At 36.4% G+C, this 72,089-nt stretch overlaps 5 protein-coding genes across 8 annotated transcripts; 2 read left to right on the top strand and 3 right to left on the bottom strand.

The window, feature by feature from the left end:
• Positions 1-2,286: 2,286 nt before the first annotated feature.
• Positions 2,287-8,429, bottom strand: LOC129244618 (bromodomain-containing protein homolog). Of its 2 annotated transcripts, none has more exons than XM_054882343.1 (5): positions 7,072-8,429; positions 6,482-7,006; positions 5,498-6,222; positions 5,126-5,430; positions 2,287-4,429 (listed from the first exon to the last, which is right to left on the bottom strand). In XM_054882343.1, the coding sequence occupies exons 1-5, from the start codon at positions 8,147-8,149 to the stop codon at positions 2,695-2,697; spliced, it is 4,368 nt and encodes a 1,455-aa protein (XP_054738318.1). In that variant the 5' UTR covers positions 8,150-8,429; the 3' UTR covers positions 2,287-2,694. The 2 variants fall into 2 exon arrangements, with proteins under 2 accessions (XP_054738318.1, XP_054738317.1); XM_054882342.1 differs by having other exon boundaries at positions 6,473-7,006; positions 7,072-8,428.
• Positions 8,430-10,137: 1,708 nt separating this feature from the next.
• LOC129245655 (SET and MYND domain-containing protein 4) lies at positions 10,138-12,961 on the bottom strand. The gene is made up of 5 exons (XM_054883964.1): positions 12,046-12,961; positions 11,388-11,977; positions 10,884-11,326; positions 10,479-10,809; positions 10,138-10,419 (listed from the first exon to the last, which is right to left on the bottom strand). Exons 1-5 carry the CDS (start codon positions 12,723-12,725, stop codon positions 10,157-10,159), a joined length of 2,307 nt encoding a protein of 768 aa, XP_054739939.1. The 5' UTR covers positions 12,726-12,961; the 3' UTR covers positions 10,138-10,156.
• A 1,841-nt stretch (positions 12,962-14,802) lies between these two features.
• Positions 14,803-18,298, top strand: LOC129245227 (exocyst complex component 3). The gene is made up of 3 exons (XM_054883270.1): positions 14,803-16,084; positions 16,159-16,923; positions 17,003-18,298. The coding sequence occupies exons 1-3, from the start codon at positions 15,113-15,115 to the stop codon at positions 17,477-17,479; spliced, it is 2,214 nt and encodes a 737-aa protein (XP_054739245.1). The 5' UTR covers positions 14,803-15,112; the 3' UTR covers positions 17,480-18,298.
• An 889-nt stretch (positions 18,299-19,187) lies between these two features.
• LOC129244982 (CCR4-NOT transcription complex subunit 1) lies at positions 19,188-39,234 on the top strand. Of its 3 annotated transcripts, none has more exons than XM_054882914.1 (11): positions 19,188-20,373; positions 24,506-24,730; positions 24,790-25,347; positions 25,418-25,880; positions 25,964-27,175; positions 28,104-28,865; positions 32,700-34,314; positions 34,394-35,297; positions 35,373-36,541; positions 36,606-36,965; positions 37,069-39,234. In XM_054882914.1, the coding sequence occupies exons 1-11, from the start codon at positions 20,278-20,280 to the stop codon at positions 37,190-37,192; spliced, it is 7,488 nt and encodes a 2,495-aa protein (XP_054738889.1). In that variant the 5' UTR covers positions 19,188-20,277; the 3' UTR covers positions 37,193-39,234. The 3 variants fall into 3 exon arrangements, with proteins under 3 accessions (XP_054738889.1, XP_054738890.1, XP_054738891.1); XM_054882915.1 differs by having other exon boundaries at positions 37,102-39,234; XM_054882916.1 differs by lacking the exon at positions 19,188-20,373 and adding an exon at positions 23,046-23,143.
• A 26,182-nt stretch (positions 39,235-65,416) lies between these two features.
• LOC129245034 (membrane-bound alkaline phosphatase) lies at positions 65,417-68,110 on the bottom strand. Its single transcript, XM_054882996.1, has 3 exons — positions 67,978-68,110; positions 65,858-67,023; positions 65,417-65,785 (listed from the first exon to the last, which is right to left on the bottom strand). The coding sequence occupies exons 1-3, from the start codon at positions 68,048-68,050 to the stop codon at positions 65,456-65,458; spliced, it is 1,569 nt and encodes a 522-aa protein (XP_054738971.1). The 5' UTR covers positions 68,051-68,110; the 3' UTR covers positions 65,417-65,455.
• Between the last annotated feature and the right edge of the window lie 3,979 nt (positions 68,111-72,089).

Below are 72,089 nucleotides of genomic sequence, written 5' to 3' on the forward strand. Positions count from 1 at the left end.
CGTGAATTGCCAGAAAGATGGGAAAAAGTAGTAGCAAGCGATGGACAATACTATGAATATTAAATTTGTAACCATTTTACGTCAATAAAGTTTCAAATTTCGAAAAAAAAACCGCACGAACTTATTCATAGTCCTATTACATATGTAACTATTTTCATTTTGAAACTGTAGGCTGAGCTCATATCTTTTCGAAAATTGTTTTGTTTTTCTTTTGCCATCTTGAAAACAAGTTAAAATAAATTTTAGAGAGAACTTGGGCATATTATAATTGGGCCATAGAAATCGCAGTCCATTTCTGATGTATTCTATTTTGCTGGACCGCAAGCTCATAATAAGAATTTGAGGTTGAGGTGTAATTCAAGTACCTCCTCAGGCTTTTTGCTCCGTATAACTAGTGGACTTACAGTCGCACCGTCTAGGTGTGAGAGTCTTCGTCTGCTGCGAGAGCTGCACTTTCACAGAGAAAGAGTTCTGCAGTTTCATCATCTACACATATACATACATATATATGTACATACATTAAAACTGGCATTGCAAATGAACGCAGTAATATTGTTCATAGCCTATTTATGTGCGCGTGCAATTAATTATTTCGATGATTGATTAATATATGTATGTACTCATCAGGGGTGGCTTATGAAAAATACTGCTTATGAGTTTGGTTTTTTAAGACAAAAGAGCAATTTTTAGCATAAAATGTATTTTTCACTGCTATATTTTCATTTCAGCATCCCCAACTTTTCAAAAATAATCACGATAACAATACTTTATATTTTTAACATTTATTCTTTTTTCTTTATTTTTGTTTATGAGTGTTGTCTGTGAGTTTTATTCTGTTGCATTAACGCATCTATTTTTTTTTCTCGTCAGTGTTAATAATTAAAAAAACTATCAATTTCGAAATTATCATGTTCAAGTACAATAATGATGCCAATAAAATAAGATATAATCGTAATTATTATAGTTAAACAAACCTGCTACTTGTGTGTGATGAGTGTATGTGTGGGTGTTTGTTTGTAATCATTCATTTCGCATTCTAAAATTTAATGCAATTCTGAAATGCTATGTTTAATCGATGTAACACAAAACAGATAAAGTAAAAATCATAATACATATTTTTTTCGTGCTATCTCGTGACGCAAATTTATGTTGACATGATTGTTTTTTTTTTCTTCTTTTTTTAATGAGATTTCTATTTATTATTTTTTTGTTATTTTACATTATTTATCGCTTAAAACTAACTAATTTTATTTAAGAATTAAAACTTAACTTAGAGTTTGTATAAGTGTTTATATAAACGCGTCTAACCACACACATTTTGCCATTATTTCTTATTTTCAATGTGAAAGGTAAAGCGAGGGCAAATTTTTGAAACAATCTGTACGCAACCGCAAATTATAGAAAACAATAAACAAAACCAAAAATATTAACCATTACACATTACAGCAACAAACTTGTATGTTGCTTTACACTAGGCTTAACATTTTTAACACTTTGTTTAGTTTATGTTATCAGTTTTAGTATTAATTTATTTTACATATGCTTTTACTTTTTTGGAAAACACTTATTTTAAAAGTGTAAATTTAATTTTGTAATTTAATCTTAATTTTGTAATTTTTGTTTTCAGTTTGCATTATTTTCGTCGAAATTCCAAACTATCAAATTTGTGAAAGGAGAAAAATCTGAAACAAAATAACGCGAAAATATTTGTATCATGCAGTTGAGTTTGATAAATGCAAATATGCATGCAATGAAAAACGGAACAAACTACAAAAAAATCATAATATGCAGTTTTTGATTTTAATGTAAGCAAACCGCGCAAACAAAATGGACTCTTTATATTGGTTAATATCCATCTCAGCGCTAGCTCGGTAAAATACTGGTTTGAGTTGAGTGAGTTTTACTTTAGCAACAAAATTTATTTTTCACTGCCATGCACATTGCTTTAAATCTGGCAAACAACTGATGTTCTTCGTTCTTCAATCTTCAAATGACAACAACCAAATACGCCTATAGAGAACTCTTTCAAACTTTAAGTTGAGGAAAGTTTTGTTTGGCTAGAAATTAATTTGAAAATTAGCCCTCAAAGCGCTTTGAATACTCGAGAATGTTGTGTGAAAACAAGCATGCATACATAAATAGTACATACAATAAGTGGCATAACGCAGTGTATGCGTGCGTTGTAGCAAATAGTAATTAAAGCGAACACTGCGAGATAGTCAATTTTTGAGGAATCACATTTCGAGTGCTAAGTGAAAACCATGAAAATGAAAACCAAATTACAAATTACGATTTTATAAATTTTATATGCTTAGGATTGCCTAAAATACAGTGGTGCAAATTGCAATGAAGGCAAATTTTTCAAGACTTAATATTAGGTTAAGTTAGCAAAATATAAAATTATATTACAGCATATATGGTATGTAAGGATGTATACTCGTACTTATGTAGCAAAGGTAAACGTCAATCAAATACATATGTATAAACTTATATAACTAAAAAACCAGCAATTAAAAATAGAGGCATACATACATATGTATGCATGCATAACTCTCGCTTTAGAAGTATATTTATTTATATATGTATATTTATAAGTATGTGCAGCTAAGCGGTTGGCGCCAACATCTCCATTTCTGGTTCGCTTCAGCGTTTACGGCGTGCTTTCCTCCACATGCCAACCGCAATTGCACCATCTCACATTATCGGGTCCGGCCCTTGACCCTCCAGATCGGAAACTTGACTCTGATAGTGTAACGCATCTTGGTAAGCCTTTTTCACTGCTTTCCGTTCGGTCGGCTTTCGTGACTCTACCAATTTTTGCTGATCTAGTCGCTTATCGATGCCCAATATTTCGAGTTTATTTGCCGGCAGCCATTGCCAGGTGCGTTTTACATCGAAGAACAATACCAGAAATACCACATCTTCGGTGTAGTTTTTGCGCAGAGCGAGCACATCGGGCGGCGGTGCCGGCAAGGGCACACCGTTGTAGACAAAACCCTTCGGTGTCTTGGGGTCGAGTATGAGCGCTGGATACCAGGGATAACCACGGCACTTGGCCCACACCAGCTGCAGCGGCTCAAGTGGAGGCTTTAGCAAAGTGGTCGCTGTATCCGTCGCCGCCGCCTCTTCGGTGTCCCCATCCGCACCTTCAATCATTAAATCTGCATTTGCGGATGCAGGCCTAGAGGATGAGGATGGCGTAGGTGTCGCTGCTGCAGCACCGCGTGTATTGTGTGTATTGTTGTACTTCAACTTGTTGTTAAGGCTCGCTTTTCGACGTCTAGCATTATTCACGATGGGTGTACTAGTTGCGTTCGCGTTAGTGGTGGGTGTTGCCGATCTTGTCACCATTTGCTTGTTGAATGAGCGCGTCGTTGTCTTTGCGGTGGACGTTGTCTGTGCTGCATTAGCGTTTGTTGTATTTTTCGCGTTCGCATTCGAATTCGAATTCATTTCGGTTGAGGCTTTTTGCTTTTGTTTCGTACGTGTAGCGTTACGTGGACGTTTCTCCGAGGGTGTTGGTGTACGTGTTGCGACACTTTTTGCATCTGCCTCGACTTTATCGCTCGCTACACAATCGTTACTTTCCTCAGCACAGTCATCACTATTCGCACTATCGGTGCTAGCACTCACCACTTCACCGTTACCTCCGCCAGCGTCCCCTTCTCCATCAACATCTGCCTCGCCAGCACTAGCGACTCCACGCATTTCAGCATCGCCGTCGCGTCCCTCTACCTCTTCATCGTCTTCACTCTCCTCATCGCCATCGCCATCGCCATCACCCTCGCCATCATCCTCACCCTCGTCCTCCTCGTCGTCATCGTCATCATCGCTGCTATCATACTCTGAGCCAGACCCACTGACACTAAAGCCAGAACAACTACTGCACGGACTGCCCGACATGTCACTTAGATCGTCGTCATCACTTTCGCTGACGTCACGTTCATTGTTCGCGCGATATACCCGAAAGCTGTCTGGTATACGATCGTAGTTCGGCGTAGACGTTAACGCCGCAACACTTGGTTGCACATTCACAGATGACGGCGTACTTGGTGTTAGTGTGGCATTTGGTGATTTTTTTGGCGACATCGATGAACTCTGTCTCATTTCTGATAGTCGCTTATGACGCGCATTTCGCTTTGGCGATTTACCAGCTACCGCACCCAACACCACACCTGCTGGAAGGCCCAAACTAGCACCTAGTGGAGGCAAATGGCTACCACTTAATTTATTGCTTATTGTCATAGCTGACGAGGCGAGTGTGGCTGCTGCCACCGCGCCAGCAGCACTCGCCGTACCTGTGGTTGAGTTGTTTTTAATCGGTGTGGCCGTCGCAGACATTACTGCCGATTCATCCTTAACGGGTGTAGTGATTTCAGATGGTCGCTTAAGGGCTGCTTGTGCTTTACGTGTGAATAAAACCGCAGTTCTGGACGGTTGCCAAACGCGCCAATCAGAACAAATGAAATGGAAGAGAGAGGAGAGTGTTATGATCAGCATAAGATCATGGTGCAATTTATTCTAATAAAAGCACTGTGAGAAATATGTAAATAAACACACTAATTCAAGACTTTTTGTGCGACATCCTACATCTTAGAATAAAAACACAAGAGGAAATTTAAAAAAGATCAACAAAATTTTAGACAGGCAACCTGGATTTTATATACAGTTATAAATTGGACCGCCTAAAAAAACAAAAATAGGAGACTGCTAACTAATGTAGTTGGAAAGAGTTTTCATATTCACAACATTTTATAAATATTGGTCCTATGGATAATTCCTGTATTTATTTTAATAGCCGAACGATAAAAAAACATCTACGGAACATAATTAGGTAAATGTTGCGGAATGAATATCATGTGAAGATTTATGTTGTAAAATTGTTTTAAGGGATTCTCTTGGTCAACTTAAAAAAACAATAGATTTTATGACAAGTGTATCGGCAACTATTTTACATTCGTGCACAACAACGTTTACGTTACTCTAGATATTTATTCACAGTGCTATGCCGTTTAACTACTTTTTGTTTTCAACGAGTAATTTAGTTTTTAAGACATCTTCAATGTATTTTTCAATACAACTGGTCCCACTATTTAAGAGTGCAACTCATACATGCAATGCCTACCTTCGGTTCACACCCACAGGCGATGCGCTTTTGTTAAGACTCTTTATGGGGCTGCATGGCGGTGTTTGTACTGTTGTGGTGGCGGTTTCTTTAGACTCCTCGCCCATTGTATCGTCGTCATCGACTACCATCATATTAGCGGGACCTTTGCGCGAACGTTTTGATAAGCTATTTTGCACTTGCAGTGGATGTATACCGGAGGGCTGTTTTAATTTTTCTGTATGAAGCATAACTTCGTTACTGTGCTCATCTTCATCATCATCGTCGTCATCGCTTTGCGAGTTCGCGCTTATATTTGAGTGGCGCTGTAATAAGAAACAAATTATTGGATAATTAATTTTAAAAAATTAATCTCTTAGCGCCGAAACTTACAGCAGCAAGTTTTGCTTTCTGCATAGCTTTACGCATGCGTGTTATTTCCAAGCGTATTTGTTTGATTTTCTTCGTACGATATACGGGATTCTTGAGAACCTGTGATTTATCCGCAAGTATAAGCAACTTTTGTACAATTTCTTCGCATGGTTTCGCCTCTAGCAATGTTTTCAGTTCCGCCTCTACCTCCTGTTCAACATGATCTTCGTGCTCGGAACGCGAGTTATCTAGCAAACCCTCGCGTTGCAGCTCCTTACGCACTTGTTGGAAAAGTGGTGCTGCTTGATCACGCATGCGTATACCAGCACGATAGAAAACAGTGTCCTTATTATTATAAGCCAGACAATTTTGTATCATTAAGTCGAAATCGATTTCTAACTGCTCCAGCGTTGTGTATTGACCCTGTTTCAGTTTCGTGCGCATCGTGCCCAGATCCATTGGATGCTTCACAATGTCCAAATAATCAGGCACTTCGACTGTGTCCACCGGTTCACGGAATATTTCACTGGTATCTTTAGCTTCGAGTGTATCCAGTAGCTTTGTCAATGCCGATTCAAGTGGATTCACTTGTAGCATTACAACTTGCTCACACATTTTTACAAAGGCAGCTTTTAGTTTTTCACGCTTGCGTACTAGTTCACAAAGTAAACGCGCACGCTCTAAATCCTGGCGCAGACACTGCCAGTATTTCAACTGCTTATACAACTCCTTAGTGTCAGGTGAGCCTAATAAATAGAAACAATTTAAAGATATTATTAAAATAATACTATTTGGTTTTTTGTTATATATAACATTAAATATGTCAAAAACGAAAAAAGTTGTGTTATAAGAAATTTAGTTCTGCCTATAATAAAAAAGTATGCTTTGACTAAAATAATTATTTCGTCTTCAGCAGTTACTGTATGGTTAATCGCTACTACAGTTAGTAACTTTTTAGTGTGGGGTAGGAGCTGCTAGGCGAAACAAAATGCAAACCTTCAATACCATTTCGATGAATTACACCATGATTGTTGCCTTGACTCTGCAGGCGGCGCAATAGCGGCACACCATTTCGGTATTGCCGTTTCAATGTCCAATAAGCTATTAGCCTATCCAAAAATTGTTGCTTCTTTTGCATGTGTACCATGCCCGAGATCTCCTGCACACGGTTGGGTGGAATTGTTGGTATGAGTACAACGGGCGCCGTCGAACGTTTTTTTGCCAGCGCTTTTCGGGCTTCCTTCATTTTCATGCGTGTATCTTCCACCTCTTTTTGATTAGTTTTTAATTTAGCATCCGCCGGCGTATGCGCATGACAGTAAGCATACTTTTGTACATGGACTGAAGAGTCGTTGTGTCCATCTTTAACCGTATCCATCGTCATGTACAAACCAGCCTGCTGCGCGCATGTTACATGGAAAGCAGCATAGCAGCTATTGCGCTGACACTGTATACACGCGCCCAAACCCTTTTCTTTGCAAACATAACAGGTGAGTCGCCAACGTGCCGCCGGAATGGTCTCAATGGAATCTGTTATAAAATAAAGTAATACTAAATTTCCGATGCAATTATTGCTTATCGACAGTTTGACTTACCAATGGGTTCCAGAAACACCGTATTAGCGAAACGCACTTCGGGTATCCAAAGCGCGCATACTACATGTGCCCATTGACCACGATCGGTCTGTTTAAAAGCACCACCGGCATTCGGGCACAATACACAACTCACGGGGGTACTGGGCGATTGCAAACAGCGTCGGCACAACCACTGTCCTTCCGGAATGTACGGAACACCGTAACAATCCTGATGCACGGCCAGATTGCACATATCGCAGAAGAGAATCACGTTTGTGTTCTGGCACTCGCCATCCATGCAAATGCAACACACTGCATCGTCGTCAACTTCCACACCAGTTGGCGTACCATTAGCAGCAGCTTGAAAGTACGACTCTTTTTCTAATCGATCCATTAAAAGTTCCATAGTGTCTATGCTGACCGAGTTCAGACCAGCTTTCTCACGTTGTTCATTTATCCATTCTAACCACGCCGAGTCCTCCTCATCCACATCGTACTCAATTTCACCATCCAACTCTTCAGCTGATTTCTCTATGAAACGATAATAGGCGAGTGGACGTGGAGGCGCGTCAGGCACATGGTAGTCTTCGATTTCATGATAACGCGCCTCAGGCACTTTTACACGCGCCCACGACGCATTCTCTTCAAGTGGTGGTGCATCAGCATTTAAAATACAGCGGCGCGCCACTAATTCAGCATACTCCTCATCTTCAATAAACGGCAGCGGTTCATCGATAGCCAATCGAACACTCTTACCATCGATATTGAATTGTACTGTTTGCTCTTCTTCATTGTAACTAACTAGTGATTCGGGATTCGCCACCTGATAACCGCCACCATTAGCGCCGTTGTCATCACCCATTCCCTTCGGTGCTTTCGGTGTTGAATGATGTGCTTTCCGCGCCTTTTTTCGGTTTGGCGTTATAATTGGTGTTATTGGTTGTGGATTGTCATGATCATAGTTAAGCAAGTGGTATTGGAGTCCCACCACTGTTTTGTAGCTGCGATCGCACTTGGCCACTGGACACGCGTACGGCGGTTGCGCTTGCTGTAGCTTCACGTTCTTGCAATACTCGATCGCATCAAAATCGAGTCCCATTGTATGTGTAGTTGGTGTTACTGATAATTCTGCTTGGTGCTATTGCAAAAACCGTTCGCTATATTTGCATTTTATATGCAAAATTTTCGCGTGCAACTATATTTCCGTAGCTTTTTCGCTTAATTTACGCTTCGTTTTGTATTTCTCTGATTCACACGCAAATTCGCTGTCATACAAATGGCGCAAAGTGACAGCTGTTGCAGCTTGTCAAACTGGTACGAACACGAAACGCATAAGGGAAAACCGGATGAACGGTCGAAAGCAAAAGATTGTTAAATGTGATACAAGAATTACTGCACAAGTTCGGATTAGTCGTTTTTTTTTTTTTACTAATAATAATAAAAAACAATTCGTGGACAATTTAGTAAACTCCAAAATTAAAATATGGCTACTGAAAATGTACATATAGTATGCCGATAAACATGAAAAACAAACCGCACAATGGCACCCAGCGTTCAAATTGATAGTGGTGTTGCCATACCTAATATTGAAACTATTTTACAAGGGTGCAAAACATATGCCGTGCCCCAAAAATTGCATTCCAAATAGCTTTTTATGTTGATTACAGACCTCTTAAAATAATCGAAGGAGAATCGTATTTTAAATTGTATTGTTTTACTGTATTTTAACTCTTAGAGTACGGGGTCAATTTTATAACATAACGGACGAAGTGGGGTAATTGGGTCCCCCGAGCGAAAAACTTACCTCATAATTGTAAATAAATTAATAATAGAATGCCGCTAATAAGTTTTTATACAGAATTAAAAATAAAACTAGGTAGTCGAGGGAAAAAGAGAGAAGGAAATTATTTACGAAGTTATCAAAGAAAACCTAATCTTGGGGGACCTAAAGTCCCCCACTCCGTACTCTAAGGGCGAGATAGTTAATGTCAGACAGCGTTCTAACGAGAGGCGCATTAGCACTATATAATGTCCTCCTAAAGCCAACATGAAAAATTTTGCAACGGCGAAAATTCCTGCAAGGAACATTAAAATGTATTCTTTCTAGAAGAAACGGGCAGTCAATTTGTCCATTAACGAGATCGAAGACCAAAGAAGCTGCCTGAAACGTACCTCTGTCACTTAATGGACAGAGACTAATCAAACGACAGCGTGAGTCGTATGATGGTTTGGGGTCTGAGAAATTGAGTGAATGTAGCGCGAAACTCACAAAAATTTTTTGAACCTTCTCCACTCGATTTATATGGACTGCATGATAAGGTCTCCAAATAAAAGATGCATAATCTAATTTGGACTGCACAAACGCAGAGTATAAAATCTTAAGATCTTATTCATATAATTGTTACACACATTATGCAAAAGGGTATTATAATTCTGTTCAAATAACGGTTGTATGTAACAGCACAAAGAAATCGAGATGTATAATATATCAAAATGCTAATATCCATGTTTATCCGTTCGCCCCTGAGCACGATAATTCGAACAAAAATTAATATGTATATTTCAAGGAATATTACACTGTGTCCAAGGTAGTTTGGTATGTAGACGTAATATCTGTTATATATGAAGCAAATTGACTCCATTTTTGGGTAAATAATGAACCCATTAAAAGAAACACGAAATAAGTAAAGTTTTGAAAAATGATCGATGCCACGCCTACTTTTTGATAAATGCGTGTATCTCTATAGCGATTTAATATTACTTGCCTAAACTTGGTACATGTGTTTCTCTCCACCTCATTTAGATCCAACATAACTATTATCGGCATCGGAAAAAAACAACGTTTACTTGTTTATATATCAAGACTAAATTTCCGTCCGCCTATCTAATGTACAATGTAATGTAAAGCTTGGTACACGTATTGCTCCCTATCTTATCTGTATTTGAAGTAATGATTATTGAGCTCGGATAAAAACCGCGTCCACTTTTCATGTGTTAATACCAAATTTCCATTCTTCCCTGTAATGCTATAAGCTATAACTCCCATTGCCTATGCCAGCCCAAATTTTAATTTAAAGTTGAGCTCGGACCAAATTTAGTCTTGTTTTTATTTAATATTGATATAATCATTATAATAATTTTCAAACACCAATCTATATTCATCTGATATTATATGGAGTGCTTCAAGCATAGCAGTTTTTTCTTGTTGCGTACATTGACATTTCCCCAAAGCTATTAAATCCCACATAAAAGTCATAGTAACCACATACTCAATGGATTGAATGCCACATTGATCCGCAGTGCCTCTGAGACAGAATTTAAGAATGTGCACTATTTGGCTCAGCTCACTATCAGTAAATTCACAGCCACCTTAAAAATGGATATAAATAATAAAGTTAACAGACATAATAAATTCTTTACAAAATTACCATTATATGACAAGATACATGCGTTCACCAATTCCAATGCCAGTAATAACTTTAAGGAATGAAACTCCAACAGAAAGTCATCAACCAATTTAAAAATTCGAAAAATCCTGGCCCGTTTTTCGGCACTATTTGTGTTTTTAAGTAATTCCTTAAATTCTATATACCATGCAGTATCTTGTTTCTTTTTACATGCTGGGCAAGATACTACTTCCAAGGGCACATTTTCATCACCTTCTGTTTGCCACCAATTAAGAGTTGAACTTTGGTTAACAATTGGCACATATTCTTTCCGACAGTCTGCATTTTGGCATTTTAATAAATGATACTTCAACTGAATGGAAGGATATAAGTTTCTAAAATAATTGTTTATAAAAGATAAAATATTGTTAAGGAATTGAATCTTACGTAAGCTGCGTCTGGATTCTTTCCTTGGCATTGCACACAAGTACATTCAAAATGATAAATATCTCTTAAGTAGCTCCGTCGTACATCTCTCAACGATTTGCGATAGTTAAGAGTGTAGCAATTAAATATTTCTGCTCCTTTTTCTATATCAGTTTCAGCCATTGCATAGAAATTGTTTCCTGAGAATTTAGGTCGAAGAGTAGGAGCACAGGCATGATTACATATACTGAGATATGGCAGGTTTGCTGCAGATACTTCGCGAAACTCGCTCAACACATGCAACTTTCCGCGACACAGGTGAAACGGTTTTGTCCATACATCAGGCGCTAACAGAAATCCAAAGGTGTTAGCAGTGGATGATTCATCATGGCAAGTGGGCGTGATTGAAACGCATGTATGAGCATTCACAATAAATTGGCCAATGTGTCGAAGTATTAGAGCACCTTTTAAGTATTTTAAATTTAAAAGTGAATACTTATCGGTATATTTTCTAACGATTCTTACTTGTGACTAGCTCCCAATCGCTTTGCTTCAACTTGGAATTTTTCATACTATTGAAAAAATATGTATACTCTTTTAGATACATAACTAACAAGTCGGCAACTAAAGCGAACCAAATTATATCTGGTAAGGGCATTTTGGATAAATGTGAAACCATGCGTAGGGTTTGTACATACTTTAGACCATTCTTAGCATTTATAAATCCTTTTGCTGCAGTTAAATCAAGCCAAAGTTGTCTAACGTCAGTTTCATGTTCGAACAAAGGCACAACTCCAGGTAGCTCTTCTAGTATAACTCTTAGCGCCAAGTGTGAAATGCCTATTTGTTCAAATAATCCAATGCGATATCCCACACATTCATTTTGATGCAAGCTAGAATGTATTTTACTGCATTTTAATGAACAGTAAACAACTTGGCCATTACATCCATGACAAGGTATGGGAATAATCAACATAGCACCGCATTGTTGACACATCTGACATCCACCGACAGGTACAAAAGAACTAGCAGTTTCACTAAATATTACTTCTCCAGAGCCAATATCTTTAGTAGCAATCATATATCGTCCGCGTGTAGCAGATTTTTCATCAACGCTGCAAGTGTGTATATATATAGAATATAAGTCATAAGTTCCAAAGAACAACGTACATTTCTTACTCACGCTATCGTCGCCTCTGAATTTGCCATTTCTTGGCTACTAATTTCTTCTAATTCGGGTTGCATTCGTATCTCATTTGTTTGTGATTTTAATCCTGCTTGCAACTCCTGCAGCCGCTGAATGAAGCTCTCATTTAACTTACAATTCTCTAGTTCTTCCAAATGCACGGCCAATTGCTTTGTATCTTTTAAATACAGAGCACAAAACGCCTGTCGTGTTTTAATTTTGTGCACTAATCGCAGTGGATACTGGTTTGTCTCAAGTGCGCAGCAACAGTCATCATATGCTTGCTGATAGTATCCCAATTCCTGCAAGACCATTGCGCGATTTGCATAAGAAAGTGCCAAAGCCTCGGTATTTGCGCGTGCAGTGAATATAGCCTGCGTATATCGTTGTCCAGCGATGATCAAATTTGTCTGCTTACTATCAGCTTTTGAGCTATAAAATGCATTACCTTCTTCACGCAATCGAATTGCAATTCGAGTTGCATTCTCATTGGAAACAGCACTTGATGCATTCTTAACTTTTAATGCGTTTAACCATGCAGTGGACATACGACGCCTTAAATCGGAATTTCCATCGTTTTTAATACCCAACATAAACAGGAACTCGTTCTCATAGTTTACAATTTTTATATTCGCAGTTTGATATGACAATATCTCTGAAAAACTATAACCATCCATTTTTAATTTCCCCAGGCAAGTTTCTATGTTTCTTTATTAGTGAATTTTCCCACATAAACAGCTGTTTGGAAAATCCGATGGACTTTAATGCAGGTGAATATTTGAATATTTCAAGTAAATGTGAATATTTTCATACTCATTAGAAATAGTACCTATTGTTTATTTGATAATTTATAAGTTTTATAAGAATTTAAAATAAAAATAATTCAGTTAAGTTATTTATGGTTGAGGCTGGCTGTAACACCCGGGTTTGAAAACAAATCTAATAAATGGTATGATAGAAATGGTATGAAAGGGAAAATCCGTTAGACTTTAATGCAGGTAGAGTGATGTGAATATTTTCATATTCATTAGAAATAGTACCGATTGTTTATTTGATAAATTATAAGTTTTATAAGAAATTAAAAAAAGGGAGATATAAATAGCCTAAAGCTTCTCAGACATATATATGGTATAGCTCTCTCTCTCCCTTTCTTCTACGTTATATCTTTTTTCTCTCCCGCGGAGCGAAAATGACCAAAACATTGCATAGCCTTGAAATTTTAGTCTCAGTAAAATAAAAACTAAAATATAAAACCTCCAACTGCGTTTAAATTTGATGAAATAAGCACAGATTATATCGTTCATATAGCTAGGAAATTTAAGAGAAAAATGCGTGGAAATAGCTTATTATCCGAGGGGGTAATTAGGGATTCATTGAATAATATGATCCATTTTTACTCCATACCAATAAATAATAGTCTTAGATTGTTGTTGTTGCAGCATAAACATTCCCCATACATACATGGGGAATGCTACTGAAGTGACAGTCCTTGGCCGGGTCATTCCGGTAACGTAGGACCGACTGTCGTGGGAACGAATAGTCTTAGGTCAGGTACAGTACCTAGGATTGAAAACCTTCCACCATAATACCAGTTAAGAAGGGGAAAATACTATTAAAACCGAGCCTCTTATTGACCTCAAAAGACCGAGAAATAATGTTAATAAAATAAGAACTTATTGGTGTAGAGACCACTGAACTTGAGTGGTTCCGTAGTTTCTTGTTAGATCGGAAGCAGCAAACGCTTATAGATTCACCTACTTTAAAAAAAGGTAGCAGTCGAAATTGATTTACCACAGGGGTCTAGGACCCACCCACTGACAATACTCTCTTATCGGCCAGCGTTAGAAATTTGCGTATAGTCGTAACAAAGATGGAAAAAGCTCCGGGAACCACAGCTTACATATTAGAAATGAAAAAATCAAAAATTAAAAATCATTAAATAAATATGACTTTATATTGGTAATAAACTTACGCGATTTTAGAATAAACTTTCCTGTTTAATTATACGCTATACCGTTCCGAATAATATTTTATCTGATATCGCAGTTATCTGATAATCATTCTTCTTGTGTTTTGTAATTAATTGAAGATCCTGGTCAACCCGGTCTAAGGGACACTGTATTCCGGATAAGTCACGATTTATTTGCTTATTCTATGTCCGGAATGAATAAATAAATTCAGCCATAATAAATGTAAAATGAAATCTTCCCAAATTTGCTTCTCAACACTAACACAATGCTCAACTATCAGTTACCATAATTTTTGTCAACAATTTTTAACATTAGCTTGTCAAACGTAGGAATTTCTTTAGGTAGATCAAAAAATGTTTGTTTTTTTTCTTTTCCAGCATTTGTTTTCTAATATTTGACCGCAACTGCAACAATTAACGAAATAACACAAAACTTTTATCGATTTTCTTCATACAGTGAACGTAAAATTATAATTTTATGCGTTAGGTAAAATTAAGGTCTTAGATGCATATTACTAGTATATTGTCAAAGGAAATCGTTCATTACCTATGAATAAATATTAGAATAAATACTTTGGTAAATATTGCTTAGCATTAATGACAGTTTGATAGTTTGACAGCTAATTCTTCATTTCGACGAAACATTCATAATGGCAAATTTATTGAAAGAGCCCTTAATTTTGGTTAATGGCATCTTGCTTTCCCACATTTAAGCTAAGAATTCCCTCTACAATAAAGACGTATTGATCGAAATTTCCCTTTTTTCTGTTTTGCTTTTTTCAGCAACTTTTTGGAACTTTCTCAAGTTTTTATTTCACACAAAAATTTTGTGTTAACGGCTCAAATCTTTGAGCCAAATTGTCAGCTGATCAGAAATAACCGATTGCCTGTGGAGATGCACTGTAAATATTGGCTCTTCAACAGAAATGAACGGTCTCCATTGACAATTTATGTCTGACATAAGTATCGAGTTATGAACATTTGCCTGTGGATATGTGGGATTACTCCCATTTGGAAACAAAAAATTGTGTTGTGATATCTATTTTGCTTAATAATTGTGATTTTCTTCAATAAGTTGATAACTAGGGACTAATAATGGATTTGCAGCAACTTGAAGAAGAAGCCCGTCAGGCCGCCCTTAAAGACATAAAGAATATGCTTCAGAGGCCAGGCCAATTAGAAAAGGTTGATCAATTTCGGCATCGGGTAGCGAGAAAGAAAGCATCAGTAGAAGCATTGTTAAAAACGGGCATGCAAAATCAATTGGATGGCGTGCGTGTTGGGTTAAAGCAATTAGAAACTTGTTTGCAGGATGTCCGAGAAGCTCGTCAGCGTATGCAGGAAGTGGATCGTTTATTACAGGGAGTACCGGAAATATATGATGCACTGGAGGTAGTACGTGAAGAGAATACGAAGCATTCGCAATATGCTACGGCAATGGAAAATCTCAAACATATATTCAATGTGGAAGCTAGTGTTCAAAAGACAATGACACTTATCGATGAAGATAAACTTTTAAATGCTCACCAATGTCTCGCAGACTTGGAGAACTCTCGTGATGATTTACTTTACGAATTGCATAAACAGCCTAAACAGCACGCCTCTGATAAAATTACACTAAAACGCCATTTCGAGAAAGTGGACTCTGTGTCTCAAGCACTTGAAAAGAAACTACGGCTAATACTTAGTCGTACATTAAATACTGTGCGGAAGGAACCTACTGTAATAGTGACAGCATTGAGAATAATTGAACGGGAAGAAAAAAATGATCAATTCGCTTTGCAGCAGCAGAAAGTCACTGGTTTCCTGCCACCGGGACGGCCAAAGGAATGGCGTTCTATGGCTCTGAAGATATTGCAGGACGCAGTAGTAACACGCATAGAGGGATCAAAATTGGAAGAGCGTGCTGATAACAAAATGTGGTTAGTACGTGATCTCGAAATTTTGCGACAGATAATTTTGGAAGATTTAAGAGTTGTAAAATCATTGTGCGTGCCGTGTTTTCCTCCGCATTATAACATCTTTAATGAATATGTGAAAATGTATCACGAAGGACTTTCCTCTTATGTAAGAAAAATACTTAAATAGTTATCTATATGTGTGTATGTTTTAAAACCTCTTGTATTAATATATGTATGTAGGTGGATAATATTGCGAAATCGGGTCTCGAAGGCAATGAATATGTATCGATGTTGTCTTGGGTTATGAATACATATCCCGGAATAGAGTTGATGTCACATCCTGACCTTAAGGTCGATATCCAGAAAGTCGTTGGCCCATTATTGAGACCAGAACATCTCAAGTCACTGGAGGATGAATACCTATGCAATATGCAACGAAACTACCAAGAATGGATGACTAAAACTGCAGAAACAGAAAAACAAGAATGGTTTTCTGATCAGCCCCCTGAACAGGAACAATATTATCACACTTCAGCACCAGTCATTATTTTCCAAATGATTGATCAGCATTTGCAAGTGACTAACACCATACATTCTGAGCTAACGTTCAAGGCATTAGTGATGAGTATTCAACAAGTGGAAGTTTTTGGACAATCTTATTTAAAGAACGTGATCGAATTAAAGGAACACCATTTTCGTAATCGTGATCAAATCAAATACTTTACTCACCACATAATCACAATTGTTAATAACAGTCAACAAATGGTAGAGTTGGCCCAGCAAATGAAACAATTATACTGGCCTAAATCCCGTACGGAACATTACGAAGATTTTGAAAAACTTCTTACCACATTCCAAAGAATTCGGGCTCATGCTACAAGCTATTTGCTCGAAGAAGCTTTCCTAGACATGGAATGTCATTTCAATGATTTATTCACAATGAAATGGCTGGGTTCTACGATTTCTGTGGATACTATATGTGTTACTTTGCTAGACTATTTCCAGGTACATTCTCCTTAATATTAATATCTATTATTCATTTATTCAACCTATTTAAACAATTAAATGATTTTAATTGTAACAGGATTATAAACACTTGCGTCCCAACAACTTTGAGATGGTGATTAGCGAAGCACAGAAACTACTTGCAAAACGGTATATACGTGCTTTGCTTTCCAAACGTTTATCAAAGTCCCGGACTGAATGCGAAGCAATTACTACGAAAATAAATCAGGAAGCGAAGCGTTTTAAGCAGTGTTTCGAAAAAATCGCGCCTAACTTAACAATGAGCGGCTCTCCATTGGACCTGATACCAACGCTATCGGCTTTGCTATCCGGCGATATTGAATTGCTGGTACTAGACCTTCATACGCTTCTAGGAAATTATCCGTCATTGAGTGAAGATCATATTGTACGATTATTTTATTTACGAAATGATGTAAAGGCCAGTGAAGTACGAGAAAAGGTGCAAGATGCTGCAAAATCAAAGAAGGCAATGGTTAGCATTGCCAAACAAGATTGCATATTTAAAGAAATTGTCTTCAACGATAAATTGTGGTAGAAGTTATATGTAGTTAGTCAGCTAGAGTTGACTTTTAAATTTTCATTTATTTATATCAAAAAAATATACATAGGTATAACGAATATAACAATGTACTGCATGGTGTTTGCAATGTATTATCGAACTACTCAGAAATAACTTTCAAAATATAGTTTAAATTGTTCATAAAGTTAAAAAATTTATATCGAAAATGTTTCAATCGGATTGTATTATATTTTTGGGAAATCTGTTAAAAAGAATATGGGCAAATCTCCCGAACAAAGTACACAAAAAGAAAAAAAAAGAAAATAAATTGTTTGAAATCTATCCAGAAAACATTTAATTCTTATATGATTGTTCTGTAAATGCTGAAAGAGTTACAAATTGCAAGCAGTATATGTTTGCAATCACAGTAGTATACAAGTTCCGTCGACAGTCAGCTCTACGTAACCGAAACGTCCCGGACTTATATGCGGCTAAGGACTGTCAATTCAGCAGCATTCCGCGCATGTCTATGGGGAATGTTTATGCTGCTACGACAACAACAGCGTTTACAAAACTAACGCCACTTATTAGTAATAATTTGTTGTTTTATTAGAATAAAAATATAACTTTTTCAAATAATTATTTTAGAAGGTTATCTACCGATCACTTATAAACTCAACCTGTTATTTTTTAGTCTGCAAATGTGTTATCCAAAACACTAAATTTAAAGACATTCGAGCAAAATACTTTCCGGACAAAGTTATTATATTTTCTTTACTTTTAAAGGCACATATCTGTATTTATAAAGCCTTATTTTATTTTTGGAAAAAATGGAAAAAGACTTGCAAAATCGAAATAACTTCCTCCGTTTCATGCTGAATTAATTATATACAAATAAAACTTGATATTAAAATAACTTAGATTTATGATAAAAATTGAAATTAAAATGAAATTATTAATACAATATAATAAAAAAATTTATAAGGTAATGTAGCATTTTAGATTTTTTATCAAAATTACTCAGATTATTTTATAAAAATTAATATTACGTTATTAACATAATTATTATAGGGGATTTTTAGTCCATAAATTACACATGTGTATGTTTCTGTATTTAAAATAAATAAGGGCGTGTTCATGACGATCATCCTTATTCCTCTGGATTCCCCAATGTGATTATGAAATGTTAGGTTTTCTAATTCTCCTAACTCACTCAACTTTACCTGACAACAACCAGATACCTTTATTTGCTCTGTTTAGAACACCCGCATTTCAGTCCAGCATATACTTCTTGGATGTCAATCATTAAATGTCTACAGAACTCAAATTTTCTAAAACCAAAATAGCCTTAGCTCTTAAATTACAATCTACTAATTTCTATGTCTGTGCAATTAATGGGTACGTATTTAAAATCTTTAATTACATTTCTATTTTTTTGTTTTGAACATTTCGCCTAAACAATTCATTATTTTTTGCTTTAAACCAAAAAACAACACTTTTAAGCCAATCAAACACCGGATAGTTGACGAAAAATTATGAATACTAAATGTCCGTATAATAACACTACCAATTAAATGTAATTATCAAGTACTTTTGTATCTATGTAATACTTAATCCAAATTATTTTGCTAAAATCCAGAAATCCCTTTAAATTTGTATCTGCTAAAATTTCTCTAATTATTGATGTGTACGTGTTTTCACTTCCTGTAAAGTGGCAACGCTGTAAGTTTTATAAAGAAAATTATGAAGTGCGAGGTTTTCGCAGTCTTGCTGGTTAAGACAAGGAAATTGCCGTGAATAGTAAAAGTGGACCACTTAATCACGATAAAATTGCAGTCAGTTTTAAAAAGCAACGATCTAAATTATTTTTTTAATAAAAAACGAAGTAAATACCTCCTGCTGAATGAAATCACTCTAAAAAATAATCTGAAGTAGTGAGCGCAATTTAGTGAAATTATTACGTGTATTGATGGGGTGTTGGTGTACGTGAAAAAATGTGCTGAACAACGGAGAAGGAACGAGGACGAATACGACACATTTTTATACATTCGTGATAATTTAATTATTTTTTTATTGGAAGAAGGCAATGTTAATACGTGGATCAGAGTATAAGTGAGTTTTAGTTGGCCCCTTATTAAAGGGGCCAAAATAAAAGGTGAAAGCAGAGGAAAAATTCGAGACTCAACGAACATATCCGCTAATCAGCAAATAAGCAAAAAAACGAAAAGAAAATAGCAACGAGATAAAGAAGTAATAAAAAAAAAAAACGTTTGAGAAGGTGAATAATCGGTCGCTGTACATAAGTGCCTGTTCAGTGTGAAGCAACAACAATTGTCAAAGTGCTGCCAGTGAGATATATTTTTTTAACTTTTCAACACAAATAAACTTAAAAAATTATAAACTAGAAAATCGAAATAAAATAAAACAACAGCTAGGGATGACGACCATTGTATTCCAATTCTGCTGCGCAATTACCAAATCGAGCAAAACATATACTAAATAATAAATATATCAGCAATACGAAAACGTAAAAAGAGAAATTAAGAAACTGTCAACGTCATTCTTCCAATATCGCTTTCGATTTTATATTCTCTTTAGACACAACGTCAACGAATTTTCGTTAATTCGTTGCAATTGCCATTCGATTGAATTGTGCGAAATATATATTTTTTTTAATTTCGTTTTGTACATTGGCCACTCGCGTGCGCGTGTGTGTGAGATCATATTCTTTGGAAAGCTTCATTCAGTGCTATCACTGTCCTTGAAGCCCACTCCCGAGAACAGATCCCACATCGTGTGCCGTTGCCGTACAATCTTTGAATGGGACACCAGCTATGAACCAACTGAAATTCACGCTAGCGCAGATTGGTATTTTGGTCATACAACTGAACAAGAAAAATTTTGCTGAAACTAGTGAGAGCATAAACCAGGTAAATTTGATAACGTCTAAATGAAGGATATAAACATAATTCCAAAGTTTTAAACATCCAAAAGCCTTTGGTGTGACTTGCATATGCATATGTAAGTTAACATTTGTATGTTTCCATTAAAAGGCCATTTATTACAAGCTATTGTGTACTTAACGATGGGTTTTATTATCATGGCATAAGTGTGGACGGTAGTATTGGTTAGGGTGAAGGCAAATTTGATAATTATGGCGGTGGAGATGCATCATCACTCGTCTACATCGCGGAGTCTTCTTCATTTGTTGTTTGATTACTACTTTCATTCATTGAAAATAGACACAAATTATCACTGAACATACTCAATGCCAAGATTTTCTGTAGTTTGTTTTATTTTATTTTCGTTGCCACTTTTTCGAGATTTCAAGTTCGTTGTTAATTGTGTAAAAAAAGCTTTGTTTCAAGACTTTAGAAGTGAAAAGTGATAAAATTTAAAATTGTTTTGGGCTGATTTAGGAGTAATGCCCTATGAGTAATTTTAGGCAAAGTATAATGATTTACTTTGAGGAGATATTAAGGAGGGTTTCCGAACCAACCTATATAGCTCTCAAAATTTCGGAAATAATAGTTATGCAATTATTCGCCTTTAAAACATCTTTAGCATGATGGGATGAAGGTTATCGTCGGTAAGTGTTATTTTTTTTTTAAGGAGCCAGGGCAAAAAGGAGTTCTACGCAAAAAATACAGCGGCGTAGCCGAAGTTGGTCTGATTTTAAACTTCTGATACTCAAAATACAGACAAATCACATATTAATATATAAAGACAATTTATACCATTTAGTCCCCTTTTTTTTGTTAAAAAGTGAGCTTTCCGAAATAAATTTCAATATTTAATTAGAAAGCTATAAACGATTAGAGCGACCTGGTGTTTAACATTTAAAAAATATGTTTATCTCACATTATTGTAATGAAACCACATTTTTGCGAGGATTTGGAACCATTTCAGTATATAATGATATTAATATAAAAAAGCCGGAATAACATCCACTTGAGATATTTGACTTCAAATCATCTAATTTATTATCTATTTAGTATTTTTTTACAATGCTGTAAAGTCACAAAAACTAACTGTAACTGAACAATTTCTATTAAGTTTTTTGAAACCACTATTGACAACAGTGAACTTTTAACGGGAGGTTGTTCCGTTGTTAGATGTGCCTGTGATGTTAAATACTATAAAATTAGTCTAAAAAATCAGATTAAATTTTGAGCCATAGACAAAAATGTGTAAAAAGTCAAAGAAAAAGATTTTGGCAGGTATGAATGTATATGAACATATCGCTCATTTACTGCAAGAGTGTCACAATCCAAAAAAACAACATTTTCAATTTACTATGCCTCACTAAGTAAAAAAGAAGAAAGATTGTCATGTAATGAGATTATGTTAATTTATGTCGCCATGCCATTTTTACCTAGCATAAAAGAGCTGGTGGTTATCTAATAATTTTTTTTTGATTATGACATCATTGAAGTACATGATTGATATGCACGAACAATGCTATCAAGAACTATTCTTAGGACTCATTTGTAAGCACTTTAGGTCAAGATGATATATGTATATATTTATATGTATATGTAAATATATAATTGCAACTTACACCCTTTCCGGTGCTTGGCCGAGCTCCTACTCCTATTTGCGGTGTGCTTCTTAATTTTGTTCCACAAATGGAGGCCCTGCAGTGTTATGCCGCTTCGAAGCGCAAATGGTTTTTTATGAGAAGTTTATCCATGGTAGGAATACATTCGGGGATTTGCCATTGCCTACGAAGTACGACCGCTAAATAAATAGGTAAATCGTCGTATTAGCTTCTCACAATTAGTAGTATTTTGTGCAAGCTATTATATGACTTATAGCTGAGGAAATTGTATTTCTATGCAGAAAGCCACATTGACAACACGTTCGCTGCCAAATCGGTCGATCCCACAAATCCGTACGTTAAGGCCAATATGCATTTAACTAGGCGGGTACACGATACAGGTTTGCGAAGACATTAACACTTATCTAACTCATCGTTGCTGGCAATGATTTTTCGAAAAAAAGAAGATTTGGCAAATATATCAAATTGTCTTCTGTATACCCACGGTATTCAAAAAAATTTCGTTATGGCATATTCACGATTTGCGCAACTTAGTTGTTGTAACAACATAAACAATCTCGCAAAGCTTTTGGGGAACACTGGTGAAGTAATCGTCCTATGCCAGACATAAATCCAGGTTATTCCCGTAACGTAGAACCTACTGTCAAATATCTTACAGAAATGAACGAATCTTCAAAATGCAAGTTAAAAGTTGACATACGGCAGCATTATTTTAACAATTTTTACGAACACATCAGCAGCTGTCAATGGACATCTATTAAACGAACTCTCTACGTTGAACAGAAAAATTTGCTTCGTCAAGTTTTTGCTTCCACTCGTTTCTCCTCGCTAATCCAATCATTTTTGCCGACGCCATTACAGTTTGCAAAGAAAATTTCTCATTAGTGGTTTTGTGGTTCTGTGATTTAATTGTAATCTTATTTTTTGATATAAAAAGCTTTGAAAAATGCAACTAAATGAATACAAATTAAAGCCCTAACACAGGGCTTCAAAAATCATTATTGACTTGTTAGTGAAATTGTGGAAATATGCTTTAAAAACGTTCACAAAAGTTGACGTACTTTTTCTTTTTTGATTTTGTTTCCTATTTTAACTGGTCATTGGTCGCTTTCATCGTCGTGTCCGCTGCATTGTCGCCTGTAAGCTTGTTTAGTTTCGTCATATACGCACAAATATTTGCAGAAGTTCGGGTGCATGTGAGAAAGGGAAACGAACGATTTACATTTTTTAAAACTATTAATAAGTGGGCATTAATGATACAGTTTTTAAAGAAAGCTTCGAACTGGCAGAATTTTATATAAACGTGATATAAAGAAGAAAACAGATAAAGCTGTGATTGGAAACTACTATAATATACTGACATACATATAGGAAGAAGAAGGGCAAACTCGAATAAAGTGAGGTATAATCCAGATAATAAGGATTACCGAAAGTAAGTATGTGGCTAAAAAGTGTATTAAAAATTGTTAGTCGTTTTTTAGACAAAATGTATAAGTTTGCAAAAGCAGTGCCTTGATTAGTGGAAAAAATACCTTTTGCTGGAGACTGAGAAGGAAATAATATTGTAGTGTGTGTAGAGTTGTCTCTTTTTTTTTCGTCAAGTTTTTGTTTCTTATTAGTTGGACTTCCAATCAGAGGGGCAGAGGTGAGAGTACTGCAATGTTACAAAGCAACCAGCAATGCAGGGAAGCTCTTCCAGTGTTTCATGAATCTTCGTTCGTTTATTAGTGTTTTTTGGAAGGACATTATGTTGCAGGATATTTTGATATTGCATATTGTGTTAATATACCAAATGAAAAGTTTGTACTTCGTAAAATATCAGTTTGTTTTCTAGTAAGAAACACAAGACGTTGGTCAAGGTCGGGATATTATTAATTTTTTTTTACCCATTTCCCTTCAAAAAGACATCTCGCTTATGGAATTATTTTAAATTTTAGGAATATTTCTGGGTTGCCTAAAAAATTCAGTAACAATTTAATCATAATTATACCATATCGGATTAAAGAAAAATTGTTCTATTTCTTTTCGTTTCATGGAACTCATTTTCGTGTTAAACTTTTTAAAATGGTTCATATCTTTTGAGGTGTGATTGGTATTTAGTTACCTAACATTGTTATGATTATATACCCCTCTATCGAGCAGCTATTGTAATTCGCTTCCCAATGATATCAATGAAATTCACTCGGATGTGGATTACCGGACATGCCAGTATATCAGTTTTATCCTATAAATTCTGAACATATTACTAGAGTTCGACTACACTCATATTCTTTAGAAACGGAAATAACTTAAGTATAGTGAAATTATTATTGTCCACAGTAGAAGTCGTCGCGTTCAAAATATACAACCTATGGTACCCGGTGTATATTCCGTCGAGGAGTAAGTTGTTGCCTATTTTACAGAAAACCGAATAGTTTTAATAAATATCATTAAATCCAATTTCATCGAACATTTTATTATTTGCCATTACTAAATCCTAAATATTTTATTTTAATGAACAGTATATTAAAGAGATTGGCTTGGAAGCGGACCGCCATTGTTTGCGCTGCCTATTCTCGGCCATCAATTTTACTGATACGACGTCAACAAGTCCCAATTCGAACTACAATTTCATAGTACAAGCACAAGCGAAATTACTTGGTGCTCAGTTGGAAAACCAACTATCCAGAGCGTCTGTCATATCGAATATATGCTTTGCCGTCGACCATTGCTTTCCTCAACAAAAGGTATTTTGCTTACTTTGTACACAAATTATTGTTGTCTAAATAATTGCCTATATTTTTAGACTCTTAAACCGACACCGCAACTCATTGCGCAAATAGCTAAATTAACAGGAATAAGTAAACTCTGTGAAGTGGTATTGTCAATAGCATTAACACACTCAACCCAACCTGATTTAAGTGAATACTCTTTGGAACATTTGAAACGTTCATTTCCCGAGCTTATTGAATCATTTTTGGAAAACAAAGACTCTACCGCTTCTATTGGAAGCAATTTACAAAACGTTTCCATAGATATCCTGCAACTAATTATCGTTTATCTAGACGAGTTTGTTAGCAAACAACTCAGAAACAATTTTTTTGATATATTACGGAAACAGTTTCCGCTAGAGCGTGCTTCAATCATCTTAGCACCACATTTATATCGTCAAACAACTCTTTGTGCTAACGAGACTGTATGTTGTGAATCCACATCATCATTGGAGGTTTTGGATGCAGAAGAAGTTTATGACAAAGACACTACTATTACGACTGCAGATGGGGGCGTTGCTAGCCAGCATTTGACTGAAATTGGCATTGAAGATATCTATGACAATTTATGCGAGACGATATTTACAACACAGGTAAGATGAAGATTTGTTTATATGCAATTTTTTTACGAATGAAACAAACAAACAAACTTTTATTATGCAGGTGAATAGTAATATTATGGACACATCCTGGATTAATTTAATCCTAGAGATTGGTTACGAATTCACATCAAGCGTTGAAGAATGTAAGAATCATCTACGTTGTGGTTCGCGCGAACTTCAATCACAGGATGTGGCCAAGATCATTGGCCTTATGTGCCGTAGGCACTCGTCGCTACTTGACTGCAATGTGAATTTAGGAACACCTGCCAATTTTTGGCCTGGTCAGCAGGGTGCTGGGCCTGGTACGCAACAACAACAAAATGTGGCCAATAATAATGACGGCAGTAACGTTACGGGCAGCGGCGTTGATAAAGCAGCCAATGTAAATGACAAAAAAGACAAAGTCGGCGGTAATGCGGCGGGAACAACCAGCACTGAAACAACACAAGCCTGGAAACCGGATGCGTTTGTGCAGGCGTTAAAGGAGGTGGTGCCACAGCTGAATTGGAAGGAGGTGTGCTTGGGTAAGTGAGATTGCTTATTTTCATTTCCTTTCTTATTTTATAACTATTTAAAATGAATTTTATTAAAAAAATATCTTTTACAGAACTTGATCATCCGGAATTTATTATAAAGGATAGAATTGGCCTGGATCTTCTACTCACCATTTTCCGTTTGGGCACACAATCTGCTCTATTCCCACACCCAGAATGTATATATCGTCACTGGCAGAACGTGAACGGACAGCTATCGCTAATAGCGGTTATGCTAAAGAATCCAGATTTGTTTTCCTTTTCCGATTACATCTTCACTGCCGCACCAGTGGAGATGCTAAAGACACCACCGGATTCTGATAACAAAGAAGTGTGCGCTTGGAAATCGCTGCATTTAGTTGAAGTTTTGCTGTACATTGCCGATCAAGGGTACTATCCACAAGTGATAGAATTGTTCAAATTCCCAGCGCAACATAGCCCGGATATACTATTTTTATCGTTATTACACATCAATCCACCAATCACTGCATTACGACAGGAACTTTTCAGTCAACTCATACCGACGTTCCTTACAAATCATCCAAATTCAGGTGTAGTCCTGCTAAATGCATGGAATTCCGCAAACTTCGGTGTCGTTTTACGTCCTATCGTTATGCAAGCCATGTCAGAATGGTACCAGCGCGGCACCGAATACGACCAGGTTAAGCTGTCGCGTATACTCGATGTAGCGCAGGATTTGAAAGCACTATCCACGCTGCTCAATGAACGTTCTTTTCTATTTGTAATCGATTTAGCGTGTTTGGCATCGCGTCGTGAATACCTAAAATTGGAAAAATGGTTAAGTGATAAGATACGCGAGCATGGTGAGCCTTTCATTCAAGCAATACTGAAATGTCTACAACGTCGTTGCCCACAAATTACAAATGCCAAAATACCGGAAAGTCAGCTGCCATCAAAACAGGCCCAGCTACCACCTGAAACGGTGACAACAATGTTGCAATGCTTACAAGCCTGTATTGTCAATGTTCCACCAGAAATAGCTGACCTTATAATGCAAATGACAGCAAACTGCTCAATTATGGCAAATAAAGCAAGAGCTGCCGTACCACCATTAGTGCCACAACTGCAAGGTGTAATGCGTGGACATCGCGGAATGGATATGGGCGGTGGTGTACCAGGAGTTCCACCACCACCTTTTTCTGCTAATCTGAATGCACAACAAATGTTTGGTCCCACAATGGATACGCTATCAAACTTAACAACAAACATAGCCAATTTAAATCTTGGTGGTCCGAATGGAGCCTTCAATTTCGGAAATGTTTTAGGTAAGTTACGAAGACTTCAAGGCTTTATTTATTCATCCGACTATAGATAAGGCATATAACATATAGGACTAACATATAAGGATATTGCAAGTTAATGTCCATGCTAGAAATTCTAGGCTTATTTATTTATTTATTCGGCCTAATACTTAAAACTATACAATTCATAATGTGAATTTAAATTCTAGATAGTCTAATATCTGAAATCAGATTACAATGTTAAAAAAAAAAATTAAATGAAATTCGAAATACAAAACTATGATATCCGACATATGTCCGCTGCGGCTTAAGTTACATGGTCCCTTTGATCAGTCCAATTTTTGACTACTTTTTCCAATAAATCTAAATGTGCCTGAGCAGCAAAAATGCGACACTACCGATGGTTTTTAGCTTCAATTTTTGCACGAGATGTATTTTATTGGCACGTTAGCCAAGATCGTTACGTGAAATTTGTACGTAGACGAAGCACAAAGGCCAACAACTTGAGAACGACGACGAATCTACATTTCGGCGTCTTCTTCAAACACTTGGCGAACTGAATTTTTATCTATTTTTTCTTCAAACTAAATTTCCACAATTTGGAAGCGTTGTTCTGACGTTAAACGTTCCAAGATGACTTGTCAAACCTTACTGAACAGAAATGTCAACACAGTTTCCCATTTTCAGCTGTCAAACCATAGGTATCGATATCGATAATTCTGCTACAACAACAACATATCGATAATGCTCATTATCTACATAATATGTCAATGATAGTCGCCTAGAAAACTTGCCTTACAAATCAAACAACCAAATTAAAAAAGTTCTTAGTACCTTTTTAAATTTTGTAATAAACATTTATTTTAATATTTTGAAATATAAGAATTATAAATACTTGTTCATTCATATTCGTATGTTTATATTGGTGTAATTAAAAAATAATAATTCTTAGGTAATTTGGCGTCCACCCCAGCTTCTCCGTCGCGTCTTATGAACCCAGCTGCCAGTCCATATCCCCTCAATGCAATGCAAATACCGCCACCAAATGTCGGCAATTTGGCACGTATGCCACCAACAGCACCGCAGCCCACGCCTACACCACCCAATCCCATCAATCCGGGCATGGCCGATCTGCAGGGGCCTGTCTCCAAGGAGGTTGAAGATGAGGCCAATTCATATTTTCAACGTATTTACAATCATCCACCACATCCCACTCTCTCCATTGACGAAGTACTTGATATACTGCAACGTTTCAAGGACTCCAATATACGTCGTGAACAAGAAGTTTATCAATGCATGCTACGTAATCTTTTCGAAGAATACCGCTTCTTCCCACATTATCCCGAAAAAGAATTACAAATCACCGCACAATTATTTGGAGGCATTATTGAGCGTAATCTAGTGCCAACATGCGTGGCATTAGGTTTAGCTTTGCGCTGTGTTTTGGATGCATTACGCAAACAGGATTCGAAGATGTATAATTTTGGCATAACAGCATTGGATCGTTTCAAAAATCGTCTTCATTCCTACAACAAATACTGCGAATATATTCGCTCCATTGCACATTTTCATGAGTTTCCACCGCATTTGATACAGTACGTGGAATGTGGCTATTTACAACAGGAGCCACCACCAGCTAAAATACAAATGTTGATGTCGGGAAGTGGACAACAGGCACCGCCCGATTCAATTTATCGCAGCAATTCAGTGACCGGTAAGTTTGTTTTCATAAAAATTACCATAGTTAGTAGAAAATTGAACGTGAATCGATCGAACAGTGGGTCAGGACAGGTAGTAGTAATAGTGATAGTGAGAACAAATATAAGAACTAAATTTATTAAATTAATGCAAGTAATGAATAATAAGTAAAAATAATGCAATTACTAAATATAAAAATATTATTATAATATTATTTTATTTATATTTTCAGTACTTTACATTAGCTTGAATTATTTCTTTTATTCCTAATGAATTCTACACATTTTTGCTTAAATTCTCTCTATCTAGACTTGGTTTTTGCTTCCTTTGGGTGATAAATTTTGAGGTATCGGATTTTAAATTAGAATTAAACAAAGAAAATTCAAATTGATCTGGGGACAACCTTAATTTTTTCTGTATAGAACCATTCATGACATTTATTTTTTAAAGATAATGCCTTTCAAATGTTGGCCGCAACTGCTCCGTAATTCAGCCATCCATAAACAACAATTTTGAATGACTCGATGGAAGACTTCGGTCGGAATCTCGTCAATAACTTTAGTAATCTTGGCTGCCAATGCCTCAATCGAAGTTTGTTTATCCACAAAGCATTCAGACTTTACATACCCCCACAAATAAAAGTCCAAAGGTGTGTTGTTGTTGTTGTTGTTGTTGTAGCAGCATAAACATTCCCCATACTTACATACGGGGAATGCTGCTAGAGTGACAGTCCTTGGCCGAATATAAATCCGGGGCGTTTCAGTAACGTAGAACGGACTGTCGTGGAAACGGTTGTTGTTCCAAAGGTGTGATATCACACGGTCTTGGTGGCTAATCCACTGGTCCGAGACGAGAAATAAATTGCTCACGAAACGACGACACAGTAAATCCATTGTTTAACGTGCTGTATGACAAATAGCGCCCTCTTGTTGGAACCAAATGCTGTAGAGATCACGGGTTTCAATTTCCACATCAAAAAGTCGTTTATCCTGGCGCCTATAGACCAATGGCTGTTCTTGAATGGTTTCGGGTTGCTATTCAGCCCAAATATGCTTATAGACGTAGCCCTCGCCTCATTTGAAATTGTGTTTTTGGGTGTTTCTTTAAAAGCGTGTAAAACGGAAACGAAACAAGATTTTTTATTTTTGTTTTCAGTATTTTATGTTTTGATTCATTGCTAAAAAATAAACTTTTTTTTTGCCACACGAGGTTCATTCAAAAAGTTGTCAGCCTTCAAAAAATGAAACAGATTACGCCTTTCGAATTCGCCGTGTCGTAAGAGCGAAACAAGCAAGAGGAAGGGGAATTACCATACCTGGTTGTGAAGAAGAAGATTAGGCGAAAGTAATGGAAGCAACCAAACACAAGAAATTATATGCACACACACGTACTTTCTAATCACCGCATCTTCCGCATAAAAACGGAAAAACTGCGTTTGGAGGCTTTATATTAATTTGTGCTTTCACAATTTTTTATTAGTTTGATTAGTTTAAATCGCACAAATCACAATATTACCAAACCAATCACTGAATTTTCATGCAATTTTTCCTACTTTTGTTTGTTTTGTTCGTTTGTTTTGTATTGCTAACTGAGCTGACGTCAGATTTGCCAAAATCGCGAAAAATAAAGTAACTGTTTTTTAATGGCGCCACCGTAGATACTGAATTCGCCTTGTTTTTAAATAATACAGGGATAAAGATAAGCTGGTACAGGAAATCAAATAGAAGGAAATAAAATAGATTAGTTCAAAGGTTGGGAAACAAATTTCTGTCGAAGATAGAAAAAGGACTGGCGGATCAGACTGGGGTTTTTTTGAAATACAAAGTGTACTTGAATAAAACAATATTGATTCCAGAGCTGAAACGTAACATTCGGATCTCAATGCGATAATGCGTGAGCGAGTCCTTGATTTTTTAATAAAATTTTAATTCTCATATGGCAGCCTGTGGACGTGCTTATGGTGGGCATTTAAATGATGTAATTTTACAGAGCGGCCGCCGTAGCTGAATGGGTTGGTGCGTGACTACCATTTGGAATTCACAGAGCGAACGTCGGTTCGAATCTCGGTAAAACACCAAAAATTAAGAAAAACATTTTTCTAATAGCGGTCGCCCCTCGACAGGCAATGGAAAACCTCCGAGTGTATTTATGCCATGAAAAAAAGCTCCTCATAAAAAATATAAGCTCGGCCAAACACCCAAAAAGGGTGTACGCGCCTCCTCCTCCTCCTCCTATTTGTGGAGTGCGTCTTGATTTTGTTCCATAAATGGAGGGACCTACAGTTTCAAGCCGACTCCGAACGGCAGATATTTTTATGAGGAGCTTTTTCATGGCAGAAATACACTCGGAGGTTTGCCATTGCCTGCCGAGGGGTGACCGCTATTAGAAAAAACTTTTTCTTAATTTTTGATCTTACACCGAGATTCGGTTACGGCGGCCGCCGTCGTCTTTTGAAATACCCTTTGTATTCGTTCTGTCGAGATGTTGTTTGAATAGAATTTTATCATAATTTAAAATTTGTGTGTATTTATGAATAACCGCTTTTATTTCTAATTGGCTATTAGAATCGTCTTATTATTTGATATTTTTAGTTGCGGTGGGATACTACTATTTGTTTTAAGAATGTTTGGGGCTACATAGGCTATAGACAATTGAAAATGTTATGATTCTTGTGTAACGGTTAATTACAGACTTCCTTTATTTTGATTAGATATTGATTAGATATTGATAACTGCCACACATCAGACCGATAAAAAATGTGAGCTTTTCTTTAGAGAATTGATATTCGAAAATGCATGCACCTATTTCTAAGACAAACTTAGCGTTTCCACGACAGTCGGTTCTACGTTACCGAAACGACCCGGATTTATATCTGGCCAAGGACTGTCACTCCAGCAGCATTCCCCGTATGTAGGTATGTGCTGCTACAACAACAACAACAAACTCCTTATTATTCCTTCACTAGCAAGCATCGCATTGGATATATACAAATGTTAAATAGACAAATTCTTTCCAATTGACTTTTCGAATTGAATTTTGAAAAATGACCATCAATTTCAATCCCTACGTCATTTTCGTTTAGTGCAGAGATGGTCGCTGGGTTTGTTAGAAAACACTACTTTTGAGGTACCTCCACAGAAAAAAGTCGATAGGGGCAAGATCGGGCGACCTGGGTGCCCAGGATGTGTTACCGAAACCACTTATCATGGGCCAATAAGAGGCACCGTCTGCAGAAATTGCATGCCCTCGACGATTTTCAAAAAAATTTAGTCCAATTATTCCACTGCTGACAATGCACACCAAACCGGCAGTTTGGGTCTGTGTAGTGGATTTTGACGAATGAGAGGCAATTTTGCTTATTTACACTTCCATTTAAATAAAAATGGGCCTCATCGCTCCAAAAGTGACAAATCTTGATCAGATTAAAATCTGGGTTATTCAAAATCTATCGTCGGGGGGAACGCCTTCAAAATGTTCTCAAAGTACTTTCAAACTTCAGAGAATTTATTCGACAGAAAAGGGGCGATACTGTTTGCACTACAGTGCATTTATGGGTTCGTCGTATACTAACAACAAAAAAATAACATACCTGACATAAATATGCATAATCTGGCAATATTTGGACCTGAGTGTCCCGGCCATTGAATTAACATCATCAATATCATTATTACAACATTTGTTAAGAAATTTTTAAGCGCCTAGCTAGAACCAGATATAGGCAGTTTTTCTATTCGAGTACAATTGTAAGTTTAAGTTTCCAAGCAAAAGTTTTTAGCTTCCATATTTTGTTGATACGAATCAAAAGTTAATTTTTATCTAATTCTTATGTTATTCTCTACTTAATTTGAAGGTAACTTAGTAACAACACCAACACAACAAAAACCAATGGTTGTTGCTCAGTCTATACATGCTTCGCGTATGAAATCCATCGCCACCGCAACTAATATCGATACGTTATTGGTCGCCAATCAGGAAGAAAAAGTCACTATACCACCCGAACCGGTTCAGGACAAAACTGCATTCATATTCAATAATTTAAGTCAGCTGAATATACCGCAGAAATGTGAAGAAATTAAGGAGATTATGACTAAGGAATATTGGCCCTGGCTGGCACAGTATTTGGTGCTGAAACGCGCTTCATTGGAGTTCAATTTTCATACATTGTATTTCAATTTCTTGGAGGCATTGAAGAATCCTGAAATCAATAAATACGTAACCAAGGAGACTTTGCGCAACATCAAAGTCTTACTGCGTTCTGATAAGGGTGTGGTGAATTTCTCCGATCGCAGTTTGCTAAAAAATCTGGGTCATTGGTTGGGCATGATGACACTGGGTCGCAATAAACCTATTCTACAAATTGAATTAGACTTGAAAACATTATTAGCCGAGGCATATCACAAAGGACAACAGGAATTACTCTTTGTTGTGCCATTTGTGGCAAAGATTTTGGAGTCGTCAAATAAGTCGAAGGTTTTCAAAACACCAAACCCCTGGACAATGGCTATCATGAATGTGCTTGGTGAATTACATCAGGAGCCTGAATTGAAACTTAATTTGAAGTTTGAAATTGAAGTGCTTTGCAAGACGTTAAATATTGAGTTGCAGAAACTGAAGCCAATTGTCTACTTGAAAGATCCTTCACGTTCGATGAATATCGAGCATCAGATGTCGCAACCTAAACCGAAGAATATCGAGGCACCGCCACAACAGCAGCAACCGTCACAAGGTCAAACCCCGGGACCCGGTCAAATGGGTCCCAACGATCCAGATGCACAAGCTTTGCTTATGGGCAGTGGTAGTGCTATTGGCGGCGGCAGTGGTGGCGGTGGCGCCGGAGGAGGAAATGTACCAGGCGGTGTAGTGCCTTCACCTAGCATCAGCAACGAATCAGCCGGACAGGTCATTATGCAAGCGCCAGAACCGCGTTTCTCTTTTGTGGAAATTAATATAGCCAATTTCCATCTCATCGCTCAACATGTGGTACTTTCGCCAAATATTACCTTCTTGCATGCCAATCCCGGCTTAAAGCATATTGTGCTGAATGCAATTGAACGCACAATCACTGAATGGCTGCAACCAGTTGTGGATCGTAGTGTACGTATTGCTGTGACAACCACAGAGCAAATTGTTCGAAAAGATTTTGGGCTCGATCCAGATGAGAATCGCATGCGTACAGCTGCACACCAGATGGTGCGCTATTTGTCAGCCGGTATGGCAATGATTACTTGCAAGGACTCCTTATCCCAGACATTGACAAACAATATACGTAAAGCTTTCCTATCGGCGCTGACTGGCGGTCCTGGCTACCAAGAAATCGAAGCAGCCGCATTGCAGCTTAGCAATGACAATGTTGAACTCGCTTGCGCTTTTATACAAAAGACAGCAGCTGAGAAGTCAACTCCTGAAATAGACCGCCGCATGTCCACCGACTTCGATACACGCAAAATGACTAGAGATGAAGGAGGGTATGTATCTCGTATACATATATTTTTTATAGTTTTAAATTGAAAGATTATAAATTAAATACAATTTCCAATTTTTTAGACGCTTCTATGACACGCAAACATTGGCGTATCAAACGGAGCGCATGCCAGAACAGGTTCGTTTAAAAGTAGGCGGCATACCACATACACAATTTGCTGTGTACGCGGAGTTCGCACGCAACATACCAGGCTTCCAACCGATGACTGAGCGTGATATTGCACTATTCTTGCCCAAGCCTCAGGAGATAGCACCTGCTTCTTTCGGCACCGACGAATTGGGTCTCATGTATGCCGATTTAGCTGGCAAAATGGAAGCATTTCTGAACAGCACGATAAATGTATCCACTTTGCAGCTGCAGGCTGGCAAAATGCATGCGTTGCTCAACGCGCTTATGGTAACAAGGCGTATACGTGATAACGAATCGGCACTCAACCTTTTAACACGCGTTGTGGAGGGCTTAGTTGAAGGTCTGGTGAACATACCAGAGCACATCGAGCAAATGAAGTTGTACCGGGATATACATTTGCGCATATTGACCTTGTTGCAGAACACATTTGGTGCCGGAGTGACAGAGCGCGCAATTACGAAATGCATCTTCGATATACGGGAGGAAGTGCGGTACAATGTGGAAGCGACCAAATTGCTTATAACTTCCCATTTCATCAATGTGCCACAATTCGATTTGTTGTTGCGGGAAGCCATGGATAATGGCAATAATTACATGGCAGTAACGTTTGCTATGACATTGATGGAACGTCTGCTTGATGGTCGCTCGAGCACCACATTAGAGACAGAAATGACTGGCACATTTGAGATGCTGGGACGTTTACCACAGAATCGTCATCGGTACCCAGAGGCGCTGACCCATCAAATAGATATGATGGATGCCGGACCATTTGGCGGCGCTGAACGTTATTTGGCTGGCGCTACGCAATACATGCACTCGGGCATGCAACATGTGCGGGTGAGTGAAATATCGTAAATTTTAAACTTTGATTTAAATGATTTTTTATTATTATTACTTTTTCATATTCGATAGTCGAACGACTGCGATGATCCACCTGGTTTGCAAGAGAAGACCGAATTTCTGCTAAAGGACTGGGTGTCCATCTACAATCAGTCTAACAATATGTCACGTGAAACCAAGATCTTTACCTCATTCGTACAAAAGATGAATATGTACGGAATTTTGAAAACCGATGATTTGATAACGCGCTTCTTCCGGCAAGCAACACAAATTTGCATTGACTTGGTGTATCGCATACTCAACGATCCTAACAATTCACCATTGCAAGCGCGCACCAAAATCTTCCACTGGATGGACGCATTTGTGCATTTAATTGCCCTGCTGGTACGCCACTCTGGCGAATCGGGTAATCCAACGACGAAAATCAACCTGCTGAACAAGGTTCTGGGCATCGTTCTAGGTATACTGCTACAAGACCAAGAATTGCATGGCACCGCATTCCAACAGCTCGGCTATCATCGCTTTTTCGTGATGCTATTCCTGGAGCTGAGCTCGCCCGACGCAGTGCTGGAAAGTCTAATGCACAGCATTATGACTGCATTTTCTCACACGTATCACCTCCTAAATCCAACGTTGGCACCCGGATTTTGTTACGCTTGGTTAGAGCTGATCTCACATCGCATTTTTATCGGACGTATACTCGCACAAATACCGCAACAGAAGGGATGGCCATTGTACTCACAGTTGCTACTCGATCTGTTCCGCTATTTGGCACCATTCTTACGGAACGCCGAGCTAGCGAAGCCCGTACAATTGCTGTACAAGGGAACGCTGCGCGTTCTGCTCGTTCTATTACACGATTTCCCTGAATTTTTATGCGACTACCACTTTGGCTTTTGTGATGCAATACCGCCAAATTGTATCCAAATGCGCAACATAATATTGGCTGCTTTTCCACGTAATATGCGCCTGCCCGATCCTTTCACGCCCAATCTAAAAGTGGATATGTTGGCGGAGACTGCCACGGCGCCTAAAATTTGCTCCAACTACGTATTCAATATACAACCGGCGAATTTCAAAAAGGATCTCGACTCGTATCTAAAAGCACGCGCACCAGTTACTTTCCTCTCAGAGCTGCGCTCACATTTGCAAATCTCAAACGAACCCGGTTCACGTTACAACATTCCGCTGATGAATGCGTTGGTGCTGTATGTGGGCACGCAAGCTATTTCGCACATAAGGTAATTACCAAAAATTTGAGTTTGTGACAGTTTGAAAATAATTTTTTTTTGATTGCCCGCACAGAAGTAAAAATTTCGTACCCAATACATCAAACATCGCGCACAGCGCACACATGGATATTTTCCAGAATTTGGCCGTTGATTTGGATACCGAAGGACGCTATCTCTTCCTGAATGCAATCGCAAATCAGCTGCGTTATCCGAATAGTCATACGCACTATTTTAGCTGTGCGGTACTACATCTCTTCGCCGAAGCGAACTCAGAGGCGATTCAAGAGCAAATCACACGTGTACTACTTGAACGCCTTATTGTGAATCGTCCACATCCATGGGGTTTGTTAATCACCTTTATAGAACTGATTAAGAACCCCATCTACAAGTTCTGGGATCATGACTTTGTGCATTGTGCCCCAGAGATTTCAAGGTAAGTGTCGCATAGGATCTAATATTGGTGAGAAAACCTGTGCATACATTTTTTTTATACCTACATATAACAGTAAGTAACTGGTTTTTTTGAATTTTGTAAGGGAGATAAAATGTTTTCCCCCTTATTTGCTTAGGTTATTCGAATCGGTGGCACGTTCGTGTATGGTGAAGAATCATCCGCCGCAGATGAACAATATGGATGGCGAAATTCAGGAAATCAATTAAAGCTGAACTACAACAATAAAAACAACAACTGTAAGACAGCAGAGTTCTTACACTATGGATGGTGGTAACGGCCGTAGTGGTGGAAATGGGTGGTGGTAGTTGTAAGAATTTGTGTATTTGAATGGGATCTGTTGGCGACGATGGCGGCGTTGTCAGCGGCCCGCAGCCGTCCATTATCCACTATGCGTGCACTGGCATCCCATTGAAACAAAAGTAGCAGAAGATTAAAAAGTTTTTTTAAGCTAAAGATACAAAAAAATATAATTGATTTATGAATTAAGAGATTGCAACTTTTTTAAAAAGAAAAAACTAAAAAAAATGGAAAATTAAAAATGAAAAAGAAAACGAAAAAACCCCCCAAAAAAAAAAACATAATAATAATAATTTACTTGTAAGTAGTTTAAAATACACGATAAAGAGGAAGCAACACTTGAAAGAAATTTAAATTAAATTTATTAATAACTAATTGATGTATTATAAATATAAAATTAATTTGAACAAAACAACAATATAAATGCTAATTATTAAAAAAAAAATGTTTGTGTAAAAATTTCAAGTGGTTGGCAAGAGAAAAAACTCAAACGAAACATATAAAAAGGGAGAAAACGAGCGAAAACAATAAGAGATCAACTGAAATTAAATATAGCGGACAGGAAAAGTACTAAGAAAATTGAAGAAAGTGTATGCGAAAGAAACGAGAGCTGATAGTAAGCAAGATTTAAGACGAAAATGCTGCATTGCTGACCTGAAACACTGCGGCTAATCAATTTACAATTTTAAATCATTAAAAATAAACTAATAAAAAACCAAAATGGTAAGCATTAAGCGTAAATACATTAAAAAATCTATATATAGTAAATAAAAAGCTAAACTTTAAAAAAGAAAATTTCAAACAAAAAAATTGTAAAACCCAAAAATAAAAAAATAAATATTGACACAAACGTAATGTACATATTTGTATGTATAAATGAGAGTTAAAGAACGAAACGAAACAAAGAGAAAGGCAGTGTTGCGATAATTCTACGTTTGCTGCCGCTGTATCGTTCGACGCCGCGGCGAATGGAAAGAATATTTTTGTGTGTCCAAACGACACAAAAAAACTAATTAAACAAGAGTAGGAGAAAGTGCAATCTTACCAGCGCAAAAGCAAAGCTAAATCGTGCGCGGCGTTGCAAACAGCAGCAGCTAAAGCAAATGTTCGTATTATTTGTAAACAAAAATTAGGCGAACATGCTTTTAAAATATAATATAATTATGGCGACGGTGTGATGAAAAAAAGAAAGACAGAGAGAGAGGGTGTGGAAAAAGAGCGCAAGGCACAACACATTTTCGTTTACCAAAAATGGTTAATTAATGAGAAATAATTGCGGTTGAATACGCTCCGTCATGAGTGTGTATCCGTTTTTATTTTTATTTTATTTTCATTTATGATAACCGAGAATTTGTTGTGCACCTTTTATGAATTATATTTTAATTTTGCTTATGTGACTTTCGATTTTCAATGTGTTTCGGCGAAAGTGGCCTGACTTAATTTTTGCACACACACACACGCATACACAAACGTACACATGTATTTTAGGCGCGTGTACTTTCTCGTTTTCGTTTTTAATTAGCAATGTACAGTTTTAAATGAAATATAGATGAAAGTACCATAAAAAAAAACAGATAATACAAAACAAAAACAACTTAAACAACATATTAATAAAAATACATGTCATTGGAAAATTGTTTATTTCATTTGTTGTTTTACATCTGTGTCTTCAAGTTTATATTTTACTAACGCAAATGTTTTATGCGTGTTTATTGAAATTGGATTTAACTATTAATTACAATTTTTTTGCCAAGAAAAATTTTAATGCGCTCATATTTTATCAAAAGTAAAAGAAATATAAACCGAAAAAAAGAAAATGCAACAAAAACTCATGTGCTGAACGCAAGAACTGTATGTCATTGATCATTTTACTTGAATTGTATGTAATTAATATTAATATACTTATAATTTCTAATTAAATGTCTAATTGAAAACACAGTTATAAGATAAATGCATACTGAGTAATTATAATTATGATTAATTATAAATAAAATAATTGATGCTAGTGAATGAGAGCAGAAATTATATGCAGCCGAAGCGAAAAAATTAAAAGATTGAACATACATATATGGAGAGTAAAACAGACAAAAACCAGAAATGAAAAATTAACAAAAAAGAAAGAAAAATAAACAAGTAACAGAAACGAAAATATATATTACAGATGCATTAAAATAAAACATAGTCATATTCATTAAAAAACGAAATGCATTTTAATTGACGATTATATCTTTTTAAACGGTGAATTCACACACATTTTAAGTGCCTGAACCTGTCAACCAAGGGTTCGCACGACAGTCGATACGTTGTCGGAGCAACCCCGAGAGAACAGAGAACAGAACCGCAACAAAAGCCTTGAATCGCTGGGTTGCAGCAATTGGGATAAGCACAAATACACATTGTTGGAAACATACAACACGATTTGCCAGCCATCTTCAATGTGGGCGCCGGGGAGTAAGTAGTAGGACGCAGTGGATGAAGTAACATGCCGAAAAAACCAAACTCGGGACAGCCACGGTGGTCTTCTGTGGGAGTGATGTGCGGGTAACCTCCACAGTGAGGACCTTGGGCTTTTGGTTCAGGAGAATACAATTATGCTTAGCAACAAGCTTCTATGACATATTAGAAATTTCCTTATATCCTTTTCGAGCTTTGGTCCAGGTTCAGCTCCACGCAAATCGGCGATCTTCATTGAGAGTCTATTAACACCTTAAACTCTCGCCGCACGTTTATTATTATTATTATTATTTAGTGACTGGTATGAATACCAGTACTAAAATTATGTTTGAGCATTGGCTGCAGAGGCCATCAGCTCTGTGTCGTCTGTGGGTGTCTGGATTATTTGTTATATTGTCATTTCGATAGTTTTAATGAATTTGCTTATTTTTTCAATGTTTAAATGACTGGGAATGGCGAGGATGTCGCTTATTTGTTCTGAGTTTAGTATTTCTGTCCTTGTGTTGGCGTGATTTGGACATTTGTTGCGGATGTGGTCCAATGTTTGGTGCAGGTTGTGCAGATAGGGTGATTTTCTTTTTTTAAGACATGGGTCTGTGTTGTGTGGCCTAGACGAAGGCGTTTACTGTTTTGAGAGGTCACTAAACCACAAAGCAGAAAGATATCGAGATGTGAAGTCAGACTTATTATGACGTATTTATGAGAAGCACTTTTCATTGAGATTGTTGTAAGAGTTATGTTATGATTGTCGCCCCGGTCAATGAAATTCACTGATAGTGCAGGTGAATAGCTCCAGCTTCCCCGTGAAACCCGCGTAACATTGGTACAATTACGTTCTGGATATTGTAGCAGATTAAACTCCAATTTATCCAGAATCGACCCGACACACTAAACATATGCCCTGCATATGAGGGCACCCCGCGCGACACTAACCACCTTTTCACATGCCCCACTAAACCCACTCATCTAACACCCCTCTCCCTCTGGACCCAACCTGTCGAAACAGCAAGTTTCCTGGGCCGGTGATTTACACTACACTATTACTGATAAAACAACAACATTGTGTTTTTCATTAAAAAGAAATGATCTTGAAATTTTACAGAAAATTATCAGAGATACCGGAAGTGTAACTCAATTTAAAGATTATAGACTAAGTAAAACTTGGCTCAACTTGTTTTTCAGAAGAAATCCAATGATGGTAAGTAGAGAACCCAAAAGTATTAGCAAAGCCAGAGCACTCGTAAAAGAGTGTTTGATACGGGAATGGTTTATAGTTTAGTTTTTAGAACTTAAAGAAGAGCTCGAAAACACTGGCCAGGAAGAAATTATGGAAACCCATTCGGGTATAGATATTTAATGTACGTATATACTTTATTAAGGCAAAGTGGTACATTCCACTTGTGAGTGTCTTAGAGGATGATGGGTTAACAATCATTGGTTACGATTCATGCCCAGTTTTATTTCACCTGAAATGGACTTGCTTGTAGGAACTTTCATATATAGAGGCGCCCCAAATCCATTTGCTATTTATTCACTTAATAATTGAAAGGAATGCTTTTGATTATTTATGAAATATTTAATATTTTTAAATTTGTGTTGTTTGACCTTATTAAATACCGTTTTCATTCTATAAATATTTAAAAATGCATGTGTTGGTTTTTCTAATGTCCGACTACTGAGGCCGAAGCGTCCGAGAATTATAAAGAGTGTCTAATTACTAACTCAGAACGTTATTCTTAAGTAAATCAAGTATAACTAAAATTAATGAGTTTCGTGAAAAAAATTCTGATTTTAAAATATTTCCAGTAGCTAAATTAATTTTCACAGTATTTATATGTAGAGTATTATGAAAGTTATGATTTTTTTTTTTGCTCGACAACTAGCCTATTTTTTTAAATTTGGTAACAACTAAAAAGACAGATCATTTTGACATTTAAACCAACGTATCACAAGAAAAATAAACAAATCACCAGGTTTAGTGGATTAGATAAGATTAGATTCTCTACGAGGTTTGCACTTCGACCTCAAGGCCTTTTGTGCTCTTGTCTGGTAACTTCACCTTATATGAATTCGCCTTGATCGCCGCATTTTGAGCTTAAGCTTCTGAAGCTTAAGCATTTAAGCTTCTTCATCTGCATTGCTAACAAGGCGAACTGAATACAGAAGGTGGAGTCTTCCCAAAACCGTTACTTTATTTTTCGCGATGTTGACCAGAGTGACGTCAGGTACCTTAATAATACAAAACAAATAAAAAAAAGGAGGAGAAATTACATGTTTGTAAAAGTTCAGCGAATGGCTTGATAATAATGTGATTTATGACATTTAAACTAAACAAACTAATGAAAACTTAAGTATCATCGCATGTTAAATTGTAAAAAAACCTCCAAACGTGGTTTTTATGCTTTTTTAATGCGGAAGAGCCGTGGCATGAAAGTGCATGTTTGGTAGTTTCTACTGCTTTCGCCTACTATTCCTCTTCATAATCAAGGAATTCCCCTTCCTTTTCTTTGTATAGGCTCGGAGCCTAGCGTTACCTCCAAGTCTCTTATTCTATCATTCTTGATTGAAAACCCTATTTTATAATTGAGGGTACAATATTGCGCCCATATTTATAACGAAAACAAAAAAAAAAAAAAACAAATCGCATAAAATAAAACCTTTGCGAGTGTTCATCTCGTTTTTTTAATAAAATTGTTAACAACTGATAAAGCTTCAAATAAAAACCCAATAGAAGTAAATAATAGCAAATAAAAAAGAAAATTCTTCTTCTGCTTTACAGTCTGTGGTGGGCCATAGCTTCATCAAGAATTTTTCTCTACTTTATTCTATCCATGACTACATCTCTCCAGTTGTTTGCGTTCATTTCCTTAAGATCTGCTTCGACGTCATCTAAACATATCTTTCGTGGCGCCCTCTTTTTCTTCCTCCAGTGGGTGTTAAAAAAATTAAAATTATATACTAACAATTCATATAATATACATAGGTATGTAATATTAGTATTAAAAACATTGATAGCTCTGCAAAAGTTTAAAATCACCGATGGTCGTACACATCCCAGAAAGGATACGTTTTTTCAACTCCACCACTCACGATGTGCACAATACAAAAGTGCGCCCATCTCGTACCACTATTTCACTCTCAGTGAATTTGACAGAATTGCTGTGTGTGTGTAATTTATTCGTGCGTTTTTTGTGTAATTTCTTCCTCTCGCATTCTTGTTCGCATTTCCACATTTATTTCAAGCAACTGAACCGGTGTGACGTCACACCTCTTTGAAGGGCCCAGTTTGGATTCTATCATTCTTGTCCAACACTGATATCTAATACTTATTTTATATATTGCATTCATATGTATAGTATGTATGGATGTATGAGTTGTGCTTGTTAATCCTTGAAGTACTACAACAACTGTGAAAGCTTTGCAAATGCTTTTCAGTTCCAACGCCACAAGGCGACAAGTCGGTAAAGCGACTTTTTAGTATGTATTTGATAAAAAAATTCAATCAACAGCAAATTTATTCTAAAAGTTAGTTGCAGTTACAACAGTCGGTACATAATTTTGTTGTATTTACATACATATACATGCATGTATTATGTATGCACGCAGGCGTTCGCATTCTCAGGTATTCAGCTTGAAAGCTTTAAAAGCATCATACTCGTATTAGCGCGACAAAACCACTTTAAAAAGTGCTTTTAGTGTTAGCGATAAAGTGGTTGTGTGATTCTAATGGGGCGACAAACTACCTATGTTCATATCTATGTATGTACAAGCATTTCTATATCTCTCTGCAAACATCAAGAGTGTTGCGTATGTATGTTTGTGTCAGTGTGATTTCATTTATGTGCGTTAGTATATAAATGCGCGCGCAAGCTTAAGTGCTTTTAATGAGGAAATGAGCACGAGCAGATAAAAATATTTATACACACATAGATACATGCATATGCATGCATGTATGTACTTCTATATTTGTATTATATGTACATATGTATGCATGTATGTATGTATCGCTCAAACGTTCCACTTTTGTATGCTTGATTGGTGTATCCAAGAGGCCAGAGATAAATACGCTTAAACTTTAAAGGAAAAAAAAATCATGTGGCCAGTCGAAGTTACTTGTGCCACATACTCAAAAAGCAACGACTCGCGCATTTGGTGGCTGTTGAGATTCATGGAAGTCCAATGTCTAATCTTTCGTTATTTGAGAGCGAATAGTCGTTCGCTACAGCTCTGTGTCGTAACTGACAAAGCTTTCTTTGGGATACTACAGTGTTAGAAATAACGCACCTAAATGCAAGCACAGACTCATACATACATAGGTATGTATGTATGTATATAATACATCCATTTGTATGTGTATAAATCTATTGTATGTATTTGTACGTGTGTATGTATCTGCTTACACTTTTGTAGGTACATAAGCTTTTTAATTAACTTATATAAAGAAATAACTACTTACATTTTTATAGATTTACTCACTCATTCAGAAATGTTTTCATAAACAATGTATTTCTTTGGGTTTATTAAACTCTTCTGTATCTATTCTAAAAACCAAGAATACTGTGCGGATCAATCCACTTCGACTTTTGGTGTTAAGAGGGCCATCTAGAATCGTGCCTCGCTGATTTTCCGTACTTAATCGTGGTCACACTGCGCTACGGGACGAATTCCGTGAAGGTCGTCCGACATCGGTTGCTGTACCAGAACAAAACGTTACTGTTCCTGAACTTACATATATTTCAAGATCGCCATACGACGTACAGTTAGCATTGGGCATTTGACAATCGGTTTATCAAAAGTCCTCGATATGCTGCTCGATGCAAATCCGGGTCCTTCCGGTTACATAGAACCGACTGTTGCGGAAACGCCTACTTCTATATGATCGTGATAGGCGATGGGTTCAGAGATCTAAGCCTATGAATCCGAAATGAATCAACTTTCGATCGCATGGGTCTTGAATTTTTTTCCAGAAGTGTTCGGAAATATAAAAGGCACAAATCCGAGGAAAGGAATTATCCCTCAATATGCTAATGAAAGGTCTTTTTTGTTGTAATAGCATACACATTTCCCCATAAATGTTTGGGGAATGCTGCTGGAGTGACTGTCCTGAGCTAGATATAAATCCGGTACGTTCTGGAAACCTAGAGCCGTTGGCCGTGGGGGGCTAATAAACAATGAAAGGTCAAACACATCGGCTCAAGCATGTGAATGAATATTTGAGCATTTAAAATATCGCATTGTTCCACGCTCAGCAACATCTAAAAGCCTTCAGATCGCAAGAACTAACTATTGGGAGATATTTAAAGAATTCGATAGCATAGAACCGTTGATCAGACCCCTGCACATTCATATACTCGTGTGATCAATATTATACATTCCGTGATCAGCCGAATGTTAGTCAACCAAAAACACTCAAGGATTCAGTGACCAGATCACTTTCCTCTTCCTCCGTATGGTAAAAATTACACCCGTTCGTGAAGACAGGTACATCAATGACCGTAGGATCATTGAAGAATTTTTAGAAGTTTTAGCGCCTTTTTTGTTATCTGCTTACCTGGAGAAATTATACAAATTTTGGTTAAAAAATTGAAAGTCTCGATGAAATTTTGAAAAATTTTGTACAAAGTTTGAAACTTTGCCTTATATAGTTTTTGTTGTAGCATGAAATATATTTTTATACTTTGCAATCTTGCAATGGGCTATGGACTGTACATATATGAGAAGAAATGGTAGGAGCCCGATTAATAGTTGCTAGAGCAAGTAAATATAATATTATATAATTGATGTACGCATCTGATATTAGGTGTTTGCCTGATCAATCGCTACTAGAAAAAACTTTTTTTGTTATTCGATATTTCATGTCTACAATCGGCTACGAAAGTTGACCTACCCAGAGATGGTCCCGCAAAAACGCATATGCCTACGGCGGTCGACACAAATAAACTAATTCAATTTGAAGCATAAAAACCTAATATCGACGTACATACATATGTATGTAGGTGTTATAATTACATCATTGTCTAGACTGCTAAAGCGAATAAAAACAATAAATTTATGCAAGTTTGACGCTTTAAACTTGGTTTAGAAAAACAATAACGTCACTTAATCAAGAACATTAAAATTTAATTAAAAATGTTTCCTCAACGCTGTAAAATTAAGGACGCAAACTCGTTGTGTGTCAGCAGTAAATCGGCTCATCTTTAGAAAGGCTTCTAACTAGTCTATTTAGAAATGGTATCGACCCACCATCTTTAATTGGCTGTGGAAATCGCTTATTATTTTCACTTTAAATTCTGGAAAAAATTAAACAACTTTTTTTAAAATTATTTTTAGACCTTAAATCATTATTCATTATTTGCTACATAAATATTACGATATTCGGTTTTTTTTAGATTATAGTGAGGTAAGATTGCGCCAATTCACATACAAGTACGTTTAGCGCACGAGGCGTTTGTCGGCCGATTACCCAGTTTGTTTAGACTTAACTTAGTCTAACTTAATTACTCAAGCTGTTAAATCGAGTTTTCGAATATATAGGTACATACGTATGCATTTATGTTCATATGCATATATTTTTGGCCCATTTTTGGAGATTTGGAGATTTTTAATTAATTAATTGTTTTTCAACATTTTTGTCCGTACAAAGTTTAAAAGCAAATAACTTTTTATTTGAAACAATTTAAAAATTTGTCTGTTTATATGTATTGTAATACATAAGTAAGCAATTTTTGAAAAAAGTTTATAGATCTTCGGACTCAGCGATTTTATAAAATTCCTGATCTGGCTCTTAGGTAAACGAATCATTAATTACACAGGCCTGCGAAATTTAACTTTTTTCAGTTTCTAGAATGGCTGTACTTGTTTCTTGTAGTTTTTTATGCGCTGAAAACGAATCTGACCTTCAAAATGCTCCATCACGTCAGGATTTTTGGTAAATGAAGCCTAAAAGGTAAAAAAATGGCCATTTTAGCCATTTTTGATAATTTTTTTGGGAATAGAAATTTTTTTTTTCAATTTTCGACGAAAAGGTTGCATAGTACAACTCTTTAGCTTTAAAACCCATTTTTTTAAATTATTGTACGATTTTAAAAAAAAAAGTTATGACATTTTGAAATTAACAGTTTCAGTTACGTATACGTTGGGTATAACGTCTATTATGTGAAAAAAAACTCTTGAGAAAGAAGTGAATACTTTCGTACTAACTAAATAAAAAAACGGCGTTTGCAAAAATTCCAATTCATCTGGCCAATCATGTTACAGCCAAAGTTAAACTTCCTGCAGTCTTAATTTACCGTTACCTACCGAATTCGACACCTGCAACCTTCTGCATCCACTTTGCAATAGTTTAATAGTTTTCAGTCAGTCACAATATAAGCCGTTTAGAACTAGTTCTTTTATGATACTGTTCTCATTCTTTCTGCAGGGGTTAACACTTTAACTACACTAACTGGTTTTCACGAACACCCACAGTTCTTGACGAATTCGTCAGTGTATTTGATGTTGTTGCCTTGACTGCTGATGGCAGTCAAACTCACAAGCTGCCATGCATATTAAAAGCCTATATAACACATCCACACATACTCGTATGCACATAATGCACATAATGCTTGTAAGCCATTTGTGTGAAAATTCTGCTTTTGTCAACTTGTCCAACGCGAACGCGGGTTGACGGCTGAATGGCGCGCAATCGGTCATACGGGCATCCATTGCATTTCTCTATCCAAATGACCCAGTTTCACTGGGCGTACAACGCGCACACACGCGCACACACTTAAGGCATGCATACATGACAAGTTGTTGTGCCCCCTTTTATGTGCCACACATATTATCGTTCACGCATGCATAAACACTAATACACACACACACATACGTAAATACTAACTTAGCGCAACACATTTTCCAACTCTGCCATTGCATTTGGACGTATGTATGTATATGTATACAACAACCTAACAAAGCAACAAACACAACAAACATATCAAACTATCAACTCATCAACAACATGACAACGGCATACAAATTGCTGCTTCCATTGCAACAATTTTTGTGGTGATTGCTACAGCTGCTGGCCTACTCGTAGTTACTGCTGCAGGCAGAAGTTTTTGTTTGGTGTTTTTGTTGTCCGTTTGCGCGCATTAAAGCACGCCTCACTTAAACTTTTCGCCCCCTCGTGTGCTTGGCAAATAGCATTGAGTGAAATTTAGAATCTATTCTGCCGGATCAGATGTGTCCACATCTGTTGGACGACGCAGTGCCACTGCATTAGCAGCTATGGGCCAGATGTTGCGCATACAAAGTTTTTGAATAGTTGAATAGGAAAATAGGCCAATGCAGTTTGTTTGAAGATTATTCTAATGGTATCTTTCACAGATGCACACACATAAGTACCTACACATACTCAGGCACAGTTGCAGTGAAAATAATAGTAGTACTTGTATAACCGAAGGAAAGTTAAAATAATAGGCAACAGGAATTTTTTAGGATTTTGTTCGATATTTTTAAACTAATTAATATATTTAATATTATTTTTTAAATAATTCGCAATCGAAGATGGGCGTAGATATTGTTCACTGTACAATATTCGATGTTCCAGGGGAGGTAGTCGTGATCCAATTGAAGATTTGATTCGTTCGTAGGTCGGTACAACAAGACTTATTACTTTAAAATTCGAATCGTGCAAGCGTTTAACCTTAACGATTACAATTCGCGTAAAAATTTCTGCGAGACAATGTTGAATCGATTTCGTACAGTGAACACTTTCTTTTAGAGTGAAGAAGTCCATTTTCATTTAAATAGAAGTGTAAATAACCAAAATTGCCATTATTGGTCACCTAAAGGACAGAACCCACTATTAAAACATTAACAGCCACTTCACAGGCCCAAACTGACAATTTGGTGTGCATTGTCCAGCAGTGGGATAATTAGATAATATTTTTTGAAAATCGCCAATTTCTGCAGACGGTGTCACATAGTTTTAGCCGCACACGGCCAGAGAGACCATGACGATACTGCGTGATTTTTTCCCTAACAAACTGTAAAAGTACTGGCCACACAGGTTACCCTATGTCAGTTTTTCTGTAGGGCACCTCAAAAGTAAAGTCTATGAAACCAGCCCTGCGACGATCTCAGCAAATAAAGCAAATATCTTCTCCAGCGAGAGGCACAGAGTACGGATACCAGATTACAAGAGTGTATCCGGCGTAAGGGTCCAAATTTAGATGAAATAATAAAAAAAAATTATTTGGAATAAACTTTTATTATTAGTAATTCCCTTATAATTTAGCTTTTAATTCCTAATTCTGCCATCGAACAACATGTACTTGCCCGAAACCTTCGAAAAGTGCAACATCTTCGACTAACTTGCTCAATCGGCCATTTAACGTTGCTGAGAAAACATTCCCAGAAGTTTGAAGTGATTTCTCGTTAATTAACGCTATTGCTTGAAAGATTTTTTTCAACGACGTTTTGTAAGATTTCAAATAAAATTAGGAGGTAAATACGAGTATAGATTTTTCTATACACGCACATAAACGCATTGAATGTAGGTTAGGTTAGGTTTTTGTGGCAGTCGGCTGAGAGTAGCCAAACTCACTTAGGCCATATAGGTCCGTTATTGTATCATTGTGTAACACGGGAACCCTACTCTTAGTTTTCATGAAGCAGGTTAGACTCTCTTACGAAGCGTAGAATATGTTTTATCCCAACACCGAATAGTTCCGTAAGATAGTCAAAATTATATTATCCCAACAACCTTGCTCTACTCCTAGCTAAGGCTGGACAATTACAAAGGAAGCATTCTACTTTTCCTCCTCTACTTTTTCTTCGTATCTACAACTTCTGCAGTATTCATGCGAAAATATTCCTAGCTTATAAGAGTGCCAATGACCGGTGACACAAGCCACGACCTTCGAGATGTTCTCTCTTGAGGGGTTAAACAACTCTCCTGATCTTCTCTTAGCCTAGTTGTAACATAAGTATAATTGAATGTAACAAGACAAACTTTTGAAGGGAATATTTAAAAAATAAATGCCTTTCGCTTGCAAACGCCGGTGTTAACTTATTTCCACGCTATTCTCACTCGGGTGGGTTAAATAGAAAATCATAAAAAGTATTTACTGTCGGCAGACAAATATTGTTTTCGTTTTTTAACAGTTGATTTTGACCGTAAAAATCAGTTACTGAATTACAGTTAATAGGCTGGTGTCAAAACATTAAAAAATATCGGATGAAAAATTTATCCTAAATGTGGAAAATAAAAAATGACATTAAATATTAAGTATTTAACAAACTGTCACATCTGAGTTCTGAAGAAAATCAATTTTAAAAATCAGCTATGAAGTCCAGCATAGTTTGCGAATGACACATATTTATGCACGTATATGCATTTCAAAATACAAATACAAAAAAATACAGTATAGCAGAAAGAATAATAATGAAATTTTGTAATAATGCCAAGAGATATTATAGCGTGGAAAATTATAAGAATTTATAGCACACTAAACATTAAAATAGCGTTGGCAACCTTTTCACGGACATTCAAGTCAAGTTTTGTTGTCATGCTGAATTCTCAGTTAACTGAAGTGGTTATGCAGAAAATCCATTGTCATTGCTATTGTTTTTATAGCACTTGTTTTTCGACTGCCATTCTGACTAAGTACCAGGTCGATATGATACGTATGTACACGAGTATGCAGCAGTAGCAGCCTCTGCTCTCAATTCGACTCAGCTCGTAACGTCAAGAATCCTTTCTGTGTTATCCGGTGAGTACCGTCCTCGTTCGCTCATTTTAAATACCGTAACCTAGTTAGGTTCGTTGCATTTTATTGCGCATTGCAACGGTATGGATTTTATGTAATAGCGGTAACGATGCAACCATACGAAATGGTCATAGTTGCTTCGCATATGTATGTACGTAGGTATGTATACATATATGTATATTTTTTTATATAATTATTATATGCAGAGTTGGTGCGAATTAGAAAATAGCCCAAAGTAAAAAGAGTTTAGAATCTACACGTCTCGGGATTAGGACAAAGTAATTACCGAAAAAAATTTGTTTATAAAGTTTATTTTTATACAGGGGCTTAAAGCTACAGCGGTGCTCCAGTATAACGAATGGCATAAAGTTAGCATCTTTTGCCGTTCGAGTACCACTGCACTTCTAATAAAAGTCTGTCTCCATATGACTTGAAATTTGAGTTTTCTTTTGTTTCATTTGGTACAAAGTTAAGTTTTCTTCGAAAGTTAAGATAAAATATTATACCAGAGAAAGAACTAAGATGTAAAAGATCTATCATTGTTTTTCCTAGCTCTAACTATTTACTTTTACATCCCTTAATAAATGACCAACGAATAAGTGGCCTACTAAGCCTTTTTCTTATACTCGTATGGCCTGGTCATAAAATATACTAAGTGACCTTTATATCTATTTATACATTAGAAAGATATATCTGGTGGTGGATGGAAACGGTGTCGATTGCAATATTTTAGGTAATTCATCATATAAATATTTCGTTTGGGCTACGAGAAAGTTCGGCAAATACGGTAGACGACTTGGATGCCCTTGGATGAAGTTCCTATAAGTCCAGAATCGAATCGCATCAAAGGATTACTTCCACTTGCGTTGCCAAACGCTTCTATTCTAATATGGTAACTTTTTTATATATGTACTTATATATACTCGTATGTTTTCCTTTAACTCCTAGTGGAGCTTAGAGCATCACTTTTTTAGGTTGACATTATTTATTTAACAACACTGTGCGACAATTAAAGTTATCCAGTAAAAATTTCATTTGAATCTAAATTATAGATTTTAATTATATGACAAATTAATGAATATGAGAAATGGTCATTTCAAATTTGTTTTTTTAATATTTGCATGATTGATTAAAACTAACTTCATTCAAAACAGTATTATAATTTCATATCTATAACGGACTTAACTTGTAAGAGAGGCTATGGCGTGACGAAGTATAGTAATGATGCCTTGTCCGCTTTCGTTTTTCTCATCAATTTAATTTTTAAATTATTTTTAAGTTTCAAAGGACTAAATATACTCACTATACTCACGAACGAAATTGGATATATCTACAATATAAAAAAAAATTTGTAGAGAGCGACCGAACTTCGACATCGGCTTCGGCCACAAAAGTTCCGCTCGGTTTCCGCTTGAGCTCGGGCAAAAAATAAAAATAAATAAAAAAACATTCGGGGCGTTGGTCGAACTTACTAGTATCTTTAAGTTTTTTTGTTCAAGAATTTTACCAACTTTTAGTATTTGTAACATTTTTCCAACACCATCAAATAGTATCAAATCCAAATTTTGTTTAGTTGCTGTGAAATATCATCTGCTCCCCCATCGATTGTGGCCAGTGAGTAATTATTGACTGCGGCAAACCAGCTTTAAATCGATAGACAGTGCCGTTAGGAACGTGAAAATGCTGATCGGCTATTGGGTTTACATTACTTATTAAGTATTAAGTATTCACTGCCTGTATTTTGTTTGTTTGTTATTTTTACAAGCTTAAATATACATATACCTATTATGAGTTCAAATTAATGCGATTGAGACTTATATCAATTTTCTGTATCGGTATTATAAAAATACTGGATTCTTTCAAAGTCATGATTGTTTATTACTTGGACTCTGCAAAATGTTTGGTTTAGCCCGACCTCAAAAATCAATGTTCGGTCGTTCTTTAAAACTTGGTTTAATTTTCACCTTCATGTTCATCTTGTTTTTTTTTATATTTTTTATTGAAAAGTGAAAAAGAAAATAGATGAACTTTCCTCCAACGAAATTAAATAGATGCAAAAAATCTGTACTTGTTCTGGCGAAAAGCAATTAAATTTTTTTAAACAGCTGGATATATTCTGTATTGCTTCACTTGTATATGAAATTTTTCCTGTATAACAAAAAAAAAAGATTTTTGTCGCAGGGTGTAATATCTCAATATAAGTTAGCATGTTACTGGTGGATGCTTCACCGGACTCTGTGGGGATATTCACAAACCGGGAACTTCATTTCCCGAAATAGCATATAACATTAAATGAGGCAAATCAGCTAAGCTCTTAAACAATGGAAAGGTGGTTTGGTCATTTGATTAAAAAAAGTAGACTGTAGACTATTTTTTCAACTACACATTTTATAGCATCATCTGGGTATCGCTAACGAAAAGAAAAGCCACACAGCTCCTTTGCCCTGTCGTATGTACGGTTTTTATGTTTAAGTATCTGGAGGGTTTTTCAGGATCGAGTTTCTTTCTAGCAGTGCCTTATTTTGACCGATGATACCCAGAAAATCTATAATTTACTAACTGAAAGAGTTTCGTTTGAGAATCGAGGAAAAATAATAATTTAAATGCATTTATGTAAAAACTGCAATTCGAAAAATAATAGTTTTTTTTTTGTATGATAGTTTGTCCAACAGAGCCCAGAATAATTGAGTTAATAGAAACATTTTTTAATCGCTCAAGCCACATTTTTTCCGGCCATTGTCCTTGCCTTTTGTCATGGGACTATTATTATTTGACGAATTTTCATTTGGAAATGCGCTTACAGTCCATGGAAGTAGATCACCAGGTACGCCTAATAGTCCTTGAATTTAACCAAAAAAATCGACTTCGTAAGCGTACACGTGAGGTCATTTGGAAATGCCTCTACTACTTGCATACATACGAGTATATCAATAAACATAAACAGCTCGATTCTGAATAGAAAATCCATGGGAGATTTTTCTGTACGAGTACTCTCGTCCCTCTTTTCACAAACGAACTTCGAAAAAAAAAAGTTTTTTTTTATGAAAAAAGTAGTTTTCACGAATGCAACAAAAAAAAAGAGAATGTGATGGCATTTTCAAATAATTTTTCCGCCAGCCATGAGAACAGAAATGTAAGAATTTAAACTTCTCAACTTCGACTAAAATTTAGTTTTAAGACCAAAAAACCCCAACAAGAGTAAACTAAAGTTATTTCAAAACATGATACAAGGAAATTCTCGAAGCGCGAGAGTTTTTTATTCAGGCAGTAAGGAGGAGGTTAGGAAAAGGAAAAGGAAAGAACGTCAATGCTTTAACAATAATTTTTATTTTTTTGTGTGTATTTTTTACATTAACACTAACCGTACCGCGCCCGGTCAAATGACCGGTTACAAAATTAAATTTAAAGGCTGCACTTATAATCTCTTGTTTCCTTTGTATTACATAATACAAAAAAATGAAAATGTATGATTTATTATTTCATTTTTATTTGAAAATATTAATTATATATTAGAAAAAACTAAAAATTTGTTTTGAAAAAACAATTATTTCATAACCAATCAAATGACCGGTTGCTATAAGAATAGGTATACGTGATACACCGGTACGGTTAGTGTTAAGAAAAAATAATTTATTAAAATTATTTAGAATTCTTGAAAATTGGGATACCACTTTGTTGCTTATTCTATGTAGAGTGTGCTTCTGATTATGTTTCTAATGCTTTGGGATGCTTCTAAATATTGAGGTGACGTTAAAGTATGTATATCCGTTGCGCTATCGCAAGCGACTTCTTCGCTTAGAGTTGCTAAATGTGTTTCAAAAATCTGAACCATCAGATCAAGGACTTTACTCATAGTGGATTGGGCCCGAGAACCTTTCGCATCTTTTTCCATTTCATATGTATCTACCTTCAGCAAAAAAGCTGAAGCTGCAATGGTCGAAGTACCACTGTTTCAACTTAGCAGTTCCTTCTTTTGCTACTATTTGGGAAGCTCTTTCTACTCGTATTATGTATTTTTTAATAATTTATTTTACTTTCTTCCTCTTTTTTCAACTTTATTTGAAACAATTTCAATTCTTACATAATCCAAACGACTTAGAACTGTCACAATGCAGAATTAAGCTATTTCGAAGTTCGATTTTCGTACTCCCAGTATTTCGAGGAAAAATCTTCTCTTCGGGAGTCTAGAATTGGAGAATTTTTTTCTGGAGAAAAATAAATCCGCGAGTATTCAGCTCGTCAGAAATACTTGCGATTGGGTTGAAAATGAATTTCCCTTCAAAATATGTGCTTAATTTGCTTTCTTTTGACTGGACCTGAGACGAAACTCTATAATAGTCAAATTACAGTGACATTCCTCTTTACTACATACTTTTTCTGGTTTATATATGATTTAAATGATCCATGCAAGAAATGCATTTGCAAATTTGTATAATAAAAACTTGTATGTATGTGTGCATTTATACTTACACGTTTACATGCAACGGTAACTTTACGTAATCAGGTCAGAAGTGTTGCTCAGAACTGTGTATTTATTGACTTATTTCACATAAAAAAAAAAAAAATTTTGTACTAGTATGCAAACAAATTTATGAAATATTATATGAAAATGTTGACATCAAGCGCAATTTGCTCTTAGCAATAGGTTAGAAAAAGCATTTACTTAAGTGTGTATGTAAGTTAGGATACACTTAATTTCATTTAGGTTTTGACCTCTGGCACTCTGTGCGATTGCCACAGTGGTATAGAATAGCTTTCAAATTACGGATAAGAGGTTGACGATTGAATCGAGTACTCTTAATATAAAACAGGTTGGATGAAAATTATAATAGGTTGGCTGAGCTATTAACCAATAGAAAAATATAAATTAATGTTTCAGCTTTCGTTTGAACACAAAAAAAATGTTATTTTGATCTGTCAACTCGCTCAACTCATTTTTGAAATCAGCACTAGTTATTTTAATAATACTACCTTAATATAGGGTTATTTAATAGGTGCGTTTTTTTATTTTTCGCTTGTCATTTGTAAACTTCATTAGTATACATTTCATCATGGAACGCTACACACTTGAGCAACGATTGCAAATCGTGCAAATTTTTTATGAAAATAATCGTTCTGTTGCTGCTACTTTAAGAGCATTACGGCCATTTTACGGTCCATTTAACAAGCCGTTCCGTTTTGGGGTTATGTGAAGTCATTGGTCTACAGTAACAAGCCGGCGACGATTTGTGACCTCAGAGCCAATATTGAACGCGAAATTGCTGGAATTTCGGCCGATTTATGCAAAAGATTGGTCGAAAATTGGGTTCAACGATTGGACTTCGTAAAACGTGCACGCGGTGGTCATGCAAAAGAAATCGAATTTCATACTTAAATGTATATGTTCAAACTCGATAATAAAAAAAAAATTAGTTAAAAAAGTCAAACCGTTTGCGTTTTATTCAAAAAAGTTCAAAAGTTGAAGCGCTCTTACTGAAAACCCCTATATTAGGAAGGGGTACTTCTTCTTTTCATTATCCGTACGCTTCTCAAAATTTTTAACACAGAAATTTATATAGCAGAATTTTGACAATACATCATTTCGAAATTAATTAACGATATTTTTCCTGTTTTTCAATGCGTACTTTTCTTCTATGCGTGGATGATCTGAAAATCTATTATGAAATTAAATGTCCAGAAGATTCATTCACTCTCCTGCGTGAGTTGAATAATTATATAGGTGGTATGTGCGTAATCGTTTGTTTCTTAACGTTAGTAAATGTCACTGTACTTCGTAAGTTGCTGTTGTTTTTGGAGTGGTTGAATATTTCCACTGAAATAATCCTAATTAGCGACCAGTACCGTTTTACTACCACTATCTCGTGTTTTGATGTCTTTTTTTTTGTTTTTAGTGTTTCCAGGTCAGATCCTTTATCTCGATGCCTGAGATTTCCTTAATTTGCTGTAAAAACGGCTTACCGAAGGAGCGGAGTCGTGCTCTAGCTAGCCCTGGACATTCTAATAAGTAGTGGAAAGGACTTTCTTTCACCCCTTCCGCTTGACAGCTTCTGCAGATGGGAGTACTTCGTAAGAGAAAGTATGTATATTGTTCCAAAAGTTTACTCCATCTCAAACTCTCCGATAAAGACAGTTAGTGAATTATAAGTCTTGGAGGTTTATATTGACTCCAAGCTCAACTTCACCATCCACATAATTTATATTCTTTCTAAATTGTTCGCAATGTTAGCCTTTATTCGTTGAAATAGTTCTTGGTTTTCTGATCCTTATACTCTCAAACTATTGTACTCGTCCTTAGTTCGTTTGGAGACCGTTTCATGTAGTCTATATTAATAAATTAGAGTCTGTTCAGAGAGGTTTTGTACGTTTTGCTTTGCGCTCGATGAAATTTGTTGATCCCATTCTGTCCTATCGTTCTCGTTGCTTATTAATAAGTCTAATGTCCTTAGAGTCTAGGTGTGTTCTGTTGTGGATGTGTTTTGTCTTTGATATTTTTGCCTCCTCGATATATTACCTGTATCTGCTCAATAAAATTAATTTTAATGTACCCTCACGCATTTTCCGTTGTATTGCTAAAACTGTTTATGGAATGAATGCCCCTTTTAGAAGGACACTAGTTCAGTTTAATGTTTATTCTTCTTCCTTACCTTGATTTCTCTTACTCTAAGTTTACTCTTGAGAAGTTACTTACAAGACTCTTATCATAAGGTCTTTGCCTGTACCTATCCATCTAATAGTCTGTAAGCATCTCGTTTGTCGATTAATAAATAAATAAATTAATAAAGAATTTTATCTACATAGTAATATTTTACAATACAAATACAGAATATTGTAGTATACAAATTTCGTACCCTACCCGATATTGTTTGTGAAGACCCAAGTATGGATAAGCGTGATGTGGCTAATAACGTATGGTATCTCAAATGAATGAGTAGTCCGTATTTTACATTCGAAGAGTTTCATTTGGAAACACTGTTCGGAAAGTTGGAGATGGATTCGTGAATATTTCAGAAAACAGCTATGAAGCAGTATTTTCTAGAGCTTGTGGAAAATCATTAAATATATGGCACACAAGTATTGAGGTATCTGTGAAATAATTGCTAAGTAAGAACCGCGGCTGATTTAACCCAATTATGTAATTAAACTGGAATATTTTATACAATTCTGCTTTCATTTATTCACTCACATTGCTGATTGACATTCCTTTTGCTTAATGTTCAGCTTCCATATGTCAAATGACACCAATTGCAATGTAGCATTCAGCGCGACACCGAGCATACACTACATACACGAGTATGCATAGATTCCACTTTTTTGCATAAGGGCATACATCAAAACATGGCATAACTCATATGTGCTTCCACGTATGTATACATGTGCAAACTTATAATATCGAATTGTCCAGGGATGTTGGCCGGAGCGAGCAAACGGTGAAGCTAACGATGTTTTCGTAATATGCTGAATTGACATTTAATTCGATAGAGTTAGCAATTTTGCAGCTACTGTCGGTCCTTCGGTGGCTACTACTACGGGTGCACTTATGTGGTGTTTTTGTACTATGTAGTTATTTGACCGTATATGATGGATACAAGTATACTCTAGCTCGACATATTAGTTGTATGTCAGTCAGGCGCAGCATTTGTAACCGAAACTACAGTACTCAAATTTTATTATTTGTAAATTTGTTTTGTTTGGTATGAGTTGAAAAATTTTATGCGCAGTATTGTATCATAAAATAGAAACACAGCGTTCCTTTATATTTACATTTATAAAGCTCAACAGCCGAGTTGATTGTGATGAATATTTCGAGTATCTGAATGACTTTGTCTGAAAGTTTTCTTCTACTTTCCCGGTTATTGTAGAGTCTGCAGGCTGCACCTATGCAAAATCAAGAGATAAAGTTAACATTTTCACTATCAAGATTTGCGGCAAATGCGGTGTGCACCGTGCAAGAACAGTGTCATGAATTTGACCGATCATATGATAGCCTCTGTTGATAGGAATATACGACAATACTCATAGCAAAGTTTCTATCTCAATGGTATGTGAAAAAGTTGTTATAATCATTTATTTACGTGTGATATTGCATCTTCCCCTAATTTGTGCATTTTCTCGTTAAATGAACTTATATACACACACGTCAAGCAAAAATCACTTACCCCTTGTACTCATAAACTTTGTCACATAATTTCAAAATTTAATGTCAACTCTTTCTCAATAAAAATTTTGTCATTGTTCAACAAAATCCGTATGAATTAAAGAACGAAAATGTGTACGAAATTTAGAGACATTCATCAAAATTACTTATTTCTTAATTAGAAGAAACATTAGGGCTAACATCAGCCCTAATAAGCTCAGCATCTCACAACATGCGTACTGTAAAGGGAAATCAACCGAAACAGCACTTAACTCACTTGTTACAGAAATCGAGAAGTCAATGTATAACAAAGAATTCACACTGGTAGCCTTCCTAGATATCGAGGGCGCTTTCAACAACATCCTACCGGATACCATAATAAAGGCACTGACGGATTTCGGGATCTCTGGAGCTCTGGTTGAGTTCATCAAAAACATGCTCTTGAGCAGATTTGTGACCGCAACCCTAGGGGCCTCAGAGATCAAGAAAAAAGTTAGCAGAGGAACACCTCAAGGCGGCGTGCTGTCCCCTCTCCTATGGGTGCTGGCACTAAACTCATTGCTAAAGAGCCTAGAGGAGAGAGGACAACACGTAGTAGCATATGCGGACGATGTTGCAATGGTAGTAAGGGGGAAATTCCCCAATACACTCATAGAAATCATGCAGGATTTACTGAACTTGGTTGAAAACTGGTCAAAAGCAAATGGGCTAAGCGTCAACCCCAATAAAACTGAACTCATCCTATTTACCAGGAAACACAAAATTCCAAATATAATTCCTCCGACTCTAGGTGGAACGGCACTGTCATTCAGTGATGAGGCCCGCTACCTAGGTCTAATACTAGACCGAAAGCTAACATGGAAGGCAAATGTCGAAGATAGAGTAAAAAGGGCGACAATAGCACTATACTCTTGTAAACAGCTAATAGGACTAAGTTGGGGTCTCTCCCCATCTATCGTATACTGGCTTTACACGGCAATTGTCAGACCAATCCTAACATACGGCATATTAGTATGGTGGCCAGCTTTAGATAAATTGTACGTCAAAAGAACCATGGCACACGTACAAAGAATGGCCAGTCTTTGCATCTGCGGGGCCCTCAGAACCACACCCACAGATGCACTAAATATTATTCTTAGCATTTTACCAATAGAGCAGTACGGTAAGCAAACAGCTGCCAAAGCAACTCTCAGACTAAGAGAAATCGGCCTACTCAGAACGTACCAAAGAGGGCACTCCTCAATTTTGGAAAAATTCCCCTGCATTCCCAGCACAACGGATTTCTGTAAGACCAAGGACATCAATTTCGATAAATCCTTTGTCACAGTATTTCCTTCCAAAGAGGAATGGGATAACGGGCTCATTGTCAAAATAAATGACTTAAACATCTACACAGATGGCTCAAAACTAGACAATCAAGTAGGCGGAGGGGTCTACTCCGACAAACTCGGAGTATGCCAATCATTTCGCTTGCCTGATCATTGCAGTGTATTTCAGGCGGAAGTCACTGCCATAAAAGAAGGGCTTAAAGAGATAAAAACGAGAGTATTATCCGCAAATGAAGTCTTCATTTACTCGGACAGTCAAGCAGCAATAAAAGCGCTGGAATCAAAAACACACTCGTCAAAAACAGTTCTAGAATGTTTTAAACTACTAGATGACGTATCTAAGTGCTACAAGGTGCACCTTATCTGGGTACCAGGCCACAGAAACATTGCAGGAAATTGTAAGGCGGATGAACTCGCAAGAACCGGTACAACGCTCGGTCTCGAACCGGATAAGGCGCTGATACCCATGCCCATAGCCACTTGTAAATTACTTATAGACAGGGAAACCATCAAAAAGGTAAATACAATCTGGCAAAACCTCACAACATGCGAACTAAGCAGACAGACATGGCCGAACTGGAACAGCGGTCGATCGAAGATCTTGCTACGATTCAACAGAGAATCTATAAGAAAAATGATAGGTGTTTTAACTGGTCATTGCTTAATAGGCAGCCACGCTAGAAGGTTAGGACTCCCTTACTTCGATTTCTGTAGAAGCTGTCTTAATACAGAAGAAGAGGAAACAGTCAGACACCTTTTATGTGAGTGTGAAAGCCTAGCTATGAGAAGGCTGCGCACTCTCGATACAGCATTTCTAACCGATGTAGCGGACATAGCCCATCTAAAACTAACGAAGCTCTGCTCGTTTATTAAAGCAACCGGATGGTTTGAAAAGGAACACGTAGAGTAAGGATAAGCTCCAGTGGTATCACAATGGACCTGCTGAAGGTCTAAGTGTGTCTTGCGACAACCACCCTACCTACCTACCTACCTAATTAGAAGTTCTAGAAAGCTTTTGAGTACGGAATTTTTTTAAGCTTTTATTATTGTTTCTATTTAAGTTTAAAATATTTACAATTTTTCTTTCTCTTTGGGTTTCAATAATATTTTAATATTATTGGTTTAAGAAATTAATTCGTTATTTAATTATATATTTATTCATTCTTATTCATAAAAGTGTGACACCATTAAAATCTGCAGATCAGTTGGTCTTTTGCGCTTAAGTCTCCTCGTCTCGGTTTCCTCTTTTAATGGAAGTTACGAATTTCCCTGCTACAATGTAGTTACGTATTTCTTCATGGACAGTTTTTACTTTTAGGTCTCTATGGATATTATCATTTAGTATATACCATTCTGCTTTTGATATTATGTAAAAAGTATCTGTTGCGTTTGTTGTATAATTATATTTGTACTGCTTGCAGTTCCCCAAAGCTCTGAGCCATATGTCCATATTGGTGTTATAATTACTTTATATATTAGTATCTTATTTTCTAGTGAGAGCGTTGAATTTTTTCCCAAAAGTCAATGAAGTTCTTTAAACCTAGTCTTGATTTCGCGTGGTTTTTGTCTAATGTGTAACTTAAGTTTATTGTCTATAATCATACCTAAGTATTTTGCCTTTGTGCCGTGGTGGATTTGTTTATTCTTTATGAATATTGGATTGTATTGCTTTTTTCTCTTATTAGTGTATGTGACGTTAACGGTTTTATCTTCGTTTATTTTAATTCCCCATTTCCCGAATCATTGAATGGTGTTGTTAAGTAATTCCTGAAGTATATAAGCAGGCTTCCTTGGATCTTTGTCTGATGCGTGCAAGACAGTGTCGTCAGCTGTATAAAGAAGGTAAAGAAGCGGCCCAAGGACAGTACCTTGCGCTACACCTGCTTCCATTGTTAGTATATCAGAATGCTTATCTTCGAATTTTACATAAAATTGTCTTCCAATTATATAGCTTTTCATTAATTTGTATAAGGAGTCCTGCATGCCATTCTGTGTCGAGATATACTGCTTCACACGTTCGTTTTTTATCGATGTCTTCAAGAATTTTGTTTGTAACTTTGTGAAATTGCTGGAGCTGGAATGTTTTTAGCCTGAATTCGAATTGGTGGCAAGGTATTATTTTATCTTTTTGTATGTGGGCTCGATTCTGTCAAAAATTAACTTTTCAAAATTTTTTGATAATACAGGCAGTAGACTTATAGGTCTCTATAAAGTTACTTGCGTAAGATCTTTGCATAGTTTTGGTATTGCAATAATTAGAGCAATTTTCCATACTTTTAGGAAATATTTCACGTTGAACATTTGATTGATCATGTTCCTTATATATGTAATATAGATAAGCCTCTTCTCTGGGGATTCTCTTAAAATTTTTCCAGTTATTAGGTCGTATCCTGGCGACTTCTTAGGACCAGTTCTCTTACATATCAATTGTTTTATTTCTTCTAAAGTAACATTTTTTGGTTTACATGGGCCTGGGAAAGGTTTACATTAAGCGTATTCTTGGTGAAAGAACTTTTGAAGTGTTTTGCGAGAACGTCGGCCTTGTCAAGATTTGTTCTAGTCCAGCTACCATCAAGTTCTCTGATAGGGGGTTTGTATAAAATTTTATTTTCGATTTTGTTTGTAGCTTTCCATAGTGAATAGTTTGTTGTTAAACCGGGTCCAAGATTTTCGATGCGTCTCTTAAGTTTCTTATTTTTATGGTCGAATAACATTTGTTTGATTTCTTTTGTAGCTGCGTTCAGCTTGCTTTTGTCAAATGTCAGCCTTGATTTTTTCTTGGCTGTATGCAGGTAAGTTGTAGCTCGAGGAATAGATAGTTTCTTGTGGAGTGGATTTCGTAGTGGCATTCATTATTGTGTTATTAAAATAGGCTATAGCACTGTTGATTTCGTCGAAGGTCTTTAAGCTTATTTTATTGTCAAGTTTACGGATGACTATTTCTCTGAATGTACCCTAGCAAGCTTTTTTGCTATATATGTATGTTTCTATTCGAGGATTCCTTCATATACATAGGAGCTCTGATATATCATTATTATTGGGGAATGGTCAGATGACAATTCAATTAACAATTTATGCAATTTTACAGCCCATTTTATTTTAGGATAATAAACGAAGGTTTGGAAAATCTCAAAAATCGCATTGATTTTTAATAATTTTTTATCGATGATTTTGTCATTTTGTGCATTTTCTTTCATATAAAATTCTTTTTTTTTTCTTAAATTTAAAGAAAAAAAATTTATACGGAGGAAAAATTCATAAGCAAAAAAAAAATTGTGCAGTTTAAATATATTGCTCAGTTTGCATTTTTGTAGTGAACTTTTATTTAAACATTTTTACACGCACGAAGAAGCTTTTGAAGCCTTTAAACAGTTCGTTTTGGCGGTTCTACCACTTCTGAGTGGCAAAAGTGCTTTGAAAATTGGTTCAAGCGAATGCAGAAGTATATTGACTTCCAAGAAGAATATTTCGAAAAACAATAAAACCGTTTAAAATATTATTTTACTGTGTTTCATTATTGGACAAAAAATATAAAAGGCAACCCTGCATTCAATAAATGATGTAATTGATGTCACAGCTGACTAATTGACAAACTTCACGAAAATATCTTTTACAAATAAGGCGCATTCATTAAACGTGGTGGCACTAGACCGACAACAATGTTCTGTACGTTTGATTGTCAAAGCAAAGTATAGGGAAACTAGAAAACAAATAATGAATTCGTCTTGTTTCATTCTGAGCTGATAGCTCAGACACGGCGAAAAAAAAAATCAGCTGATTTACTACACCACGTTTAATAGATTCAATTGATTACAAACAAATGAAAATCGAAGAAAATTATATCTTTTCGCTTCATTATTTTCATATTTTAAAATAATTATGTCATATTTTTACTATTATTCGAATTCTTCCAGCGCGATATAGGACTGTCAGGTGAGCCTACCAATCGCCCAACTGAGTGCTCCACTTTTCGACGGTCCACATTACATTTACGAATAAACTTGTGCTGCTGTTATTTTCGACTTGCAACGATTTTGTTTTTTATAATTTTTCTTGTAAATTAAGAGTCATAAGTTACATACTTCAATTTCCAATGCTGAAGGCACGAACGCATTTTTAGGATGCACAAAAAAAATTAACATTTTTGATTTTTATCTGGCGAATTAAAGTGAATGAAGAATGACGCATGATCAGCTGTTGTGAATAACTAAGTCATTCCCCTAGATAGCAATGCTGTGAACCGTTGTATACACATTTAAATACGTCTTACCTGGGAAAGGCACATTCTTGCCAAAAAGGTAGAAATAAATTTGGAATCTTCAAACCTGCATGGCATAACGACACTAGCAAGTGATATAATACAATGCTATTATAAAGCCAATTTGGATGTATGGACATTACCTAGTGTCCAAAAGATACTACTAACATCCAAGGCACTAAGAACAAGGTCGGCAGCATCATGGCATGCCAAAAACAACAACATCCATAGAGCTCTTAAAATGGCCATAGAGACCTTGAAATAGTAGAAGATGAAACTGAAAGTAGCAGTGGGAAATATGTCAAAAATTGTAGACCCACTCGAACTCTCTTCCTACTGCTTTCGCATACACAGTCGGCTTTTCTTGTCTACAACAAAAAGATCGCCTCGCGTGAGTTAGTTGAAGATACTTGTATCTAAATAAAAAAGAGCCCACCAAACGGTCTGATAAGTATTTAAATTAGATCAAGATTCAAAAAATTACTGTTTGACTTAACTTTAATTCTAAGGGGTACAGTAAATAAAACCAAAAACAAAAAAATGTGTATGCACTGTTTTGTTGCTATTTGAACCCGCGCAGCATGGAAATAAAACATCCTCCATTCCAAATGTGTCTTAAGTGTTTCGCATAGAAGAATTGAAGCTGTAGTCTAATTAAGGTAATACAAATTTGATTCGATAGTTTATCTTTATGGTAAGCATCGCAATCTTTTAGTGCTGCGGCAAATTTTACTTTTTCCGAGGTAGCGCTCTTTTCTACTCATAATTATATGTACATATAATTGGCGCTTTCACACTTTATTGTGGTGAGCGCCTTGACGTTTTTCCACAAATGGAGGTACCTACAGTTTTACACCGACTCCGAACTGCAGATGGTTTGTTATGAGGTTATTTTCCATGCTGAAATACTCCAAGAGGTTTACCTTTAACTACCGAGGGGTGACCGCTTTTAGAAAAATCGTTTACTATCATTTGGTGTTTCAAATCCGTGTACTTCAGAATGGTAATCAATATTAGACTACGGCGACCACCGTAAAATGTAGTCATAATCCACTTTCAACTTGTTTTTAAGATAATCTTTTGTCGAGGCACAGTACTGCCTCATGTAAATATAAGCATTGTTTTATATTATATGATAACCGCAATTCATTTAAAGCTTTTGAAAATTTAAAATAATATTCATAAAAAGTTTAGAGGGTTGAAAAAAATGTCAACAAAATACTATTTTTTTATTAAAAAATAAATTAAATATTAGCGAATGGTCCAATATTAAGTGCGCGCGCCATCATAGCTGGTATATTTGATTGCTCGTAATTGCCGCTGAAGTATTGAGCAAATGGCCCGGAAGCGAACACGCCTACATCATCACCACCATGAGTCTCCGAGGATAAAGGCACAGTGGCGGGATATTCAAAATTTACATCTTTTGTCTGATCGTCGGTGATCTCGCTGCGACCAGTTTTATCATTGTATGCAGTGTAGTAACCTGGTCCATTGGCGTAAGACAAAATGGTGAAAGGCAAACCATCGTCGGCTAACTTGTTAGACAAGCCAGTAATTGGTTGATCGCGATACTAAATGGAACAAAGCAAGTAAGTAACATTAATGGGCTTAGTTTAAAATGAAAGAAGTAACTTTTTACTCACTGGATAACCATTGATGGTCATGGTGTGCGAGTGATCCGAAGTCACTACGATGAGTGTGTCCTCTTCCGAAGTCATATTTCGGGCAAGCTCAATAGCGCGTGAAAACTCCACTGTATCCTCCAGGGATATACGTGCCCAGGTTTCGTGATGTGCCATATCGATGCGTGCACCTTCCACAAAGAGGAAATAACCGTTATTGTTCTTTCGCAACACCTTAATTGCAGCCTCGGTCATCTCTGTTAGCGATGGTTTCACAAGTTTGTAGTTGGTGCGCTCCAAATCTCCATTGTAGGGACAGTGTGAATTTGCAAATAAGCCCAAAAGATATTCAGTTTTATCCAAATCCACCAAACTCAAACCCTTCTTGCTCCAAACGTATGCTGCCTGTTTATTATTTGTTTGCTTTTCCTTCAACCAATCCTGGATCAGATTGCGTCCATCAGTACGATGGCCCGCCAGACCTTCTTCATCGTTGACAGTGGTGTTAATAAAGTGGCGCCTACCACCGCCCATCACCACCTTCAAATTCTTACCAACATCCCATTCCACCAGTTGGCGTGCTATATCCACGTTATCCTTGGCACTGCAGCCATTCTCGATTATCGTTGCATCATTTTCCCAATTACGATTGGCGGTATGTGCGTACATGCCAGCCGGTGAAGCATGTGTCACGCGTGCTGTTGTCACCAGACCAGCATCTTTGCCAGCATCTTGCACCCACTTGGCAATGCTCTCGACAAAGTTATCGGGATTTTGTCCTGTGGTGCAATCGTAACGCTTGACTTTGGCATTCACACCTATAGTGCCGTAGTTGGCTTTCACACCACCCAAATAGGCGGTAGCCGTACACGCTGAATCGGCTACTTGCCGGTCTACGCAGTATGTCTTTGATAAGCCGAGATAGGGGAATTTCTCAAAAGACACCTGATTGGCGCTATCACCCATTAAATTGCGTGCGGCCGTGATTGTGTGCACGGACATGCCATCGCCCAGGAAGAAGATGATATTCTTAGCCACACGTTCCGAACTCAGCTGCGATGCCTGTAGGATTTTGTTGCTGAGTGTATTCTGTGCCTTCTCGATCCAATAGCTTGCATTGCGTTCGGCTTCGTTTGTGAGGTGAGATGCGGAGCCCAATCGAGTTGAGCTGCTGCTGCGGGGATGTGCTGGAGGGAAGAAAAAATATGTACAAAACGTATGTAAAAGATTTTTATATTTGGACTATTAAAAGTTCATTAACAACGCTATATGGTGAGCGGTTAATAGAATCTAGCGCTATGGAGCAATCTGTCAATGTTTTGATAAGATACACTTTCAAGTTTGCTAGAAAGTTTGCTTAGAAAGATTACATTAAATGCTATTTATTGACGTACATAAAACATTGCTGATAATTACACAACACCTGTCTGAGTTCTTTGGACTCACATACATACATACATGCTTAGACAAATTGCGTACTAGATTTCGCCTTCATACTTAAGCGGTGAAATGTTGGTAAGTTGATTAAAATTGCTAGGAGTGATTCTAGTTTCTGATAGGACGAACTAAATATGTGCCAATATTACTTTTTTGTCTTTGTTGTTGTACTGAAAAAATTACTCAGCCATGTACACTGCGTTAAATAACTGTAACTCATGTTCTGATTATTTATTTGTTTCTAATTTAATTTAAATAACTTTTTTTATGAATATATAGTTCATCCTCCTACAAAAATCACATAAATGCATGTTTCAAAAATTGTGCAAATTTAAAAAATAATTAAATAATTTTCTATAAGATTTCAAACTTTTTAAAGAGTATTTTATGAAAATTTTCAAGTACCCAGCTTTACAGCCCATTGAATTTTGATACAATAAAGTCACATTGATTTTTTACAACTTGTTTTGCCACTTTTGGGTCCTGTGTTGCCAATTATTCTACGATTTTTTAAAGATATTTCTTCTTAAACAGCGCATTTGAAAATTATTTCTCGACATAGGCTGCTGTTGTAACTTGTATTTTAAACTCAAAGTTCTCGTTCCCTAAAATTTTATTTTTTTGGAAATGTTTAACAATTCTTTTCAATACTTTTAACTCTCACTGCTGTTATTCACACTCGAAATCTGAAATCGACCACTCACCTTTGTCACGTGCTAACGCCGAGCACACCAATAGGCCCGTCAAAGTTAAGGCGTACAGGAATCTTATAAGCATTTCTACGTTATTATTTTGAAAACTTTCGCGTTAAGATTGCGGCTTTTGTGTGGTTTGAGATCAACTTCTTGAATTGAACTGAACGGTCTAAAAGCAGTTATAGCCAATAATAGAGTGGTGGTAAATTCATTCCACCACTACTAAGGTTAATCTTATCGAACACGTGAAGAACGTACAGTTCTTAAATCTATATTAGCCATCATAAATTTACTTTTGAATTAAGTGATGAGGGAATTTATGATACACTAAAAATTAAGGTAGAATATTATTTTGATAGTCAGCAGTTTGAGCATTTTTCAGTGTGAGCATTTTTAATATGGCTGCGTGTAGCGGAGTGTGCTTATTAGTATCATTCGGTTAGCTCCGGGCTCGATGCCGACTAGTTCCCACGACGGTCGGTCCTACTTTACCGGTACGACCCGGATTTATATCCGAACAAGGACTGCCACTTCAGCAGCATTCCCCATATACAGGGAATGCTTATGCTGTTACAACAACAACACGCCGACTAGTGACATGGAACTTCAAATCAAAAATGGTTTCCTAATAGCGGTATTCCCTCACGAGGCAATGGTATAACTTCGATAACACTTTCGACTGTGCCGTTCGAAGGCTTTCACTCGTTGGAGAGTATCAAGACGCCCACCACAAATTGGGTAAGAACGTCGGCCAAACACCTAATGAAGTTTGCATTTCCCAATAATCATACTAAATATGAATTTCTACATACATATATTGGTGGTTGTTTTGGTAGACGCTATGTATGTATGTACAGTGTGAAAGATATTGACTATTTTTTGACAGGATATATTTTGTAAAATAAACTTAACCACTTGAATCTCGGTTTTAATCACAAAAATGTAGCCAAAAACATCAGTTTTTTAGTTTGTATTTAAAAAGTTTATATTATCTTGCATGTACAAAATATAAATAAAATAACTAATAAAAATCAAGTCAATTTTGTATATCATATATCAAAACATAGCTCTGAACATAGACCAACTTCACAATTTTGGTACCAAAAAACGACTTCCCCTCACAAGCGTTTTCTGGAATTGTCTTGCTTGGATGATGTTCTGCCAATCGCATTGGGCCAGGAGTTTTGCTAGGGCGTCCATCTGTAGAAGATAAATTCTGCGAATGGAAACTCTCTACTAATTCATGAACGAGTTTCATTGTAAACTCTAGATGCATCATAGAACCCCCAAAACAACCATGCACATTAGAGTATGTCCACCGCACGTGAGCGTTGTTCAAAATCATTACGCGGTTAATGTTAACCCTTTATTAACATTTTATACCACCCTTTTATACCATATAGGGGTTTATTAAGGGGTTATATACCTTGTGTTTTTCAAAAAAATCAAAATAAATTTTATTTCTTTATCGTAAAGTACAATCCCTTGAGAACATTTTCCAAAAATTTCATAGAGATCTGAGCAATAGATCGAAAGTTACAGCGTTTTAAATTGTGCGTCGTCACGTCCTGAGCGTACGGCCTCATGCGGCGCTTGAAACTTTAAACGCGATTATCTCAAAAACGTGTTTTTCCAAAAATGCTTTTGCGGTGGACGCGATTGCAAAAAAAGTATTCAACCGATTTTTATAATTTTTTTTTTAAATTGTTCGTAATTGATGTCGCCTCTTAGTGAACGATCAACTTTTTATGTATAAATTTTTATTTTGCAGATATGAATTTTTTAATGCCAAGTTTAGGACTGTAGAAGTGGAGTTTTTTAAAAACATGTTCCTATTTTCACAAAAATCAAAATATTTAATATATTGATCGTTCACTAAGAAGATATAACCCTATACTAATGAAATCTTTTCGATTTTTTGATTTCAGTTGACTTGGTGGACTTGAATCGCGTCCACCGCAAGCCTCTTCCAAAAAAAGGGTCTTGGGGGAAAACGCCATAACTCCGCCATTTTTAAATATTTTTACACAAACAAAGCCTTTTTTTTTTCTTTAAACATTGTAATATCCAATAATAAAAACTTTTATACAATAAAATTATTGCTACATATCTTTAAAAAAAACCCAACTTTCGCTAATTTCACCGAACCACAAGGTATATAACCCCTTAAGAAAATGTGATGAACTTTCGACTTTCGAATTGTTTTTTTTTTTTCTTTTGTTTGTTTAGGTTCGTTAAGTACATACATATCCCCCATGAAGCAATAATTAAAGGTGATGTAAGTAGCCAATTTTCACCCTGTGTTAGCCATCTTGAAGCTACTTAATAAATCCGTGTTGTCCTCTTGGAAAAGCTACTTTTTATTTCAGAGCAAATTCTAAAGAAAAAGTACTCAAAAGCCTAGAAATTAAAACTTTTGCTGAAAAAGTTAGCAGGCAATACTGTTTTGCCTATTCCATTTTGCTTAGACTTTCGCATCTTTCAATTCTATTGAAAGTTCTGTGAAAATTATTTATTTTATTTATTTTTTTTATTTTTTAAAAGCTTAAATAACAATACAATTGCTAAATAAACAAAAAGATAACGCAGCGCTAGCAACGGAGGCTTTCAGCTGGCTGGTGAAGAATTCCTGGTGTATATACGTCGTAGAAGATCAGACTCCTTCAGAAATTTATAGATTTTCGAAATGTTGGAATCGGAAGGGTTAATTAATAGCGATAGTGCATCATGACCGTCAAAATTCTGCTGTCTTTGTCTATCTAGTCCAGGGCAAAAGGCTAACAAGTGCAGGATACTTACTGGAGTATTACAAAATGGACACAGGCTTGGTTGCCTCCCTTGCAGTAGATATGCATTGGTGATTACACTGTGACCAATGCGTAAGCGAGTATATGGCGTAGTATAGTTAAATGGGAGGGATGATAGATAAGTTGGTTTAGTACGATTAGGATTAATCCTGGAGTAATGGTGGCTATAGTGAAACCAGTCAGCTACTAGTTTGGTTTGCCTATGCTGCTTTATAAGTCGATAAACATCATTTTTACATAAAAGGTTTGATGTGATCGTAGGAGTAATGCTCATATCCTTGGCAGTATTATCAGCGATTGTATTGCCGTTGATGCATGAATGCCCTGGTACCCACATGATTTTGATATTATGAGGGTGAGAAATCAGGATATTTCTTATGGTTCCAATAATGTGGTTGGAATTATTATAGTTCTTTATGTCCTGAAAACAGGACATACTGTCTGTGCATATAATGTATTTCCCCTTCGATTTTGACGAATACTGCATGGCGTAGAGAACTGCTGTTGCTTCTGCGATGAAAATTGAACAAAACGGAAGTAGTAGTCAATACGATATAGGCTCTCCATTTTCTTTCACGACAGCAAAGGAAGTGTAATTCGCTTTGGAACCATCGGTGAAGATTAGCTGCCAACTAGTGCTTTTAAAGCGAGATGAAATTTCTAAAAAATGTGCGCAATACTCTACCGATGTCGTAGTAGATTTTTGCATGCAACTTAAGTCGTTTATAAAAGATGATTTTTTTAGCACCCATGGCGGGTAATGGCCATGTCTCGTCGATAATAGTCTTAAGGGCAGTCCATTGTCTTTTGCAAAAGAGGCGCATTTGGAAATTGATGAAGCTATCTTAGGAGCCCGTGCACGCACGGTTGCCGAGTGAAAGCATTTTTGTATATTAGCAAAGCAATAGAAGTGAGAGCAAGCTTAGGATAAAGTTTCCTTATATTGTCCTCCACATTGTCGATTAGTGATGGTAGAGCTGATTCTGCCAAGATGTTTTTTATTGGCGAAGTAGGAAATGCACGTAAAGATCGTCGGACAGGAGTATGGTAAGGAGACGCCAGGAGCTTGATGTTATTTTTGCATGTTGGCCATATATTTCTACGCCAAAGTTGATAGAGGATAAGAGGAGCGCCTTTGTAACGTTGACCAGCAATTCAGAGTTGATAAGCGAGCGTTTGCAAGATAAATAAACAATAAACTAATAAATTTGTAATTTTTTCAATTTTAACTCTTCTAACTCCAATGTTTTTCTTACGTGGAGGAATGATCGACTGAACTTCTGCCTTTGCAATGTCTTTACGGTAACAAATGGA

This window comes from Anastrepha obliqua, chromosome 4 (assembly GCF_027943255.1).
Source record: "Anastrepha obliqua isolate idAnaObli1 chromosome 4, idAnaObli1_1.0, whole genome shotgun sequence".
In the NCBI taxonomy this organism is placed as follows: domain Eukaryota; kingdom Metazoa; phylum Arthropoda; class Insecta; order Diptera; family Tephritidae; genus Anastrepha; species Anastrepha obliqua.

Excerpts from the sequence above, each read along its gene's own strand:
- LOC129244618 (XM_054882342.1), bottom strand. The coding sequence starts at position 8,149 with ATGGGACTCGATTTTGATGCGATCGAGTATTGCAAGAACGTGAAGCTA. Across the intron at positions 7,007-7,071 it reads GGTGTTTCTGGAACCCATTG|ATTCCATTGAGACCATTCCG; the intron begins GTAAGTCAAACT and ends ATTTTATAACAG. Across the intron at positions 4,430-5,125 it reads CCTGTGGGTGTGAACCGAAG|AACTGCGGTTTTATTCACAC; the intron begins GTAGGCATTGCA and ends GCAACCGTCCAG.
- LOC129245655 (XM_054883964.1), bottom strand. The coding sequence starts at position 12,725 with ATGGATGGTTATAGTTTTTCAGAGATATTGTCATATCAAACTGCGAAT. Across the intron at positions 11,327-11,387 it reads CGATTGGGAGCTAGTCACAA|GTGCTCTAATACTTCGACAC; the intron begins GTAAGAATCGTT and ends AATACTTAAAAG. Across the intron at positions 10,420-10,478 it reads ATGTATCTTGTCATATAATG|GTGGCTGTGAATTTACTGAT; the intron begins GTAATTTTGTAA and ends TCCATTTTTAAG.
- LOC129245227 (XM_054883270.1), top strand. The coding sequence starts at position 15,113 with ATGGATTTGCAGCAACTTGAAGAAGAAGCCCGTCAGGCCGCCCTTAAA. Across the intron at positions 16,085-16,158 it reads ACGAAGGACTTTCCTCTTAT|GTGGATAATATTGCGAAATC; the intron begins GTAAGAAAAATA and ends ATATGTATGTAG. Across the intron at positions 16,924-17,002 it reads CTTTGCTAGACTATTTCCAG|GATTATAAACACTTGCGTCC; the intron begins GTACATTCTCCT and ends TAATTGTAACAG.
- LOC129244982 (XM_054882914.1), top strand. The coding sequence starts at position 20,278 with ATGAACCAACTGAAATTCACGCTAGCGCAGATTGGTATTTTGGTCATA. Across the intron at positions 20,374-24,505 it reads CTAGTGAGAGCATAAACCAG|TATATTAAAGAGATTGGCTT; the intron begins GTAAATTTGATA and ends TTTAATGAACAG. Across the intron at positions 36,966-37,068 it reads TGTGCCCCAGAGATTTCAAG|GGAGATAAAATGTTTTCCCC; the intron begins GTAAGTGTCGCA and ends GAATTTTGTAAG.
- LOC129245034 (XM_054882996.1), bottom strand. The coding sequence starts at position 68,050 with ATGCTTATAAGATTCCTGTACGCCTTAACTTTGACGGGCCTATTGGTG. Across the intron at positions 67,024-67,977 it reads GGCGTTAGCACGTGACAAAG|CACATCCCCGCAGCAGCAGC; the intron begins GTGAGTGGTCGA and ends TCTTCCCTCCAG. Across the intron at positions 65,786-65,857 it reads TGACCATCAATGGTTATCCA|TATCGCGATCAACCAATTAC; the intron begins GTGAGTAAAAAG and ends TGTTCCATTTAG.